Source organism: Magnolia sinica, chromosome 1 (assembly GCF_029962835.1).
Source record: "Magnolia sinica isolate HGM2019 chromosome 1, MsV1, whole genome shotgun sequence".
Taxonomy (NCBI): domain Eukaryota; kingdom Viridiplantae; phylum Streptophyta; class Magnoliopsida; order Magnoliales; family Magnoliaceae; genus Magnolia; species Magnolia sinica.
In genome coordinates, this window is record NC_080573.1 from 27,742,266 (window position 1) to 27,804,489 (window position 62,224).

Genomic DNA, 62,224 nt, shown 5'->3' on the forward strand with positions numbered 1-62,224 from the left:
CTTGGATTAGACTCTCTGCATAATATCAATCTCCTCCCTATGAGTTTGTGTGGAATTTCCACAAATAGTTGGAAAGCGGTCCTGCCGACTATCTTCCTTTGGCCTAAAGTGTCGTTTGACCCACACCCTGGTGCTCTCTAGGATTGTTGTAGGTGGAAGATGGGCCTGAACCCCCTAATTGATTTTTTATTTGACTTGCTGTCTTCTATTTCAGCTACCACCCAATATGTTTTCTCGGCCACTACTAGTTGTTGCGTTCTTCTGACATCTGCCCTACTGTGAGACTAGACCCGAGTTCACATGTGTGCTTGTGTGTGTGTGAGTATGCATTTTATTTATTTTGGTCTCGCGATCTTATCGGTCAAATTTCAGCGACCCGCGACCCTCGGATAGTGTTTACAGTTATCCTTTAGTTCGGTCACGTAGACCCGACTCAGATTGACCTAAGACCTATGCCATTGCGACCGCATCATCGCCATGGTTCCAACGCCCCATCTCGTGTGTAAATCCGACGTGTCCATCAAAAGTTGTAGGCCGTACATTATTTGGGCCGTTGATTGCATTTTGGTGGGACCCACCTAAATTACATGTTTCTCCATGTGCACGTTTGCCAATGGTGATGACATCACCATTTCCATGATGACATATGGCCTAACCTAAGGACTCATAGCCACCAAGTAAGCATGAGATTTCTTTCTCCAAAAAAAATAATCATGAGTGATGCTTTTTTTTTCAAGGCAATTATGACTCACCTTACCCCATGAGTAATGAGTATTTTGCTCTTCTCAAAAGTCATCATTTTTTTTAAACAATCATTTCCTCCCATGGCTACAAGTCTCCCATCTCTCTCCCTCTTTCTTCATTTCTCTCTTCTTCTCCTTGCTAAGCTTTGGATGTCCACCATTACTGAAATTTCCACCCTCTTTCCTCTCTCTTCCCCCTTAATCCAACCCTCTAAATCACATCATCACCATAGAATCATCTTCCTTAAAGCTTGATGAGTATGGTGGTTGAAGAATCTTGAAGATCCATCATGTGGGTGAGCATGTAGAATAGATTACATTGTTTTTCTTTATAGATCTTTTATTGTTTCATATGGAGAGTGTAGGACTCACCACATCAATGGTGGAGGTCCTACACCACTCCTTGGATGTGGTCTCTAGCCACCACTTGCATGCGTGTGATCTTGATGGGGCCATTCTCCATGGACCCCATCTTGATGAGATTTTCCTCTTCATCTATGCATCATGGGTCATTTAGACCTTAGATTCCTAGTTAGGGCCCATGCATGTATGGGACCCTTTTTGATCTTGCATGTACATGTTGATTTCTTCATTGCGGAGGGTTCGTAGTAGCGGAGCCCTCCTTATGGCCGGCATGTTTCCTTTCTTCTTCTCTTCTTCACCCTTTAGTGGTTTGTATGTGATGATTGTGTGGCCCACCTGATGTGCCATGCAACCAGGATTTTTAGATTTTTGGGACTTCTAGGCCCAAGTTGCTGGACGCCCAGGCCCAACTGTGCTGCCTAGTTTTGTTGCTGGATATTGGAAGGCCTTTAGGCCTGATTTTAAGGATTATTTTGGAAGGGATCTGGGCCTGAGGATTGTGTGACACATCAGGGTAGACCCCACCTTGTGGAATCTTTGATTTATTTCCCATTTATTAATTTTTTGGGTTGATCTAGACAACAACATGTTGCTATCCCAATTGCTGGAATTTTTTTTTATGCTGTAATGTATGGGTTGTAGGCCTTATTTGTGGCTTCTTTTTCCCTAATTTTCTAAAATTTTCTTTGAGGTGTGGACCCCACTTGAAAGTATGTTAAATGTCACCTTCAAATGTCCCTGTTTGATCACCCAAAAGGGTGGGCCAAGGAGGGTGGACGGTCCAGATTTTTCTGGACTGTCCAGCCACACTGTTTGCTAGAAAAACATAAATATTAGCCTGATCTTGAAATGGTGAGCCACCTTTGGGGACCTCACCTTGCTATATACTTGTATAAGAAGGTTGGCCTTGTATTTTTCTAAATTTACACAGACTTGGGCCCACTCAAATGGGGTGCAAAAGTCAGGAGCAGCAGCATGTTTCAGTAGGAATTATTTCTAGACCTTGCTGTCCATATTTTATATGAATTAAATAAAATACTTATACTACCTCAAAAATTTTAAAATTTTTTATAGAGGTGACCCACCCATGTTAGGACCCACCTACAAAATTTTAGGGCCAATGGACACTTGTACACACCATGGTGGTGGCTGGACTGGCCCACTATAATGTGGTGTCCAGATCAGAAAAAATTTCAGGATAGATTAATTTCTTTAAATGAATTAAAATATTTCTAGATATTCAAAAATCATAAAAAATTTTAAAGATCTGTTTCACCCATTGTGGGACCCACGTACAAATTTTTGGGGCCAATGGACCCCTGTGGAAATTTTGGTAAGGGCTAGATTGGCCCACCACGTTCGGACGTCTAGGTCAGTCCAATTTTCTGGACAGATAGATTTCTATAAATTAATTAAAATATTTTTAGCTATTTAAAAATCGTAAAAATTTTTAGAGGTATGTTCCACCCATGGAAGGACCGCCCTACAAATTTTTAGGGCCATCGGGCCCCTGTACCGACCGTGGTGTGGCCTGCAATTGGGATCAGTTTTGGGTCAAATACCTAGGCCCATAGGACTAACCATTATGGGATGCCCCAACCTTGGGTTGTTGGGCCTGCATTCCAATGGCATGGCCCACTTGAAGTAAGTGTTGTATATCCCCCATTTTATCTGGTGGGGCCTGCTGTGATATGTGTGGGTCATCATGGGTTAGTAACCCATCTAGATTAAATAAATTTCTGAACTCTAGTAGGCTCAGGAATGGGTAGGCTGGAATTCCAGCAAGGGGCCCAAATTTGCTGCATGGTTGATTATTTTGGAGCTGTTGTGGCCTACCAAATTTAAGGGAGTGCTACACACACTCTTTGCCTTCTTTCCTTAGACATTTTTAAGCTTAATTAGTGCCTCTTAAGGCCCACTTTTGTGGTGATATTATAGGCTAACCTTAACCAGATTTTTAAGTAGTTTTATAGGCCCAATGGATTGTAAACCTCTTCCATGAGAGCCCAACATTGTGCAAGAGCTGACCTTATTAAATTGTGAGCTCAATGGGTTGTCTATAAGCTGATCATATATTATGCGCCTTGATGCCCTCATGAAGTACTTAATTATGGGCTGACTTGCAAGGCCCACATTGATGCATATTATGGAGGGTCTTACTCAGTCTTTGGGCTGATATGGCAAGGCCCACACTGTCGATTTAGACCCTACCCACATGTATTTTTTTGGGTTTATGAGCTACCTTCTAAGTCTACCACAAAGCATGAATTGAATGGCTTTTATTTTTGGGTTATTTCCTCAAGGCCCATTATGTGACATTATATATATGCATGGCCGCCCTTTTGTGTTGGTAATTAGGCCTTGTGGACTAAGTCCATTTGGATAGGCCCATTGATCTTGGGCTTATACTCTCCCATCTATTGTAATGGGCTTAGGGGTAACAATATGCAAGAAGTTCGGCCCTTGGCTGCCTATTAAAATTGACCCTATACTTGGGCTAAAAAGTGAGGCCCAACTCACTTGTGTTAAATGTGAGAATTGCCCATGTAAATGAACTACCGGGCTGCTCATGAAGCCCACCGCAACATATGGGTCTATAACCCTTATGGTTGGGCCTAAACCTCACTTGAGGGACCACTATATGTTTTATGAGATTGAGCTTGGAGTATGGCCCATTAAACCATACATTACTAAGGCCTTAGACCTTACATTATATGCATAGCGAGTTACCTTTTGGGATCGAGTTGAGGTTAGATGTCCTCCTTGGTGGCCCTAAAGTAGGCTCATAAAGACCCTTATAGGTGGTTGAAGGCCCACCTTAGGTCTGATTAGGACCGTTCCTTCTTAGGGTTATGACTCTTTTAGCTTATGGGCCGTTCCAAAGGACTGGGCCCCCACTAGAGGACTTCTCTTCTTCTTAGATCACCTATCTATGTGCTTAGACCTCGACCCTCCTTAGGACGGAGGATTCTATATTCCATAGGTAGCACATTGACATTCTTGTGACCCATATGCATCATCTGTATGAATTAATTGCATTGTGTGGTGGTCATTGAGGGATGAAATTTCTCTCTTTGTGCACATTGAGTGCCTGAAGCTAGTACTTGATCTATATGTGTGTGACTCATGCATTGACATCATATTTCATGATGATACTGCCCTTGTTCATCAGGGCCTTGCCTCCATAGGGACATTCATGGATGGCCATATGTATGGACATCGAAAGTATTACATGAGCATACCAGGTGCATAGGATGCCCATGGGTGAAATTTTTAAAACTTCCATGGTACCAAGGATCTACTCCAACACTGTGACCGAGTGGAAACTATGAGCGCACAAGGGCCTTATATCGTTAGGCCACACTCACACTGTCGTGTAGTCGGTTGGATAGGGGTGCGGCCTTACCTGCCTAGTGTGAGCAGGCATTGCTAGGCTGAGTCTAACCAGCTCGTAAATGGGTCCGCTACTGTCAGGCCTCGTTGGTGATTGACTATCCATGGGCGAGTAGTGAGGTCTCTTACGCTCATTTGACTATAGAGCAACAGTCATTCATCAGTGTAATGAACCCCAGTGATTTTCTTATGATTGGTAATGTACTTGACATGTGGTTTGGATATGAGCACTGGCATTACTTGCATCACATTAGCATTGGCTGCATAAGCCCCTTCATTCATTGCCTTAGTATGGCGCCTAGTACACATTGCATCGTATTCATGATAAGCCCTGGTAAGGCTAGTGATATTCTCATTGAGCATATTTCTCTTCTTGTACCTTCTGCTATTCTTCTGTGCACCATAATCACACACTTTCACCACCCTCTAAGCTTCTATAAGCTTATGCACGATTGATGCGTGCAGAAGACTCTAGGCTGGCGTCATAGCAGTAGAGCATGGAGTAGAGTTGAGTTGAGGACTCCAGTATTGCTGACCTTTCTCTCTTTTCCCATTATCTTATGTATGTCCTTTCGGACCTGATGTAAGCTTGTAAAAGTTTAAATTCTTAGTGAATTTTGTGATGTGTGCCCCTTGTTAATCTCAGATGTACTTGCTGTAATCTTACGTATGCTCATGTTAGAATGATTATACTACTATGGAAAATCCTCCTTGTAGGATCCCAGGATCGGAACCTGTCTCAGGAGCTGAGAATAAGGTATTGCGGAGGCTATTGCGGCTAGAACCGGCCACGGGTTCCTCGTGAATCTGATTACCGAGTCTGGGGCATGCAAGAGTTGGTATCAGAGCCTAGCAAATAATTCTGAAATAACTTGAGATAACATCGCATGTCGGCTCAGAGCATAGGATAAGTAGTGTCCTGAGACCTCTCCTTTCACTCCGTATTGAACCTGAAATTGTCCTAATTCTTCGCATCATTGTTGTTTTGTAGATGATGCCGCCTAGACGTGGCACCAGTGGTCACGGCACCCATGTTCGTGGTGCGCATGGAAGAGGCGCCCGAGATACCCGTCCTACTCGAGCACATCCTACTCATGTTGTTGAGGATCCAATTCTAGAGGTCCCGATCTAGCCTGTTCCTCCAGTTGAGCTTGAAGTGCCCGCCCCTTCAGTATCTCCAGTTCCCCCGCCAGTTCCCTCTCCTCAGCCTACTATTCTAATTACCGAGGCTCCTACCCCGATGGCCGCACCCATGCCTCCGCATGAGGTGAGTGCCGCCCCTCCCGTTCCGACAATACCTATAGGAGCTAAGCATTTCCAATAGCTGATGCAGCTTATTGCCACAGCATTGTAGACCCGTCAGCCTGCTATCGCCGAGGTTTCTGGGCAATTTGATTTACGTTGTGCTAGTGTGATAGCTCGAGAGCTCTGGCAGCATGATCCCCTGAGGTTTAACGGTGATCCTGACCCTTCTGCCACTGAGGCTTAGCGCACTAAGGTTATAAGGATTTTTAACACTATTCAGTGTCCAGTGGATCAGAGAATATCCCTTGTGACCTATCTTCTTCAAGGTGAGGCCTGTCACTGGTGGTCATCTGTATCCAGGATGGCCGGGCCTCAGTTCGTTTGGACACGGGAGGAGTTCGTAATCCGTTTCGACCAGAAGTTCTTCCCTAAGCACGTTCAGATCCAGCAGGTGATTGAGTTTGAGACCCTAGTGCAGGGTGATTTGTCTGTATCTTAGTATGAGGCCCGTTTCTTGGCCTTGTCTAGATTTTCTCCTCATCTCACCAGTGATGAGAAGATGAGGGCCTGTCGTTTTGTAACTAGTTTGTGTCCTGCCCTTCGCAGCCATGTAGTAGGGCATTGCTTGGAGACGTTCGACCAAGTCGTACATTGGGCACCAGTTTATGAGGATGACTGGGCTATGACCTAGAGGTCGAGAGAGAAGAGTTCCGGTGGAGACCGAAAGAGAAGAGCACCAACCGGCAGTTCTAGGTATCACCGTTAGCAGAGACGGAGGGGCAGATCAAGGTTTCAACAGCCTGTGGTTCAGACAGTAGCTTCATCATCATCGTCAGCACCACCAGTCGTGTCATCTTTCGACCCCTTTTTCAGTGTTTGCTTTGGTTGTGGGTAGGTCGGGCATTAGAGGCATGAGGACTCTCTCCCCATTCAGTAGCAGCGGCCACAGCAGTTGTCCCCTCATCATCCTCCTCAGCAACAGCAGCAAAGAGCATAGATTCCACCCGCCACTCTTAGGGCTCCTCCTCAGCAGCAGAGGCAACTAGGTAGACCTCCTCAGCAGAGACAGTAGCAGTCGCAACACTAGTAAATGGGATCTCCGTATGTCCGGTCCCTGGGTCCAGTCTGTATAGCAGCCCAGCAGGCTCAAACTCAGGACCCTCAATCTTCTGGGTTGCTTCCCCTACCAGCTCAGGGCTACTTTTATTCTGCACAGCAGGCGCCAGGCCAGGACCCGTAGTCATCTACCAGTAGAGTTGTTAAGTGTATTCTTCTTGTTTCTGCTTATGTTCCTCATGTTCTGTTTGATTCTGGTGCTTCCTATTCTTTTGTGGCCAAACAGTTTTACCGATCGATCGGTATTCCGTAGGAGTCCGTGTTTGAGGCCTTGGCCGTTTCGAATCCTATGGAGAAGTCTATTATGCTGACCCATCGCTGTCCTTCTAGCTTGGTGTTAGTGGGCGAGATGTTCCTTCCGTCGATCTGTTCGTGATGCCGATGATAGGATTTGATGTTATTTTGGGTATGGACTGGCTTGTAGAGTATGGTGCTGTCTTGGACTGTGCCGCGAGGACAGTCACATTTCATATTCCAGGCTTGTTAGTATTCAGTTTATCACCAAGCCCAGGGGAGAACCGTTATCCAGTTTCTTGACTTTAGTCGTTAAGGATTCTGTGGCAGAGAGTATTGGGCAACTGCTAGTTGTTTACGAGTACCCGGATGTGTTTCAAGAGATACCGGGTTTGTCGCCACATCGGCAGGTAGAGTTTCAGATTCTCTGGTGCCCAGTACCGTGCCTATCTTAAAGGCCCCCTACCAGATGGCACCGTTGGAGTTGAGGGAACTGCAGGAGTAGTTGGATGAGCTCAGGGAGTTAAGTTTCATTCATCTCAGTAGTTTGCCTTGGGGAGCCCCAGTATTGTTTGTGAAGAAGAAGGATGGTTTGTTGCGGCTCTGTGTGGACTATCGTGAGCTCAACAGAGTCACCATCAAGAACCGATACCTGCTTCCCCATATTGATGATCTGTTCGATTAGTTGCAGGGTGCATTGTATTTTTTCAAGATAGGCTTGCGCTCCGATTACCATCAGATTCGGATCCGAGAGGAGGACATTCCAAAAATGACTTTCTGGACACACTATGGTCACTTTGAGTTCCTAGTCATGTCGTTCGGGCTAACCAATGCGCCCGCCGTATTCATGCAGTTGATGAACGAGGTCTTCCGGCCGTTCCTCGATCAGTTCGTGATGGTATTCATTGATGATATTTTGTATATTCGAGGACCTGAGAGGACCATGTTGAGCACCTGTAAATTGTGCTTGAGACCCTTCGAGCCCACTTGTATGTGAATCTGGAGAAGTGCGAGTTTTGGCAGGAGAAAATGAAGTTCCTCGGTCACATGGTGACGAGGGAGGGCGTCGCTGTGGACCCCTCGAAGGTTGATGTAGTGTGTCAGTGGGGCCAACCCACGAACGCGTCTGAGATCCATAGCTTCCTTGGTCTAGGGGGTTATTACTAATGGTTTATCGAGGGTTTCTCCCGTATTGCTGCACTGCTAACCCGGTTGACGCGGAAGGGCATCGAGTTCGTCTGGAGCGACGCCTGCGAGGAGGCATTCACGGAGTTGAAGGACCACCTCACGTTTGCTCCTATTTTCACTCTTCCTGATGGGAGTGAGGGTTTTATTGTTTTCACCGATGCCTCCATAGTTAGCTTGGGTGCTGTACTAATGCAGCATGAGAAGTCAGTGGTGTATGCCTCGCACCACCTCAAGGTCCATGAGCTAAACTACCCCACTTATGATTTAGAGCTTACAACAGTTGTTTTCGCACTGAAGGTGTGGAAGCATTATTTATATGGGGTCAGATTCGAGCTCTTCTCGGTTCATAAGAGCTTAAAGTACCTATTTTTGCAGTCCAAGTTGAACCTGCGTCAGAGGTGATAGATGAGTTGTTGAAGGACTACGATTTTGATATTTAGTACCACCCGGGTAAGGCGAACGTGGTGGTAGACGCACTTAGCCGTCAGCAACGAGGCCTGATGGCTCAGATGATGGTGCGAGAGTGGAAGATGCTCAAGGATGTTTCAGAGTATGACTTTGAGTTTGGTCTGCAGTCTTCCATTGTTCAGCTTTCGAGCTTGTCGATTCAACCCTCTTTGGTGGCTAGGGTGATTGAGGCTCAGCAGACGGACGCGTCACTTCAGGAGTACCGAGCAGAGGTCGCATCCATGGAGCAATTAGACTGGCAGATTGGTTCCGATGGTGGATTACGCTTCAGAAACCGATTGTGTGTCCCAGACGTGCCAGAGTTCCGCTGTGATATGATGACCGAGGCACACTGATCGAGACTTACTATTCACCTGGGCTCCACGAAGATGTATCGAGATATAAGGAGGCAGTACTTCTGGTAAGGGATGAAACGCCAGATTACTAGTTTTGTGGCGAGTGTGACACATGCCAGCGTGTTAAGGCCGATCATCAAAGACCACTGGTCCCTTGCAGCCGTTGAGAGTTCCAGAGTGGAAGTGGGAACACGTATCAATGGACTTCATCGCAGGTTTGTCAAGGACTCAGCATGGTCACGATACCATCTGGGTTATCGTCGATCGTCTGACGAAGTCGACTCATTTCATTCTAGTGCGTGCTTCCTGGTCCATGGACCGGCTTGCAAAGGTATTCATCAAGGAGATAGTGAGACTGCACGACATCCCAATTTCGATCGTTTCACACCGAGACTCCAGATTTATATCTCATTTTTGGAGGAGTTTTCAGCAGGCGTTAGGGGTCACTTTGCATCTCAGCACAGCTTATCATCCGCAGATGGATGGGCAGACCAAAAGGGTCAACCAGATCCTTGAGGATATGCTCAGGGCTTATGTGATCGACTTTACAGGAGTTGGGATGAGCATATGCGCCTTGCCGAGTTCGCGTACAACAATAGTTATCAAGCGACTATCGGCATGACTCCTTTTGAGGCACTTTAGGGCAGATCGTGTAGATCTCCTAGTTTAGGTTATAGGTTATATGTTAAGGTTTAGGTTATAGGTTTTGGTTTAGGTTAAGGTTATAGGTTTAGGTTTAGGTCTAGGTTATAGGTTTAGGTTATAGGTTATAGCTTTAGGGAATTGAGAATAGGTTAAGGTTTAAGTTTGGGTTTTCAAGTTTAGGTTTGGGAGTTGAGATTAGGATTAGGTGTAGGTTTAGGTTTAGGGATTTCAAAATACATTTAGGTTTTAGGTTTAGGTTATAGGTTTAGGTTTAGGTTAATGTTAGGTTATAGGTTATAAGTTTAAGTTATAGGTTAGGTTAAGGTTATAGGTTTAGGTTTAGGTTTAGGTTATAGGTTATAGGTTATATGTTATAGGTTATAGCTTTTGGGAATTAAGAATAGGTTATGGTTTAGGTTTAGGAAATCGGGTTCGGGTTCGGAATTGGGTTTAAGTTTGAGTTTTCAAGTTTAGGTTTAGGTTTAGGTTAGGGAGTTGAGATTAGGATTAGGTGTAGGTTTAGGTCTAAGGATTTGAGCATACATTTAGGTTTTAGGTTTAGGTTATAGGTTTAGGTTTAGGTTAAGGTTTGGTTAAAGGTTATAAGTTTAGGTTATAGGTTATATGTTAAGGTTTAGGTTATAAGTTTTCGTTTAGGTTAAGGTTATAGGTTTAAGTTTAGGTTTAGGTTAGGTTTAGGTTTAGGTTATAGGTTTAGGTTATAGGTTATAACTTTAGGGAATTGAGAATAGGTTAAGGTTTAAGTTTAGGAAATCCGGTTCAGGTTCGGGATCGGGTTTAGGTTTTACTTTTCAAGTTTAGGTTTAGGTTTAGGTTAGGGAGTTGAGATTAGGATTAGGTGTAGGTTTAGGTTTAGGGATTTGAGAATACATTTAGGTTTTAGGTTTAGGTTATAGGTTTAGGTTTAGGTTTAGGTTTAGGTTAATGTTAGGTTATAGGTTATAAGTTTAAGTTATAGGTTATAGGTTATAAGTTAAGGTTTAGGTTATAGGTTTTGGTTTAGGTTAAGGTTATAGGTTTAGGTTTAGGTTTAGGTTATAGGTTATAGGTTATATGTTATAGGTTTTAGCTTTATGGAATTGAGAATAGGTTAAGGTTTAGGTTTAGGAAATCGGGTTCGGGATTGGGTTTAAGTTTGGGTTTTCAAGTTTAGGTTTAGGTTTAGGTTAGGGAGTTAAGATTAGGATTATGTGTAGGTTTAGGTTTAGGGATTTGAGAATACATTTTGATTTAGGTTTTAGGTTTAGGTTAAGGTTTGGTTATAGGTTATAAGTTTAGGTTATAGGTTATAGGTTATAGGTTAAGGTTTAAGTTATAGGTTTTGGTTTTGGTTTTGGTTTAGGTTATAGGTTTAGGTTTAGGTTATAGGTTATTGCTTTAGGGAATTGAGAATAGGTTAAGGTTTAGGTTTAGGAAATCGGGTTCGGGTTCGGGATCGGGTTTAGGTTTGGGTTTTCAAGTTTAGGTTTAGGTTTAGGTTAGGGAGTTGAGATTAGGATTAGGTTTAGGTTTAGGGATTTGAGAATACATTTAGGTTTTAGGTTTAGGTTTATGTTTTAGACTTAGGTTATAGGTTTAGGTTTAGGTTTAGGTTAATGTTAGGTTATAGGTTATAAGTTTAAGTTATATGTTATATGTTATAGGTTAAGGTTAAGGTTTAAGTTATAGGTTTTGGTTTAGCTTAAGGTTATAGGTTTAGGTTTAGGTTATAGGTTATATGTTATAAGTTATAGCTTTAGGAAATTGAGAATAGGTTAAGGCTTAGGTTTAGGAAATCAGGTTTGGGTTCGGGATTGGGTTTAAGTTTGGGTTTTCAAGTTTAGGTTTAGTTTAGGTTATGGAGCTGAGATTAGGATTAGGTGCAGGTTTAGGTTTAGGGATTTGAGAATACATTTAGGTTTTAGGTTTAGGTTTAGAATTTAGGTTTAGGTTGTAGGTTTAGGTTTAGGTTTAGATTAATGTTAGCTTATAGGTTATAGGTTATAGGTTAAGTTTTAGGTTATAGGTTTTGATTTAGGTTAAGGTTATAGGTTTAGGTTTAGGTTTAGGTTTACGTTATAGCTTTTGGGAATTGAGAATATATTAAGGTTTAGGTTTAGGAAATCGGGTTTGGGTTCAGGATTGGGTTTAAGTTTGGGTTTTCAAGTTTAGGTTTAGGTTTAGGTTAGGGAGTTGGGATTAGGATTAGGTGTAGGTTTAGGTTTAGGGATTGGAAAATACATTTAGGTTTTAGGTTTAGGTTTAGGTTAAGGTTTGGTTATAGGTTATAAGTTTAGGTTATAAGTTATAGGTTATATGTTAAGGTTTAAGTTATAGGTTTTGGTTTTGGTTAAGGTTATAGGTTTAGGTTTAGCTTTATGTTATAGGTTATAGTTTTGGGGAATTGAGAATTGGTTAAGGTTTAGGTTTAGGAAATCGGGTTCGGGTTCGGGATTGGGTTTAGGTTTGGGTTTTCAAGTTTAGGTTTAGGTTTAGGTTTAGGTTAGGGAGTTGAGATTATGATTAGGTGTAGGTTTAGGTTTATGGATTTGAGAATACATTTAGATTTAGGTTTTAGGTTTAGGTTAAGGTTATAGGTTTAGGTTATCGCTTTAGGGAATTGAGAATAGGTTAAGGTTTAGGTTTAGGAAATTGCGTTCGGGTTCGGGATCGGGTTTAGGTTTAGGTTTTCAAGTTTAGGTTTAGGTTTAGGTTAAGGAGTTGAGATTAGGATTAGGTGAAGGTTTATGTTTAAGGATTTGAGAATACATTTAGGTTTTAGGTTTAGGTTCAGGTTTTAGGTTAAGGTTATAGGTTTAGGTTAGGTTTAGGGTGTGGTTTAAGTTAAGGTTATAGGTTTAGGTTTGGTTTAGGTTTAGGTTCAGGTTAAGGTTATAGGTTTAGGTTAAGTTTAGGTTTAGGTTATAGGTTATAGGTTATAGGTTATAACTTTAGGGAATTGAGAATAGGTTTAGGTTATAAGTTTAGGGTGTGGTTTAGGTTAAGGGTGTGGTCCCTGCGAATACAGATATAAACATGGCCTGCTCCAATTGGGCAGGCCCCTCCAATACTATCTATAGGAAATGGACAGCTTCATCATGGTCATAACAGCGGTTCCCACCTTCTAGGGAGCCCCGCTCATCCGGATAGCTCTGACGCACATCCGGGTCTGCTCCATTAATTTCGAGCAAATACAGATATAAACACGGCCTGTCTAAATGGCTAGGCCACTCCAATGCTATCCATAGGAAATGGACAGCTTCATCATGGTTATAACAGCGGTTCCCACCTTCTAGAGACCCCCGCTCAACATCCGGATAGCTCCGACGCACATCCGGGTATGCTCCATCAATTTTTATGGAATTATGCATGTCCTGCTCATGAGCATGTCTAATATTGTCAATGCATGGGATTCAACACAAATACCTTTTCATGATTCAAAGAATGGAACTCGAGGGTTTTCTTTACCTTCCATTGTATACTTCCAAGATGCAGATGGCCCCTAAAACACACATACATCCTAAGAATCGCTTCTCAAAACCACAGACTGTTTTGTTTTGAAACTTGTTCTTCTCACCTAAAAACCTGTCACATAATGAATAACTGTAACCACAATGATAACTATTGTGAATGCACTATAATGGAAAAAATTATTATTATTATAGATAACTGCAATTACAACATAGATATCATGCACATGATATCATAGAATTATAGCTGCGTGGATGAAGAGCAGATGTGCCTTTGGAGTTATATGCAACCGCCGCATACCAATCAAACAAAAGGGGAGAACTTATAGGATATCTATAAGACCAACCATACTTAATTGAATACTTTCTTGGACACATAAGGTACCTTTTGGATGTTAATCACCATTGTCTTATGTCTGTTGTGATTGAAGTAAAAGCTATTTAAGGCAGTTAAGCAAAAGTTATGCACCAAGCCATCTATTGTTCAAACTACCAATCAAAGCATCCATCAAACCGTTCTATATAATAACTATACAATACTAATAGAAGAAAGAAATTAAAGGCTAGTTTGGGATCTTGGAAAATAAAGGAGAGAGTGACATTTTCTATTTTCCAATAAAGTATTTAGAGAGGAAAAAAAAAAAGACAAGGGGAGGTTTGGGAAATTTTTATGACTTTTTTATATGAAAAGACTTCCTTGAAAAATGTTTCTCTACAAACGGTTCTCTTTCAGACAAACTCACCTCAATGTCTTTCATCTTTACAAGCTCAATGTGGCCATTTCAATGGACGAACTTGTATTAGAATTAGCCTGATTCAGTGGCTCTTTGACATAATTGAGCTTCACTAAGAGTTCCTTGACATCCATGGTTATGGAGCATAATTTTCTAACTAGTAATGCACTACTCCCCTCTAAACTAAATCAAACCAAACATCCAAAACAAACACCCAATTTCCAACATCATTCTCATTACGGGGTACATTCAAACAGGCCTCAAACAAGAGAATATAATTGCAGTTGATTACTATAAAGCCTTGAAATTTCATTCAAATAAATCAAATGAAAAACAGAATTCAAAAATAAAAACACTAGCATTTCTAATAATTTTCTTTTGCAATCCAAAGAAAACATGAAGGGATAGTGGAGAACTTATTAAATTGAATTGCAAAGATGTGAAGGTATGTAGGAAACTTTAAGAGTACATTTGGAGCTCTAGTGAAAACATTATTCTAAGTTTCATGATTCTAGGTATGAAAATCAAATTTCCATCAACAAATACCACTTAGTTCTATAGTAGAAGTTAGGGTGGGGGAAGACGTAAAAAGATGATAGTTCATATTTTACACTATGTTTGGAGGAAAAATTTCTCCTACAAACCAGTTTTCATGAGAACATGTGAGAACCCTTCAAGAACTAATCCCATGTGTACCTTTAACTGGCTTGGATGAAGGGTCATGTGAAAAATCAGGCTGTTTTGCAACTTATTTGTGCCCTAGTGAAAATCAAGGGCAGGGTGCCCTCTCGCTTTGGTTCCCTTTGCTCTCTTCCACAGTCATCTATTCCACAACAAAGCAAACAAACAATAAAAATGTATCCTCAACACATCTTTTTTTTTAACACACGCACACACCCCCACACACTCACGCTAGTGGAATTTCACCACCTATGGGTACTCGAACCCTTGACCCGGTGTTGAAACTCCTTAGAGTCTACCACCGGAGCAAGAGCAAGGACCCAATCCTCAACACATCTTTAATAAATCAAAATCGGTTGTAATTTGTTTCATGTTGGAGGATAACCTTCTCGCTTTGTCAGCAGGCTGATCCTCTTTTTTAAACAAATCATCATTACCTCTAAAAAAAAAACATTTAGCATGCTTCTGGAAATAAACCAAAACTTGATGTGCAATTGAGCATGTTTCTAGACTTCTTCTGCAGTACCTTTGTCCTTTTTCCCCATCTTCTGAACAAATGATTGAGACATGGAACAAAACCCGTGAGGTAGGCCTGCTTTCAACAGCAACTAGTTGTCAAACTTTTGCCAAGCAATAAAGAGAAGGTCAGGAATGGTAAAGCCAACCCCAAATAGCTAGGATAAGGCTATGATGACAATGACAATGATGACAAAGCATTTTCCATCACACACTAAGAAATGGCTGTTCCATTACTTCTAGGTGGGGTAGGATACCAAGATGACAGAGCTAAAGAAAAAATAATAAAAAGAGAAAAACACATTGAACCTTATTTCCTTTGTGCACAACCATCAAAGCAACCTCTGGTTATCAGTATCAGCTACGTGTAAGAAGCTAGAAAAACACACGCAGAAGAAATTAGTGTGCAAAACAAACATTGAGAAACATGAAATGCTAAGAAAATGGAAAACTTACTCATTAAACTTAGTAAGATTTAGAAGACCATCTCCATCCACATCCAAAGCCTTAAAGTGATCCTCTTTCCACTAACCAATATCGTAAGTGTTATTGTGTGCCATAAAAAGTACAAACTACAATCAAATCTTCTAGAACTCAGGTCAGTTGAGCAATTTAGAGGGCATTGCTTTATGCAAACATCAAGGTCACTAACATTTTGGTTCCTAGAATAATTGGATGCACCATTTTTAGTTCATAATTTCATAATGACAGCTAGCTATGAGTCCATCCATTTGAAGCTGAACAGGAAACTATTATAATCTCAATTTGGGCCCAGACAAAGATTGATAATGGAATGGGACTAACCCCACTTTGGTCCAAATCCACAAAGTGGACCAACTTTGGGAGTTCTAAAAAGCAGCTGGGCAGAACTAGTTGCTGCAAAAAGACCACATAAAATTGAATGGTAGTGTTTTCTCTTGGGCGCGAGGAGATAGACTTCCTTCCCCTCCTATTGTTAATCAGGAAGAGCTTGGCTGGTTAGCAGTGAGGCTGTAGGGTTGCTACTATCTATTCTCTATTCTCCAAAAAAAAAGGCCTATGCAACCAAAGTTCAACTTCTTTAATTGAGATTGAATGGCCATTGCATTCCAAAATCACAAAACAGAAAAATTGGATGCATTAAAACATTTTAAAAAACAGAAAAAAGAGGTAACAATACAAGATTAACAAAATCCTACCAGTGAAACTAGATGGTAGAGATGCCAAATCACATGAAAACTGCAATAAGCAAAAACTAATCGCTTGACTGCTACAACAGAGATAACTACCCTAAAAAGCAGATAATCCAACAAGTGAAAAAGATATACACCCTTAATCTGCTCTAAGTGAACTACTAAAAAAGGGCCAATGACAAGGAAATGATAAAAACCATTTGCCAATTCATAACAATAATATCCCAACACTTCATCCAATGTAACTTGATTATCGTCATATACGAGCGCCTTTGGAATCCTTTAATGTCTGCTCATAAGCTCGATTTCTGTTGATCTAACCCTTCTCGTATTGGAATTTGAAAAAGAATGTTTTTGCAGCCTACATTTTAAATTTTGAAGCCAAAGGAGTTGCATTTCTGCCCAAATCATTGTGATTTTGGCATAGAGCATCAAATCCATTTTTTCTAAGACCATCCAAATGCAACCCAAATCAATCAATGCAATAAAAATCCCAATTACGATGATTCCAAAAAGACAATGACTCTGACAAAAATGAAACATACTCTTAAATCACAAAACAGAAAATGAGAAAAGTCAAACTTTCAAGTTTCAACTTCTTTAATTGAGATTGAATGACCATTGCATTCCAAAATCACAAAACAGAAAAACCGGATGCATTAAAACATTTTAAAAAATTGAAAAAAGAGGTAACAATACAAGATTAACAAAATCCTACCAATGAAACTAGATGGTAGAGATACCAAATCACATGAAAACTGCAATAAGCAAAAACTAATCGCTCGACTGCTTCAATAGAGATAACAAGTTTCAACTTTCAAGTCATACATGCATTTGTAGAGGTAATTAAGTCTAGAGGCATATGCAACCAGCTAGGTCATACATGCATTTGTAGAGGTAATATGCAACCAGTTGGGTCATACATGCATTTGTAGAGGTAATCAAGTCCTAAACATACTCTTAAATCAGGTATTAGATCAATCATTTCCGGTGTGATATCTTTGCGGCACTTACTTCCACCAGACGTAGAAGGCTGTAAGTATCCGAGATTAGCAACTAGTCAAGTAACTAGTCAAGAGATTGTAGCAAGGATGAAGAATGGTACAGACCACATTATGGACCACCATGAAAAACACAATTCTAGCCAATGCATATGGCTAGAATATTGCAGTATTAATCCTTTTTTTTTCTTTTTTCTTTTTTTCCGCAGTTTTTCTTTATTTCTTTTCTTTTCTTTCTTTCTTTCTTTCTTTCTTTTTTTTTTTTTTTAAAAAAAGAAAGGGGACTGATTATATAAAGTAGAAAATAGGAACAAAAAGTAGCAACCATGATTATTCGTTGCATGTTCGATGTTTCAGTTCAAAATTTGCATTTTAATTTTTACAGCATTGAGAGAAGTGTTCAGGGCCAAACTAGGAAACTGCCCATGCTCCGATTTCTTACCCAGCAGATCATTCCTAATAGGCAAATGATCCTTAAATAAAAACTGATAGAAACCATTAGGTATAGAAGTAATTCCTAATAGGCAAATGATCCTTGGAGCCTATGGAGATTTATGTAACTTAGAATGTTAAATATAAATCCCAAATAATGCCCAAACAAAGGTTTGACTCAATATTTATGGGAGTTTTATGCCAATTTAAACATAAGGCACAATACCAAATTAAAGAATAAATCAAGTATTGTACTGCTAAACAGATCAATACATTTTATTTTTAAAGAACTATCAATGCAAGAAATCTCTACTTGAACACAATGCCCAAACCTTTCAAAGTCTTATGCAACTTTCATCATTTTATTAAATCAAAGTCAAAGAAATAAACTACATCATGTTCAATTTGAAGAAGATGATCCACTCTTGCATGACATCCACTCTGAGCAGTTGCTCCAGCTAATGTTGTGAAATGGGTCGAAAAAATTAAGATTTTCAGTGACCACATCCAAAAAAAAAAAAAAAAAAACAATCGACATACCCCAAAATCACGCCTGAGTAATTCCATGTCCTTCTTGCACCAAAGCAATTAGCTAATTATTCCAAAGGAGTTACGAGAGATTTAGAAGGACCATGAATCAATTTTTCATGAACAGTGACACATAATGCAAAGGAGTTTTGAGGCAATACCTGTATTGTAATAATGAACTCTGAAACCAAGAAAATCTTCAAATTCACAATAGCCCACACCTTTTCCAGCAAATTGCTCAATTAATAAGACAATACAAGTAAAACTTAAGTAATAAGAATGGATGAAAAACAACGTAAATTATCATTTCATTCCATCTGTAACTGAAATTTCGCATGACAGAAGGAAGAAACCATACATATAGTTTTTACAAACTTAGCTTAGAAACAAGGGAGAATATGTTAACTAGTCATGGAGGAAAAAGCCTTTTCCATTTATCATCCATTCATGAGAATGGCAAAGTAAAAGAAAGTAGATGATGGCTTAATAACAACACCATGCTAGCTCTCTGTAAGGCATATGCAAGTATGCCTCAAGATAGAACATTTGTAGCTTCAAAGCTGCCAATGGAAGTACACTTGACTACTGTGGCTACAAATGAGTGTACCACATTTACCAACTCAAGATCACATCTAGACATAAGATACTACAATCCACACAAAACATTTCTTGTTAAGCCATTTTATCAAATAGTTAGCATGCACAAAACACAGGAGGAATTACATAATGGCTCTCTGAAATCCAACTATTAGGATCTAAAATCATGTTCAGTTGACATTGCAAGTAACAAAAGGCAAAACAAAAACCACCTAAAAATCTTAGTAGTCTTCACAACACAAACTCCCAAAACTTCCAGCAATGTTAGGCTGCTAGATAGAATAATCCAAATTGATAGGATTTTAAACCCATTACTGATAGTAACTAGAATACATGTCCGATAAACTCCATCATCATCTGCTTGACGGACAACAGATTGAAGGCCCACCAAATACAGCAGCCAATAGTGTCAATTGCCACTGTCATCGCCGCTAAGTTTGCGGCAGCCATTAATGGCAGTAACAAGCTCTTAGAACTCCCAGCCATTAAAAAAAAAAGAAATAAAGAGGGGTTTTCAAATCATAGATGGGAGGAAGAATAAGGTTTAACAGATGAGTGGTGGCTACCATTAGAGGTGTGCGGCCGCTAAATCCTGCTTTTGATTTGAGTCAGCTGTGATGAATCAAACTCCGGTGGCTGGGATTTTGAAATCAGATGCTGGCATATCCAACTCTCTCCCTTCTTTGGATCTAACATACACACACAGAGAGAGAGAGAGAGAGTGGGAATGAGGGGGTAGGGTTGAGAGAGAGGGCACGAGAGGGGTAGGGTTGAGAGAGAGAGCGGGAATGAGAGCACTAGGGCGGCGACTTTTCTTTTGGGTAAAATACCGTGCCAAGATTCCGCGTTCGCACAAGTGTTCTAATGGATGGTCCGATAAAGGGCTTTGTGGGGTTCACGGTGATGCATTTGATATATCCACTCCATTCATTAATTTTGTAATTTTTTTACAGGGAATGACCCCAACATCTAGGAAAATCGAAGCTCTAATTGAACCACACCATCGATTAATGGTAGGTATTAATCTCCACTGTTTCCTACTGTATGGTCCACTCAAGCGTTCGATCTACTTCCTTTTTTGGGCTCTTGCCCTAACATGCTCTTTCAAAATGGATAGATGTATTAGATGGGGCACACATATTTTATTGGGCCTCATAGAGTCCCTTATAGGGCTGTCCCAGGGTGTAAGAATGGGTGGAGGTGTAAGCTTTTGGCTACGATTTGATCAACTTTTAGCTATGATTTTAAGTCGTAGCAATATAGCTACGGTCTATATCCATAGCTAAAAGCTAGCATAGTTCGTAGCCTTTGATCATTTTTTTTGGTAGTGGGAATCTGCTCTCTGATCGTCGGTTTGAATGTTGACTTTTGCTCGAGTCATCGTCCCTTCTCTTTTTATTGTCGATGGTGGGTGGCTACTCCTGCGCTTCATGTCCTTAGCCGAGCTCCCGACACTCCATGTAGCTTTTCACTAGCTGAAGAGTTCCTCACCATTGGAGTACTTAATGCTCAGTTAAGGAGATCAGCCAATGTGGTCGGAGAGTTCTTACCGATTGAGAAGAGGAATCTCCCTTCCCAAAGACTGGATATCATGACGATTAAGGCTATCTGGTTTGAATATCCCTCTACTTGCACTACCTCCTCATTGAAATGAATGATATAATCTTTTAGTAGCTCATCCTCTCTCTAGGTAACAGTGAGGAGGTGGGTAATCGGCTTCCTTCTATCCTCTCCTCTGATGAACCAAGTGATTAAGGCCCTGTTGAGTTGCGCGGAGAAGCTAATCGACCTTAGCTTCAGCTGCCTGTACCACTTTTTTGTCGCCCCTGATAAGGTCTAGAAAAATGCTCTACACATCATCGAATTGGTCACACCATGCAATTCCATCCATGCCCTGAAGGACTCTAGATGCTCGGTTGGATCTCTGTTCATAGAGTAGGTAGTAATCTATGACATTCAAAATCTCGATGAAAGTGGAGATCCTATAATGTCGTCAGTAAACGGTGGCTCTGTTTCCTCCAACATATCCTCAACTGAGGTCGGGACCCAAGCTCGGTATGCTTGTCGGATATCACTGATATGTCCTCGTATCTCCCTGAGTTTGACCTCCCAAGGGACCTCGTTCTTTGCCATCACCTCGGGAGCTTTTTTGCACCTTCTTTTCTATAGCATGTAGCATAAATCAGAGTCGGCGAGCGCGGTAGTTCCTACAGTGTGGGCGGGCACATGGCTATACTTCCCAGGCTATTTCTTGGCTTTGTATGAGCCGACAGGTGTTTGAGGAGGTCTGAAGAGCTCAGTTTCTACCGGTGCTTCCCCTTCATGATCAGGAAGTCGATTTTGCCTGTCCAATATCTGCATTATATGGTTTATGTTGTTAGTTAAGGCCTCGAACTAGTTTTCCAACTAAACAAGCCGGCCTCCATGATTGTGGGACCTCTGCACGGGCACTGCATGAGCAGAATCATGTTGGTGTTGTGATGGTGGATCTTGAAGGTCTGTAGACTGCTCGGCGGGTGTTGTAGCAATTACAATGATAGTTGCCAAAGCCCTCTTTCTTCCTTTCACCATTGTAGAGTAACTTAGAGATGATAAGTGAGTTGGGAATGGCTTTACCGTCGCTTCCAACAGACGCCACTAAACTGTTGATGTGGAAATTTGGTCATCCCCTCTAGACAGTTGCATGCTTGTAAAACCAAACCACAATGGGGACCCTAGATGTAACACCTCGAACTTTTCAATATGCGAGTATTGAAAGTTCTCGAGGGTTACCATGAAATTTAACTTAGTATGTACATGTGTACGATACCAATCTAGCTATCCTTACCTTAAATCCATTCTCCAACATGAATCTGACCATTGGGAATAATTTTCATCCATAGATCAAGCCACCCGACCGTCGATTATGGGACAAGACCATCCATCATGTGGTTTGATCTATGTACATTCCCATAATTAATTTAGTGAATAACTTTTTATTCATAATGATTTAGATGTAAGCTCGTTTATAAGAATTGTTTAGAAAGGTTCATATAACCATGTAGAACCATTAGATTGCACAAAACTCTTAGATTAGCAATAATCATGAAAATGCCATTAACCTAGATCTTGAATTCTAGATCTCAAGGTTCTCATGATCTGTTCGATGAGAAACCTTATACCATGCTTATATGTCATGAATTAACCATACATGTCAAATTTTAACCCTTAGATCAGCAAGATCCATAGTTAAAATAAACATTCACTTGACATGGACCACCTAAGGATCGTGATCACTTGATACTTTAAGATAGGCCGTACCTAGAACTGACAAAACGAATGGACGAAGTAGATTTCTCAAAAACAACACTGTGGGCCCCATAATTAATCCTGAGTGTGCATGGTAAATGTGCACCAGCGGTGCACTAAACTGGAAATTAGGTCAAACCTAGTTTGACCTGATAAATTTTTTAAAAAAAAGAGTTTTCTCCCTGTTCGCAAATAGAACGGACATCGTCCACTAGGACATGTTGTGGCCCACAATGATCATCCCATCTGGATGATTTGAACCGTCCATCGTGTTTATGGGACGATTTTGACCAAACCCTAGCTCTCTTCACCCTAAACCCAACCAAGAAACTAAAGTCGAACCCTCCCGCAGCAGCTGCAGCTAGTGAGGAATCCGGACGCACCCCAACCTTTCTGTTACATAGGACGGCTAGAACTTGGGAAAGACACACAATCCAAACTAGCCATCTTGAAGCTAGATCAAATCCGAGCAAACCCTAGTCTGCTTTGCATAGAGACAAGCTCACACGAGGGCACAAGTCTTGTCACAACTGGACTATGCAATTCAAGAATAAAATGGAAACTGTTTAGTTTGCTTTGTGCTTTTGTAGCATCGACTGTTAGAGGAAATTTATCTCAACCATCCAACCTATGCAAGGAGTTCCAACCCTAGCCAAGAACGCCGAAGGAATCGGAATGTCCTCCACATTCCGGAAGCTGGCAGTTCCAAATGGTGTAAACTTGCGCCATTAAGAGATCTAAGTCATCCAGATGGTGGCCCAACCATGCACGATCCGACCTCCAGAGAAAAAAAAAGAGAGAGAAAAGAAAAACATAAAAAGAAGAAAGGGAAATCGAGAGAAATCAAAAAGTAGAGGAAATGTAGATTTCACTCCAGCGCTACATCCTCACTCGTATAAGCTGCGTAAAGACTATGCACAAGAAAATCGGATCGCCTAGCCATGTATAAATCTACTCACACACATGTTGGAGAATCTACACAGCCAAAGAAATAGAGAGAGAGGAACAAGAAAGAGAAGAAGACGATGAGAAGGACAGACGCTGAAAAATTGCTGAAATTCACTGGATCACTAAAGCAATTCAGTGCAAGTCCAACCAATCTCCAAGCAGCAAAAGGAAGGTGAAATTAGAGGGTAATGACCCACCAAGTTGCTACTTGAGTTGGGTATGGTTCAAATCTAACCTTCTCCTAATTCTCTACCTTTTCCTTCCTTTTCTTTCAAATCCAATACACCAAACCGAGTCGACTCGTTGGTAGGATGGATCTGGATATGGTAAGTTAAAACTCATCAATGCACAACTTGTCTAGAGTATGACCTAAATCCATCTTCCTAAGACTTACTAAACCTAATTAAAAACTAACTTAAACAATCCAAACCAGGTGATTAGAGTAGGATTTAGCCCTAAAGTACGCCTCTGAGCAATTAACTTAGTAGAAGATGATCCAACGGCCTAAGGTGAGGCATTCCTTTAAGCTTGTATTAATTTAAATTGATATAAATTATCTTACCTTTTACATGCTTTCATGATATTATGATTCTCTCCCTACAATAGTTAATTTACTACCAACAATTATTTATCCTTGGAATTTATGGTATGATTTCATTATGGGGCGATGGATTCAAGCCTTGCCCTTGCCTTCATTAATTTTACTGAGTTAGTCCTTGCTGCTCTTCTCTTTGTTGAGTTAGCCATTATCAGTCTCCTCTTTATTAAGTTGGCCATTGCCACTCTCCTCTTTATTGAGTTAGTCATTACTACTTTCCTCCTTATTTTATTAGTCGTGTGTTATTTAACTTTATAGCTTGGGTCTGTGCCTTGAAATTTCAAAACTCCCATAATTTGAATTATCTCTCTATCAATGCAAGTGTTGTGCTAGAGGTATCACAATTAATGATTCAAATATTAATCGTGGACATAACGCGTTATGGGTAGTGGCCCTCTTGGTTGGTATGTAATTTCGTGGGTTGGTTGGCGTGGTGTACAATCGATGTCAGTAAATCACCCTGCGTGTTACATCACTTTTTGGGATTAAATGTCACAAATAGTACTCTATGAATACATCGTGTTACATAAATCCCCCAATCGCATTGTTGTGCTGCCTTAAGATATTTTCATAAATCCACATTAATGTTGGACACGCCAACGAATCTCCGTAGTCTGAGAATGTGAGGCGAGTCGAATATTATGATCTATTTTCCACATTGTGATAATGATCACTACATATGATGAGCTGCATACACTTTGCTAGGCATACATTCGTATAAATTGTTTGCGCATATTAGTACCCCTCGTAGTGGTGGAGTACGTGACGTATCAGAACCCTTATGTTACTTTTATGAATCTCTTGAATTATTGTTAATCTTAAAAGATAACCATGATTATGAGTAGGCTGTTAACCCTCTCCAACTGTACAGATGATGCGGGTGATGTATAAATTGAAGACTTAGAAGACCATCTCCTTATGGAAGATTATATTGAAAGAATAAGAAGATAGTTTTATACTTCCGCTGCAAACTCGATAATGTAATAAGCTCCCATTAAGAGGACATTTGATTATTTACTGAATTCTTTTACTCTGATGAAATAATCAATACAATCAATTTTATTCTCGTGAATGTTACCTTCATGAATGTATTTGGATGTAATCTAAATGAAAAAAATCATAAGGTGTGATTTTTAAAGCATCCAATTTATACATTATTTACACTCGGAATTCTCATGCACAAGTATGTACTCGGGCCATGAAAATTTCGGGGTGTTACATTAGATGTTATAGGGGACCCTCCGATGCTAAAGTTAGAATAGACGCTCTGAGTTTAGTAGAAATAAAGTTGTTGTGCATACCTTCTACCATGGGTGGGTCTCTTATTTATAGCTATGTGCTACTATTTACATATATGGCAATGAATCTACCATATAGTCGTGCATCATGCACGGAACTGTCCTCGGGATCCAAGGCATTATTGTCAGCATGATTCTCAGTGAAGATCTTGAGGAATTAATCTTCCTCGTGTATAAAGTAGAACTCCTGGTGGTCAGGTCTCGAGGAGACCATGGTAGACTGTCGATGTCATCCTCTAAGTTGGGGTGGTTAGCTTCCGAGAGCATCGTGGTCGGCTGTCGATGCCAATCTCTAAGTTGGTTTAACCGAGGTCTTACAGACCTAGCTAAACTGTTAATTATGGTTAGGGCCCATCTTTTAGGCCGGGTCGGTACTTAGAGTTGTTCATTGATTATGATACTGAGATATCATCCAGAACCGAGGTCACTGCTTGTAGATGGTGCTCAGGCTAGTCATGGAGGTCATGCTTAGTAGACCACGTCGAGCTTCTTATTTGATCTTCTTTCCTGAGCTATTGGACTTGCGTTGCTTCTATACAATTCCAGATGTTCGGTCAGTCCATTTTTACCCATAACATTGATCATACAAACAAGCCAATCATTGATAATATGGAAATTCGTTATTCATCTCAAAGAGAGATGTATCATGATGATGCATAGATATTAAGTAGGCATTACATGCATCCAATGTGATTACATGCATAACTTGTGCTTGGATTCCTAGGGGATCTCCCTTATGGTTACGCCTAGCAGATTCATTGCCAGATGCCCGCGATAGTGTAAGCCTATTCACATAGTAGATATATGATTACCCATGGCTACCTAGATTGGTGTCTGTCGGGTACAAGTTACTCACTCATACTTATGGTGGATGTCTAGAGGGTGCAATTTCAAGTTGACGGATATCCAACTTAAACAAGTGGACGATCATCCCACTTGACATGCATATCATGACATCTGCATCTATGCTCTTATTGCATGCACATTGTTTTAGTTTGATTGTGCTATCTTATATTGTGTTACATATGAACCGTGTTGTGTTTACTCACTAGCCTGGCTAGCTAACATTGTGGATTAATAACCATACAGAGACGGACGATGAAGGATGATCTAGTTAGGTGCCGAACAATGAGGCTAAGTTAGTGGATGAAACTCAAGATTAATTGTCATATTTCACGGAAGACAAATTCACTGCACTAGACAGCTGAATTTACTATACAATTCATTCTAGGAGTTTTAGTTTTCATTCATTAAATACAATGTTATATGGATTCAATCAAGAATTTCTCATAGTACGATATGGTTGATTTATGATTAATTTTATATTTTAGTCAAATAAAGTCCCAAATGGGTGGACTTAGACTGACTTTGATAGTTTATTTTATAAACGTGATTGATATTGATGAAATTACTAATTGGTGAAGTGGAAATAGTTGTGTGCATGAATGTTGATGTGATGATCATCTAAAATACATTTAATTATGCCTCTTAATAACTACATGATGGGTTTCTTTATGTACACGCAGTGTATGATGAAATTGCGGTAAAGACCACTTTAGTTGAAGTAGGAATATGCCAATAAGTCCTAGAGGGGGATGAATAGGACTTTTAATAATTTTATAACAATTTTAAAATTCTATCACTCTAATCCTTATAACAAGCATATATTAGGATTACTCAAGAGTAACTTTACTGGCTTCCAACCCCAGTAGAGGATCCAATCACAAACTATTTGAGAAATGTACAATATGCAAACTAGTGTGTGATGGATATGACTGTGTGTGTGTGAGGTGTGATCTCGGATAATCAGATATGAAAGTATTTAAGGAAATCACATAAACAAATGAAGGACAATAACAATCTCAAACACAGTTATTTTTATAGTGGTTCGACTACTTGTCTACTCCACTCCCGGTAACCGCACTCAACCCTTGAGTGTACCGGATTTCACTAAGGAGGTTTCACACGGTTCACCCCAAACCCAAGGTTTTAAATCAGGTTCACCTTTAACCTTTACAACCTACACCTAGGCTAACTGTTCATGCTCTCACGAGTAAGGGTCAACACAACGCACCCACTTTTAGGCACACTGGCCAAGGATCTTCTGTAAGACCCTAACTGTTTATGCTCTCATGAGTAAGGGTCAACACAACGCACCTACTTTTAGGCAGACTAGCCAAGGATCTTCCATAAGACCCTGACTGTTTATGCTCTCCACAGAGCAAGGGTCAACACAACACACCGACCACGTACACTCTCACCAGAGGCCTCCTAGAGGACTTGCAACGGGTGAGAAACACCTCAGACCTAATCCTATAAAGGAATGATCACAAGGGTCCTCTGGACTCTGATAACTTACAGATAAGCAGATGAGTCCATTTTAGCTCGTTGATGAATATCTCCTCCTTTGTCTTTTGCTTCCTTAAACCGCAACTCAGAAGATATACCAATGCATGGCGACGGGTTGGGTCAAGGTTATGATGAAATCCAACCCTTAAATATTTTCCTATAAAGAAGATAGAGTGATTCCAATCATCTATGCATTCAAGGCATCCCAGCTTAATGATTTGCCATTAAGGTGGTAGTTGGAGGATCCTTGAATGCAGAAGTTCATTCCCCAATCCACTCTATTGAATATCAATGATGAGGGTGGATTGGAGGATGAACTCCCTTGAGAGAAAGGGCTTTGAGTAAATGATATAAGGTATAACACTCAAAAGCACTCTCTTCTTTCTCTACCAACAACTAAAGACAAGCTCTCTATATATAGGAAAAAAGTTCCAATGGATATAAAACGGTCACATTTATGACAGAGTTCGATATCATCAAGAAGGGTCGATATCATCGAGCGTATACTCTTGATTGCATCGACTGGCCGCTCGATGACACGAACTCAATGTCATACGCTTTTGAAACATTTTGCCAGTTGGTTAAGGAAATCGAGAAAGGTATCGATATCATCAAATTTCAAACTCCGATAGTATCGATAAGAGGTTCGATTCCTCGACATTTGAAAATGAGAGAGACTTGTTTTGAAATATTTCAGGTCAATAGATATGATCGAGGTACACTTGATATCATCTAAATTTGAATGTCGATGATATCGGTAGTCGGGTTGATGCATCGATAAATTCAAAGCATTTTTCAGTCAAGCTTGCTGGACAGTTTATGTCTATTCTCGATGCAATCGACTCAGCCTCGATATCATCGATATTTGAATATCGATTCTATCAAGTGACCCTCGATCAAAGATAAATTATCCTGAAATATTTGCTGGATATCTGTGAGTCTAAGACCGATATCATCGAAGGCCTTCCGATATCATCGAGATTTGAATTCCGATGATATCGAGGAGTACTTCGATATATCGATGATCTTATGATTTTTCTTAGAAAAAATAGGGACTCATTTGCTCTGCTGTCGATTTTATCGAGTCAACTTCAATAGACTCTGGATTCGAATATCGATGATATCCATAGATATATCGATACATCGATAATTCCATCCAGATGAGTATATGGTTGCTGGACATATTTTATCCTCATTTCGATGATATCGTTTAGTCATCAAGGACATCGACAGTGCATGTCGATAATATCGATCAGTATATCGATAAAATTGATAGAGCTATAAAACTTGGAGATTTTTTAAATTTTAAAAAAGTTTTCTAACTCAAAACCCTATGATGTTCTAATTTGTTTTAAGGGTTTTAATTACCTAGTGTTTTGAGACATGAGATGTGAGGCTTAGATTTACCTGTGGTGAGTTTGTGCACACATCTGGTTGAGGTAGACGCTTTGATCGATCTTCCTATGGGGCTTTATAGTCTAACTGACTCAACACTCACGCTAATTGAAAAACTAGGGCACTTTCAATCTCCCCCTTTGTCAATTATATGACAAAATACCAAAACACCCTAGAACAGCTTCTATATTGACATCCTAAATTGTGTGTACATATACTTTACACAATTTTACAATTTAATCTAGTGGGCACACACATAATCATTCAGAAGGATTCTGAAGCTGCTCCCCCTATCTTGATGCAGCTACTCCCCCTAACACCTGTACACAATATTTAAGCCAAGTCACATTTTCTGTTGGGGTGGTTGAATCGTTCTCCCCCTTTTTGTCACTCATTGACAAAGGATAGCATAATAGTAGATATTGACTGAAGTTTGAAGCTTTAGGGAGAACCAAAATTCAAAGAGCATACATATATAAAAGATAGATGCATAATAATGAAACTAGTGAATTAGACATCTCGCGTTTGGATCCTATGTATGCAAAGCAGACCAAGTAAGGTAGTGAGATAGGTAAGCTAGATAAACACAACATTAAATACATCACATACTATCTGCAATATACGCACAAACCTTATATACTTAGAGAAAACAGGTGATCACAAATAGAAATATGGCAGTAAATAACTGTGATTAAGACTCAGCCATATCCAAAATAACAAACCGTATACTGCCCCATCTTGGAAGTAGAAACAGTTATCGAAAAAAAAAGGCCCATTCATGGGCACCTAGAAGTAACCATCAGTAGCAAACCCACACAGGTGAATGTGATAGCGTTCAGAGTCTCATACTACGGCGGAGGAGCAGAGGTAGATGGTGTCGTGTCGTCTTGACGGCAAGTCATCAGATCAACCAATCATTGTACAGTCTGCTGCACTACATGGACCAGCCGTTCCAAGATGGTAAGCCGCTCGTTCATTGATTCCCTGAACTGGGAGACATTCCGCTAAATCTCTCCAATCTGATCCTGATGGAGCTTAAATCATTTAGCATGCCCAGGAGTTGATGTCGACGGTGCTTGATGGGGTCCAGGAGCTTCATCTCCAGCCATCTCAGTCCCTTCAGTGGGAGTGTCACCTGCACCTCCTTCTCCTTCTACTTGAATGCCTTCCTCTGGAGGATCCTCGGGATACTTATGGAACTTCAAGTCCATCCTTCTAATGTTACTTTTGTTGAAGACTTGTAGTGGAAGTTCTGGATCACTTATAGTTGGAAAACCGATGGTGTCATATACTGTGTGTATGATCCAAGGGTAGGGCAAGTGGACATCCCTAGCTATATGAAAGGCATAGACTAACTAGTGCACGATAAGAGTAGGCAAACAGACCTTGACTCCAGAGGCTACTGAATGAATTATCATAGTCATGAATCCCGTAAGATCGGCCCTGTTGGAACCTCTAGAATAGATGTTCGAAGCAAAGATACCATGCAGAATCTGGAATCGAGGTTCCATGAATTTGGCTTTTAGAGCATTGCCTTGGTGCCACTGGACGTCACGACCATGACAGAGGAACTTTGTGACCATGGACCGAATCTTAATATTTTCCATATCCGAATCCGGGAGTCCGACGGATGATAGGGTAAGACCTAAAATACCTACAATTGACTCAGGGGTGATCACCACATCGTCACCCTCAACGGACACAGTGATGGATGGTGGGTCAGATACTAGAGAATGACAGGCGGCGAAGAAATTATATGTTCTTTCAAGATGATAAGGCCCGCCAAAATCAAGAACGGGCAACCAATCTATGGCAGCAAGCAAGGTTCCAGGTTATATGGAATTAGACAACTCCTATCGACTTTTCTCTCATGAATAACTTTTCTCGAGTGAACTTTGCCAAGACCAGATTTACTTTAACCAGTGGAGGTGCCGGTGCCTCGGACTGGGAGCCTCTATGCGATCCCTGTCTAGTGCGTTGCCTTGTAGGGGTCCCACGTTCCGGAACCCTTGCTCTTTCTTTTGGAGCAAGCACTTTTTGTCGAGAGGATCTTGACGACTCACCCGATCTGGATACTTTTCCTTTGTCTTCTCCCATTTGGACAAAAAAACGGATTTGAAAGTTTTGGGAAAGACGGACAAAACCCAACTGAAAAGGAGATACCCAAAAAAATAAAATCTTGATGTATAGAAGGGTATTACCAGATTTGTGGAACATTTGGGGCAGTCCGACGAGGCTCCGAGCTGTCCGGTTGAGAAGAGCGAGCAGGGAAGAAGAAAAAAAATTGTGAAAAATTGCCCTTTTTCGCGCTCCACCGTCTTATATCAGGCGGCAACTTTCGATATTATTGACTAGTGTTTCGATGATATCGATGATCCTCATTCGATGTTATCAGTAATGGCTTCGATGACAGTTTTAATCATGTGACTTTTCAAATTCTGAAGAGATGTCGATGATATCGACTATTGATCGATTTGATCAACGATGCTCATGACTTATCGATAAACATATCAAAGATGAGTATTTTCAATCCTTAGCATCCAGTTAACCTCTCATGTATTCTATTAGTATATCTATGAATCAACAGTATAATAGCAAATTTTTTTATAAGCATTGTACAACTCAAAATTATAAACATTAAGATATTTATATACAAAAATTTGAAGAGAGGAACCTCAGATATATCATTAAGAGCTTAGTAAAATTGCATCATTTCAGTGAATATCCTGATCTTGATGCATGATCTGGACTAGTTCTTCCCTTTTACTACCCATTTCATGGCAGAGCTTTTAAGTGTGATGGATTTGTTTTCCTTATTTAATTTTTCCATTTGATTAAATAACTCCTTCATTCTATTAGCCATTTTGGGTGGTGATGAATGTGCATTACAGCTATCCATAATCCTAGGTGGACTCCTGACATTCTATATTTCTCTGTTGGTTTGAAATTACTAATATGATTCTGACCAGAGATATGTTGAGTCCTCCTAGGTGTCATGCATTTGAACTAGTAATGACCAGAATCACCACACAAATGACACACTGGAGTAGTTCTTGTGTTACTTCTCGAAGTAGCAGATTTTTCAATTATTGGTGCTGCATTTCCAGATTTTGATTTAAATTTATCATATCCTAAGCTGCTCTTGTCTAGGTCTTCCCATACCTAAAAGTTTTGCTATCTTTTCACCACTTTGGGAAAACTTATAGTTTAACTTAGCAATTTTTCTGGATTCCTCTAAATCAAACAGGAGTGTATGATTTTCATTTTAAAGGAGCATATTCTTGTCTTTTAATAGTTCAACCCGTTTGTTTAATTTTACAGATTCAGTCTTAAGGAAGGTATTAATTCCTTCTAATCTATCATTATCTGAATGATATTGTTGCAGATCATTTACTAATTGTGAGTTGATTTCTAATGTTTTATCTAAATCTTTCTGCAGCAACTTACTTTTGTTCTCCGTTACTCCGAGTCTTTTAAGGATATTTATCCTATGTATGTAGAGTTGATTATGGGCATCTTGTGGTTTATTCTTTTCTTCCTCTTCTTCTTCTCCAGTTTCCTCATTATCAGACAGAAATGATTCAGTGGCTTGCGGTTCTGGCTCGTTCTCAGTTTCGATGGGAATGATTGAGGTAGTGGAGACCATAAGGATTTTTAAAGATTTCTGGTCTCCATCACTCTCTGAGTTGATAGATTCTGAGTTTGATTCCTCTGTATCATCTCACGTGGTAGCCATTGCTTTACCCTTTGTCTTTCTGTTTAGGCATTCAGTAGATAGGTGTCCGTACTTTTGATAGGCATAACATTGTGGTTCTTTAGCCTTTTTACCAAATTTACCTGCAAAAGGTTTGTTGTCCACCTTTTTTCCTATGGAAGGACGACCACGGTTTCTCTGGAAGAATTTTCTGAACCGTTGAGCCAACAAAGCCACTTCCTCATCTTCATCTTCTCTTTCACTTCCACTATCCTCATTTGTTGTTTTCTTTGAAGTTTTTAGGACAGTTGTTTTAGATTTAGGGGTTTGTTTGAAGTGTAGTTCAAAAGTTTGTAGGGACCCTACCAGTTCTTCTACTTTCATTTCATCAATATTCCTACACTCTTCAATAGTTGTTACTTTAGGGTTGAACTGTTCTAGCAGTGATCTTAGTATTTTTCTACAAATTTTCGGGACCGGAACTTTGTCACGCCCCAAACTCGGAAACCGGGCTCATAAAATTCCTGATCGCCGAATCCAGCGCCGACAGCCTCCATAGAACCCCATTCTCGGCTCCCAGTGCCCATTCACCAGGTTCCGATCCTAGGATGCTACGAAGAGGATTTTCAACACCAGTTTGATTCATAATAAGTATAACCAAAGGCATAACCCACAAACAACAACCAAAAACTCCATCACATTTCCACTATGATCAAAAAATTTACAAGTATAATGAGCATAAAGGGAAATACAATGATAACAAACAAAAAGCTCCAAGATGATCTGTAAAGCGCTCCTGTCTCAGTGCTGCTGTGCTCCAACGTCACCTGCACGTAACGGTCATACATAAGCTTATAGAAAGCTCAGAGGGTAGTGAAAGTGTGTGTGAAAGGTAGTAATATAATTATATAGTATCAAAGTAATGCGGGATATGCTGATGAATCTATGAATACCATTAGCCATACCAAGGCTATGCAATGCAAGACATGAATGATGTCGGCCATACCAAGGTTATGCAATGCGAGATGCAACTCAAGCATACAAATCCTCATCTAAGTCCACATATCAATATAGCTCAACTCTGGAATATCACAGGGATCTAGTACACTCCAAGCCAGAGTGCTGCCCCATCGCGCGTAATAAGGTGAGTGAAAATGACCTCACTATCCACCTGCCAATATCGGGCTCGGCTCGTCGATAGCAGACCCATTCCCTGAGCTAGTCAAACTCAGCCTAGCTTTGTCCCCTCCTCTCAGGCGATAAGGCCGCACCCCCTTCCAACCAACCACGATACAGTGGAAAGCACAACCTTTTAGTAATCGACACTCGGTGCTCATGTACCTACTCGGTCTAGACGTTGGAGCAACCTCCTGGTACCATAAGGGTTTAGGGACTTTCACCCAGGGATATCTATAGCACCCCATCTAGAATAAGATTTTCGGTATCCAATCCTGCCAACCACGATATGCCTGTAGAGGCTACGACCCTGATGTCGCTAGGGTGTACAGTAACCATATTACCTAATGCGAAATGCATGAATCATACTATCCAATCATGCGACAATCCTACACGTATCATGTGCTCATGTAGGGTAGTACCGCCTATCCGGAAGCCCATAAACAATCTGCCCGAAGGCATATGCTATGATCAATCACTCATCATATCAAGCATACATATGATGCGTATGAGCATAAATCATGGGACTATACTAAGCATGCAATATGGCGATGAATCCTGTTCGCAACGAAGATGGGCCTAGACGACCTACACATTACATGTACAGGCCTATCAATGGGCCCTAAGGAGAGTCATAATGTGGACATTTAACCAACACTATACTTGCAATGTGGACATCAAACCAACATTGCTCCCAAGGCATGGCCCGCCATAAACATCATTACCTGCATGATAGTGAAATCGCACATTACATCGGGTGCACCTTCCTCGCATTGAGCCTTATGTACATCACATTGGGCCTCGACCCATGGGTCTCCAATACATCAAACGGGCCTCATAATGTGGGCCTTATATATATCAAGGTGGCCCTCAACGGATGGGCCATAACTATATCAAGATGGGCCTCCTCAAATGGGCCTTATAAATATCAAGGTGGGCCTCAACAACGGGCCACCAATACATCAAGGTAGGCCTCCTCCAATGGGCCTTATATACATTACAGTAGGCCCTCATATGGCAAGTGGGCCACATCACATGGGCTATATGTACATCAAGTGGGCCACACCAATAGGCCTCATGCATATCAAGTGGGCCACACCGAACTATAAGTGGAGACAATGATTTCCACCATTTTAAAAAATTTCCCTAGGCCCACCATAACATTCATTTCTCATCTAATCTGATCATAAGGTCACATGGACCCGAATTAAGAGGGAAAACAAATTTCATGTTGATCCAGAATTCCTATGATACCAAGGGATTTCAATGATAGGCATTCAATGCTCACGGTGTCATGTGGTCCACTTGATAAATAGATCTACCTAATTTGTAGTCTTAAGCCTTAAAATGGGCTTTTAAAAGGGATGGACGGCTTGGGATGCAACACATGCATCATGGATACATACATCACGCTGCACCCCATGCTACCCCCATGCTGCACGGACGCAGCTGTGTACAGGGGCAGGCGCGAGTAGATAAAACACTTACTTCATGGTGGGGTCCACACGTGTGGCCCACCATAATGGGTACCTACCATCCAAGCCGTTGATGGGTCCCACAGACCTAGCTGAATAGGAAAAATAAATTTCATATTGATTTAAAACTTCTATGGACCCAAAAATGAGTTTCAATGGCAGCCACTCAATCCCATTATTTCCTATGGTGTGGGCCACCTGAGCTCTAGATCAGGCTGATTTTTGGAGTGGGTCCACTTCAGGGAGTGGCCCACCTAATGAACGGTGTGGATATCTAATACACATCATGGTGGGGCCCATAGCTGGGCCCGTGGGCCGCTGCCAGTCCGCCCATCTGCCAGTGCGCAGGCAGCGCTTGCTGCCTTATGACAGCAGCAGCACCTGCTGCTGCATCTTGTATTTTTTTATTTTTCGCAATATTTCACATGTGGGGCCCACGTTAGGTGAATCCACCCCGTCCAATGGCCCCCCATGGCTCAAAATAAGTAAAACAAGCCCAATATTGAGCATATTTTGGTGTATAGAAACATTGGAGGGTATTTCAACAATAAATATGTTGTTTGCTATGCTATGGCCCACCTGAAAGTCAGATCGGCCCTATTTTTCGGCTCAACGCCTAAAATAATCTTGAGAATGGAATGGACGGCTTGGATTAGAACTATACATCAAGGTGGGGCCTATATGAGTGAGCCACCCCATAAGCTTGGAAACAGGCTAATATTTGTGTTTTCCCTTTTTGTCTAGCGCCCTGGACGCTGGATGGTTTGGCGTGCACATGCATTGAGGTGGGCCCTGCGTAGGTGGGCCACTAAATGATGGATGGTGTGGCTACAACACATTTAAAGTGGGCCCTACTTATAAACGGCTTGGATAAAATACCTGCCTCATGGTGGGGTCCATCTTGATGGGCCACATGACCATATTAACACAAGAAAAGAAAAATGAAAAAGAGAGGGACAGAGAGAGAAAGAGAGTGGGACACGCGTGTGATGGAGGGACCCCGACACTATGGGCCCTCCGTTGCAATCAATCATATATCAAGTGGGTCCCATAACACGTGGGCCCAACAAATCAAAGATCAACGGTGGAGATCCCTTCTTGTATCACCCCGTACTTTCAATACTTGGGTGTTACCTTTTGAATCCACACTAAACTAAAAATTATTTAGGTTAACCAAAACGTGGACTCGACATACGCAGGATGGGGATTCACGTCGACATTAAAGCCATCCATCAGGGTCTCCAGGAACCAGAATACTCCCTATGACAATCGGGAAGGTGAGACCACTCGAACACTCAAAGATTGAAGCCATTATGCTAGTTAATTCTTGTGCAACACACTTGTCACCAACACTTTAGAATTTGTTAGCGACAAATGAACCTTCATCATAATTAATACCTTATATTAATCGTTGAAAAAGTCTATCAGGCCCACCTGATCATCAGATCATGACCTATGGGCCAATGATGGCCCAAGGATGTATGTATCGGGCCACCCAGGACTCACTATCAACCCAAAGTGAAGCAGGATCCCTGGGTAATGTCCCCTAATACAAATGAACAGAGTAGATCATGGCAAACACATTTCAGTGGGCCCCTACACAATGCATGTACACAAAGAGTGCTTAGGCACGAGGTGTACTAAACCCAATGGCTCGGCCAAACTAGCTCTGACCGAGCATTTCTCAAATATCTTCCCGCCCTTTCTCTCTCTGTTTCAAACCGACTCGCTTCAAACCTATGAGTGGGCCACCACGATCACTTTCCGAGCATTCTAAACCGTTCAAATCCTTCATGGGACCCACACCATCAAAACAGTATAGCCGTTTGATTACTTGTAAACGGATGAAGGAGATTGAATGCCACCGTCCAATCCGTGCCAAAAACCACCCGACCCGAGCCTGTGGTAGAAGGGAGAAAGAGAACCGCCCTTCCTCTTTGGGAAGACGAATCTTAGCCATCCATTGGGGAAACGATCCCAATCATTCCCTCTCTCTCACTCCCTCTATAAGATGGGTCATGTAGCCCTAGGAAATTCGCATCAAGAAGGAAGAGAGTGTAAAAGAGAGAAACAAGGTGACTAGTCGTAGCTTGAGTGTGGAGGAACTGATATCCACCCATCCAAGGTAACCATTCTCCTTCCCTCTCCCTTGAGTTCTAGCTAGGCTAGGAAAAACACCATCTGGGCCAAAGCCATGCCAAGTGATGGCTAGAAAATGCCCAGTAATGGAGATGTTGGGGGGCTATAGTCAAGACTAGGTAATGGCCATTTGAGACCACGCTTCAGGCCTCATGACAAGCCTGTTTTAAGCTCTCTATAGAGCTTTAAAACTAGCTCAGAGGACAAGCCAATCAATGGCAATAGAACGGACTGTTGAGTCTGTCGTTGGGTCCCTATTTCGAACCGGAACTGAGCTAATCCATGACCCTGTTCCGGGCTGAAACCAACCCAACTAAAGCACAGTGTTGAGAAGGAGGCGTGCCTTAAAACAAGCCATTAATGGAGCTAGGAATAGCTCTCGAGCGGGGTCCACATATGAGGTGGAGTGAAGCCAATCAATGGCTGAGAGTTAGTCTGAGGAAACCGAAAGTTTGGTCCCTGTTTTGGGACGAACCGGGCCATGCATTAGGACCCTGTTTTAAGCAAGATATAGGCCAACCGATGGCCTTGAATCTAAGCTTAAAACCTAGGCCAAAAAGGCCGATACAGTGACGCTCTGAGCTGAGTATTTCAACCCTGTTTCAGTCCGAGTCCAAGCTAGACAATGGCTGTGATATGGATCGAGATATCAGCTGATAAGGGACTCTGTTTGGGGCCAAAGCTGAGCCAATCTCTGCCTCCATTTAAGTTGGAAATCAGACCTAAGACGTGGCTGAGAAGCAACCTATTTGGAGCTCTGTTTAGAGCTGAAACCGGACAAACAAATGGCCCTATTTTCAGGCTGATGCCAGACCAACGACAGAGGTAAGGTGGAGTTAAAACCGAGCCAGTCTATGGCCTGGGTTTGGTGAAAAATCGATGGCTGAGATAGGAGCCAGATTTGACCAACGTTGGGCCTAGACATGGTGGTTGGGATCAGTCCAAACTAGACCATAGATGCCCCGGAACCAGGCTGCAAACAGGCTTGATGCAACTGGGAACGTGTGTCGGTGGCCTTGCTGGAGACGCTGCATGGTGCTCCACGTAGGCCCCACTCTCTATAACTGCATGCTGCTGATGGACCTCACCAAGCTACGGGTCCCACCTGGGATACAGATCTCGGTGGACTACATCACATACATCAGTAGGGCCCAACTGTCATGCAGTTTTCTGAATACAGCTTCCACGGCATGCAGGAGAAGACTCTGTTTCTCGTGGAGCGCTGATGGGCTGTCTGCTGACCTGGGCCCTGCGAAAATTGCAGGTGGGCCTCACCCAACGTTAACGGGCTGCACCTTGCATTCCGGCCAGGTGTTGCTCATTGATCTGGTCTTCCTTCAGACCAGGTGGACCACACCATATAAAGATTATGGGTCGCATCAAGCCACCACGGTCCAACATCCTTGCTGGTGGGCGGCATCAAGCTCCAGGTGGGCCATACGTTTGGGCCGTCCCAAATTAACAGTAGAGTCCCTGGACTCGGCGTGTAATGGTTACTTTAATAGATGCATGTATGTGTTGGGCCCCATGTAGGACCAACATTGATACGCACGTGTATCATGTATCACGTGATGGCCCTACGTGGGACCCCGTGTGGCTGAAAATCCACCCTATACGAGTATTGAACAGGGGCCGTCCAAAGTTAGGACGTGGTCCACTTTGATGCGTATCCACACCGTCCACCTGTGTGGCCAGCTGGGTGAGACCCACCCTGCACCTGGTACACTATGGGACAAGTATTGTCGGGCCAGCACCCCTCTCAAATGAGCGCTAAACCATCATGATTTGGGCCATTCGACCAACCATGCCGTCCTAGAACCTTAGGACTTATCAGCTAATGCAAGGGATTTCTCTAGGAATCTGTTCAAGTGACGCAGAGACGCTAGCTTCTCGAGAGGGCTCACACCAAAGGACACCCTACAACATATCTGGTGATGATTCTTCCCCTTGAGCTTTCCATCTTCTCATTAGCTTAAGTTATAGTTTTTATTTAAATTCATAATTGATCTCCCTTTATAATCACATGTGTTAGCTGGTGGAAATTGAATTGATGTATTACATGCTTTATGATTATCCTGTATAATTGTTCATGCTTGTGGATTTCTTTTTGTGGATTGCTTATGGAACTTAAACTGGTACATGAGTGGGAAATTCTCACATTTGAATGTACACCGATACTTGGGATGTAACTTGACTAGTTGTGATCGTAATGGACCTTCGACTTGGTGGTTATTGAGTGATGGTCTAGATGGATCATTATGTGGGCCTACCATCCAGGGTTATTGTATCCAATGGCTTTCAAGGATGGTCTTTTATCGCACGGTTCTGATACTCGCCCTATGTGACCTACTTTGATGTCGCCCTTTGTGGCTTTGTTCTAATATTTTCCCTATAGGGGTCTGATGTTTTACACTGTGTAACCATGTGATGGTAAGCCCCATATATTGTAATATGATTGGCCACTAGTCAATGGGGTTCCATTAAATATCCTAAGGTGGTAGCCTCATGGGCCGGGGATGGTAGTCATGGGATACTATGCCCAAGCCGTCAGCCTACGCTGGGTCATGTGCTCCCCATAGTGACCGTGAGCTTACTTAAATTGGCTGGTTGCAAATGGACTAATAATGGGCTGACAAGTCATACATACATAGCATATTTCGATGACTTGGATCACTCTGCCCTGCGATTACGCTGAATGTTGCGCTTATGACTAGTCATTCGATGATGATATTGACTCGGATTATCATGCCCTGCGATTACGCTGAATGTTGTGCTGATGACCTGTCTTATCCCTGGGTGACGACCCCGATATCCGTCCGGATGGTTTTCCCGGGACATTGCCCGTCTGGATGTTTTACTCAGGGCACAGACCGTCTGGATGTTTTACCCGAGTCGATCATTACATTCATGCATTCATGCATCTAACAAGACTGCATTAACTCTGTTTTGGTTGTCTGTATGTTTTATACTATTTCTTACCTAATGCGGCAGTGTGTAATCTTGAGGGGAATTCACACTGAGTTAGCCACTCATCCATCAAATATAAAACCGTACAAGTAGTACAGGTGGCTTAAGTGATATGCATGTTCAGACTTGATAAGGAGCAGGGTACGATCACCAGGAATGCACGACTGTATGCTTGGAGGAGCTGTGTGATCTTGCGGCTTATATTTATATGCTTTCTATTATTTCTCATGTATTAGATCATGTAATTCTTGTATTTGTTAATTTTGGAGACATTGGTTTATATAAGTCACTATGGTCAGCAGTTGTATATTCTAAATGAAATTTAAAATTTCCCTTTATGCTACTTGTCCACTCTACACTCATCTACTTACTCTGATAAAAGAAAAATATTATACCTGACCATCCTCTAAGGTTAACACTCGGGTTTTCGGGACATTGGTCATGTACTCGGGTCTTGAAAAGTCGGGGCGTTACACTTCTCCACCAAAATGGAAGGTCTAGATAACCTCTAGCCATGCAAAGAAAATAAACATCATGATGGGGTCCATGGAGAATGGCCCCATCATGGAATGATCATGTGGATCAAGGTGGGCCATCGGCTACACCTAGGGTCCAAAGTAAGATACATACCATCAATCGGTAGGTCTCACTTGGCCCTTCATCAAAAAAAGAAATCTATGCCTAATAGAAGCACCCACCGTTCGATCTTCTTACTCCCTTGACTTCCTTTGCTCCTTAGCTTCGATCTTAACAAAGGAGATGAGGTTTGAATGGTTGAGATGGGGGATGAAAGGGTAGGAAAGGTGGGCCACACTTGTAGCTTGGAAGAGATGGGGGAGGCTTGGATGTGTGAATTTTCTTGCTTGCTTGGGAAGCGAGTTGAGAAAAGAGAGAGAGAGAGAGAGAGAGAGAGAGAGAGAGAGAGAGAGTTGTAAAGAGAGAGAGTGAAAGATGGGTGATGGATGATGGATGTGGTGGGTGATGTGTGTAAGAGCTTTTCAACTTTTGTGGTTGCTTGGTGTAAGAAAGGCATGGGTGTGTAAGAGACTTTTTGACTTTAGGGGGTTGCTTAGGAATGAGTGAAAGGTGATGTGTACTTGACATGTACTTGACATGATGGGATTGATTGATATGACAAGTCGTAAAAATTCTCTTGAAATTCGCACGCGCGACGTTTTCCAGCAACCGAACGCTGGCCCACATCTCCTGGCCAGAGTATCGAATCAGCGCGCGAGACGCAGTATCGGAACCGTGGCGACAACGCGGTCGCTAGGGTACAAGTCTCGATTTGAGTTGACTCGGGTTGACGGCCTGTGAATCAGGGTCACGCGCAAATGCCGGTTAAGGATCGAAGGTTGCCGGAATTCGACCGGGCAGACCTCGGAAGTCTACGGAATGGTACGGTCTTGGATACGGAGCTTACAAACTTTCTCACCTAATCCATCCATGGAGTTGCAAATGATATTCAATTTTGTGAAGAACTCCATGAAGGTCTCATGCTCTTCCATTCTAAGACTTTCGAACTATGATGTCAGAAGTTGTAGTTTGGATCTATTCGCAGTGCCTGTTTCTTCATGGGTTGTTTTCAACAAATCTCACGCTTCTTTAGATGTCCCACACATTCTGATTTGATTGAAAATATCTTAGGACACAACACAGTAGATAACATTCATAGCTTTAGCCTTAGCAATTTGATTTTCTTTGTCGAATGCTGCCCACTTCTCTTTAGATTTCAGTTTGGTGATAGTTGTGTCGTTTTTAAGTACTGTTTGTTCAGATGGTGGCACATATCCTCTTTCAACTATATCCCAAACATTATGATTCAATGATCTCAAAAAGTAGTACATTCTAGCCTTCTAGTATGCGTAATTTGAGCCATCAAATACTGGAGGCCTAGTGACTGATGAGCCCCCTCCTTTGGCCGGATTAGTCAACGAACGGTTAACATACTCCTCTTTGATTATCGCTATAAATGAAATTGCGGTAAAGACCGCTTTAGTTGAAGTAGGAATATGCCAATATGTCCTAGAGGGGGGTGAATAGGACTTTTTAATAATTTTATAACAATTTTAAAATCATATCACTCTAATCCTTATAACAAGCATATATTAAGTTTACTCAAGAGTAACTCTACTGGCTTCCAAGCTCGGTAGAGGATCCAATCACAAACTATTTGAGAAATGTACAATATGCAAACTAGTGTGTGATGAATATGACTGTGTGTGTGTGTGTGAGGTGTGATCTCAGATAATCAGATATGAAAGTATTTAAGGAAATCACATAAACAAATGAAAGACAATAACAATTTTAAACAGTCATTTTTATAGTGGTTTGACTACTTGTCTACTCCACCCCCGGTAACCGCACTCAACCCTTGAGTGTACCGAATTTCACTAAGGAGGTTTCATACGGTTCACCCCAAACCCAAGGTTTTAAATCAGGTTCACCTTTAACCTTTACAACTTACACCTAGGCTGACTGTTTATGCTCTCATGAGCAAGGGTCAACACAACGCACACACTTTTAGGCACACTGGCCAAGGATCTTTCATAAGATCCTAACTATTTATGCTCTCACGAGCAAGGGTCAACACAACGCACCCACTTTTAGGCAGACTGGCCAAGGATCTTCCATTCAACCCTAACTATTTATGCTCTCTATAAAGCAAGGGTCAACATAACGCACCTACCACGTACACTCCTGCCGGAGGCCTCCTAGAGGACTTGCAAGGGGTGAGAAACACCTTAGACCCAACCCTACAAAGGAATGATCACAAGGGTCCTCTGGACTCTGATAACTTACAGATAAGCAGATGAGTCCCTTTTAGCTCGTTGACAAAGATCTCCTCCTTTGTCTTCTGCTTCGTCTTCTGCTTCCTTAAACCGCAACTCAGAAGATATACCAATGCATGGTGATGGGTTGGGTCAAGGTTATGATGGAATCCTATTCTCAAATATTTTCCTATAAAGGAGATAGAGTGATTCCAATCATCTATGCATTCAAGGCATCCCAGCTTAATGATTTGCCATTAAGGTGGTAGTTGGAGGATCCTTGAATGTGGAAGTTCATTTCCCAATCCACTCTATTGAATATCAATGATGAGGGTGGATTGGAGGATGAACTCCCTTGAGAGAAAAGGCTTTGGGTAAATGATTTAAGGTAAAATACTTAAAAGCACTCTCTTCTTTCTCTACCAGCAACTAAAGACAAGCTCTCTATATATAGGCAAAAAGTTCCAACAGATATAAAACGGTCACATTTATGACAGAGTTCAATATCATCAAGAAGGGTCGATATCATCGAGCATATACTCTCGATTGCATCGACTGGCCGCTTGATGACACAAACTCAATGTCATACACTTTTGAAAGCTTTTGCCAGCTGGTCGAGGAAATCGAGACAGGTGTTGATATCATCAAATTTCGAACTCTGATAGTATCAATAGGAGGTTCGATTCCTCGACATTTGAAAATGAGAGAGACTTGTTTTAAAATATTTCAGGTTAATAGATATGATCGAGGTACACTCGAAATCATCGAAATTTGAATGTCGATGATATCGGTAGTCTGGTCGATGCATCGATAAATCCAAAGGATTTTCCAGTCAAGCTTGCTGGACAGTTTATGTCCATTCTCGATGCAATCGACTCGGCCTCGATATCATCGATATTTGAATATCGATTCTATCGAGTGACCCTCGATCAAAGATAAATTATCCTGAAATATTTGCTAGATATCTGTGAGTCCAAGACCGATATCATTGAAGGCCTTCCGATATCATCGAGATTTGAATTCCGATGATATCAAGGAGTACTTCGATATATCGATGATCTTATGATTTTTCTTAGAAAAAATAGGGACTCATTTGCTCTGCTGTCGATTTTATCGAGTCAACTTCGATAGACTTGAGATTCGAATATGGATGATATCGATAGGTATATCGATACATAGATAATTCCATCCAGATGAGTATGTTGTTGCTGGACATATTTTGTCCTCATTTCGATGATATTATTTAGTCATCGAGGACATCGACAGCGCATGTCGATAATATCGATCAGTATATCGATAAAATCGACAGATCTAGAAAACTTGGAGATTTTCTGAATTTTAAAAAAGTTTTCTAACTCAAAACCCTATGATGTTCTAATTTGTTTTAAGGGTTTTAATTACCTGGTGTTTTGGGATATGGGATGTGAGGCTTAGTTTTACCTGTAGCGAGTTTGTGCACGCATCCCGTTGAGGTAGACGCTTTGATCGATCTTCCTATGAGGCTCTGTAGTCTAACTGACTCAACACTCACGCTAATTGACAAACCAGGGCACTTTCATATGAGTCATGGACCATAACTCGAGTTTGAGGGTGGACACTTTATATCTGAAGTGCGGGGTGTGACAGAATAGTATTAGAGAGAGGCTCTCTATAAACTTAGAATGACCTATAGGTTATACTCCATGCACACTTCAATAAATGGCAGATCACTGAAATTAGAATATTTAAATCTAATATTTTCCTTGTTTGTGATAATTGACAAATAACTTAGAGATAAATTAGGTGCTACCATGTGAGATCCTGGTCCATTGTAACACCGCTCATGTGCACACATGTCCCAACCTGCACCATTGACAAACCATACATTACACCCTAGTGCACCCAACAACCCCACTCGAGTGATCTATATTGAATGACCTTGAAACCTCTGTCATGTAGACCGTGTCATTGTTGTGGTCGCAAAGGTGAAAATTGTGCGTCAATCCGATCCTCCGTTAGTGAGATACGACCCATTGAATCAACGTCCCAAATTACGTATCTTGTAATATAAGCCACCTTTATTGTGCTAAGCCCATTGGACTTGGGATCATGCTAGCCTAAAGACCACTTTCTATAATATAGAAATTGTCATAAGATAGGACAATCACTACATGACAAATGAAGAGCAAAAATATATAAAATAATGCACTATAAGACATAAATGAGTTCTACCCCACAATCCATCATTAGCCATCTCCCTATACCTTAGAAACTAATCATGGCTCATGTCTACCTTATCTTATACATGCATCAAATGCATGTCTTTTTTGGTGTCACATCACTTCAAACAACTAATCGAAACACTCCACTTCATCATCCACCATGCATCATGTACAACCCACAATCATTATTCATCCACTAGCTAATGTATGCCTAGATTTCTTCCACCTTAGCCAATACATGCTTAGCACCATCTACCTTATCCATACACTACCCATACCATACACCACCTTCCACCTCACTTTTAGCACCAATAAGTCCTAATAAATTTGTCACATCATCTTGCCACCTTAACCCTTCATTCTCTATAAAAGAGAAAGGGATCTCTTGCTCTCATACTTTTCTCACACTTAGAAATTTATGAAATTTTAAGAGAGTGTATGAGAGAGAGTGGGGCTAAGGTGTGGTCCACCATCAAACCTAGAGGGCATGGACAACTCATAGTTATCCAACTATCCATCTATTTGAGGTGAGTCTACGCTCTATCATTCCCTCATTCTCTTCCTCTTCTTTCTTTCTTCCTTTCGTATTTTTGTGATGTGTGTGGGGCCCACTGTTGTGGGGCCCCTGTGTACATGTATGACTGGTCATGGTGGTAACAAGGTGGCCCTTGTCAGTGTGGCCCACCATGATGAACATTACATCCACACCTTTCACATGTAATCTCATTTTCCTATCTAAATAGTAACTTATAAAAATTGTATAAAATCAACCATATTAATATCTAAACTGAAACTTGGTGGTAATACGTATCTCATTATAAAGTAACTCTGGACCAAATCGTGTTGCTATCGACAGTCCAATCTCCCCTAGTATCAATCTTACATGGATGTTGTCCAGCAGCACACAGATGGTATGAATTTACTAAAAATGGACCCGTTTTTTGTCCCTTTAATGAACCCATTAGAAATATATATTCTATTGGATTTGTAGTAAATCGAAGCAACTTTCTAACTATGTATAATATGTCTTGATCGAAGCTCGAATGACTAAGTTCTTGGCTTTATACGAAAATATATCTAGGGCTTATTGTGGCTACATATTGTGTGGTTCATATCAATGATTCCAACAGTCATATATAATTTATATGTTTCCTTAGCTTACTTGAGTTAGTAATAATCATATATATGGTCCTTGTTGTCAGATTCATTATTGGTATAATTTAGAAAATTCTGCACTGACAGATGCTTCTATAAGGGTAAATCTTGAATTATTGTGTGTGGTCTAAATGGATCCAAGACTCTGTATGGTTGGAAACTTATATATAGCCTAAATGATGTATTCCCAAACCATCTATTGGCTCAGATTTTACAACAAAGAATATGATCATAGATATTTGATCAACATATTTCATTTGCTACTTCTATATTGTATGTATGTTATCCACAACATTCATTCTCTTATTATGAACCCACTTGGTAGTGGGATTACTTGTGATATGTGTTCTATTAATTCATCCAATATGTACAAAACATGTGCACTGATGTGTGTGTCTCATCTATACCTTTCCAGCGTATGGGTCCCTCTTGTTATTGGATATATTTCCTTTGCAGTTTTTCTGTTTGCTGAAAATTTTCTAATTGTGTTGCATGTAGGACTCTTTGACACCTTGTGGTGGGCCTCACGTTTTGTAATTAAGGGTCTTACCATGGGGGATGTTTAATCCACATATTATTGGGCTGGGTTGTCCCACCTTTTTATCAAGAATGATCCCAAGTGTTTGGAGAGTGGGCCCAAAGTTGTGATAGACCCCATTGCTGAGAATTATCTGATTATTTTGTGTTTTGTACCAACTTTGGGCATTTGTAGTGGATCCCATGCACAAGAAATGAGTGGGCCACCACTTGTAACTTTTAACTTATACCAATGAATAGAGAAATAATATTTTAGTTAGGCCAAATCAGGCCCCACATGATCGGGGAGTGGGTCCCAAAATGAGGCCATGCATGGTTGCGTAGAAATTTAAAATACCTATATTTGGCCCTACACCAAATATTATGTGTGCATAACCAGTTGGTCCCATCTTATATTTTTTTTAAGTCCATATATAGGACTACCAAGGGCACCTAACGGCATGGTGAAAGGTTGTCCCTTGTGATCATGGGACGTACTCAAAATTGGGCCAAAACTAATTTTGCACTATGTTTCCATCTCCAAGTACCCACGTTTGGGCCATCACCGTAAATTGTACACACTCAATAAATGAGGTCAGCCTTATACCTTTTAAAGTCCATACATAGAGCTACCAGATGGATCCTTTCCTTCACCAGATGTGCGCCCCACATGATCATAAATCTAAATCAAAATGGCCAAAAACCAACCTTACACCAAAAGTTTGTTTGACACAATTCATGTGAGGACACGTCAGTGGGGTTCACCACCTTCCCAAGCCATTTAATGCAGCATCTAAACCATGAAAAAGAATGCCCAAGTGCTGGTGGGCCCAAAAACCCTAAGTGGGCCATTTAGTGTGGGTTGTCTTGTATGGGCCTCAGCATTGCCTAGTGAGGCCCACCTTTCACATTATGTAAACCTATCATTTTCTGATGGTGTGGGACATGTGATAGACAACCTTGTTGTCCATTTGTTTCTTCTAGGTTATATCGGCCTTAGGGCCATCCAAAAGAAGCAAAATTAAGGCCCAGTTAGGCCCAATACCAAGTGAAATACTTGGGAGTAAGAATCCCATTATGGTAACCCTTCTTAAGCCTGTTAGGCAAGTCAATTGCCTAGTGGGCGGCATGCCTTGCACACTACAACTAATCAGTTGAGCCACACTTAATGGGGCCCATTTGGATTATATAAGTTGTAATAGATGAGCTTTCTTATCTTTCTTGTCCATGAGGTTTGTGGGCCCAACAAGATGTAGAATATGTACAATGTATGTACAATGTTGTCATGTGGGTCTCATGTTTGGGATGGTAATTTTATCTCCTAGTTGATGTTGGAGTTGTTGGGCCTAGTTGTTTTATGGGATCTACCTTAGAGGTATGTATCCATGTATGATTTCCTTGGTGTGGGACCGTTATCCACTACCAAACCAAACCTAAACCTAAATGTAAGTGGTCCGTACCAAAAGAATGCTAAATCAATGAAAAGCCCATTAGCCATACTTGTTGAAAATTGTGGGGCACAATCATGTGTTGAACATGCACCTTTAGCTTGTGGGGCCCACTTAGTTGTGGAATTGGATCCATGTCATTGAAAAGTCCGTTGGTTGGACGTTTATCCTACATAGAATTTGCTTAGTGGTCCACCACGTGGGACTTACACTTGACCTATAGGACGCATACCTTGCGCATAGTCTAAGGTCAATATGAAAGTCACACTAGGTGTGACACACCTATTAATGGTTGAGATGATGATACGTATGTGGTAACATGATGATGATGGGTATTGTAAGACCTTTCACCCTGTGAGACCAACCGTACGCTTTGTTTTCAGTACCGGCACTCATCTTGCACATATGTTTGTCAATCACGTGACTAGTTGTGTCAAGTAGTCGGATGAGTTCTTCGTAAAAGAAGACCGACAATACAACTGGAGTAGAAGCCTGAGCTACAAAGTCAGAATTTAAAGAGGCTTCTATTATCAGGATCTTACCTATAGATGACTTAAACCTAAATAGGAAAACCCACTTAGGTCATCTATTCAAAGTCATCTCCAAGTTCATTCTTTCTATCCTATTAGTCCTGGCTTTAGTAAGTTTCAAGTTGATGAATGATTAAATAGACAAGGGATTAAAACAGGAAAATATATCCACATTCGATAGGACAAAGGTGCCACCAAATAGCACCTTTGGTATCACCAAAGATACATTCGGTGTTACTGAAAGTGCTCAAAATAGTCCAACAACATTTCAAAAGTAATTCGGTACCACCGACTGGACATTTCGGTAACACTGACTGCCACCGCCAAACAAATTTTGCTGTCACCAAAAGGGATCTTTTTCATTCAGTAACTTAAGGATTTAATTCAGTACTACCGATTGATAATTCGGTACCACCAAAGCAAGTTTGGTGATACTAAAGTTAGCTTCGGTAGCACCATAAACTAGTCATTTTTTATTCGTTGGAACTATTTCTCTATAAAAGCGGCTTATAGAAACTTGCAAAAAGTATAGATTTAGCCATTTTAGAGTCCCTAGGTTGTCCCAAGCTCTAATCTCTCATCCTAGACTCTATCTACATAAGATTCATGTTCTTTTCATTGTGATTCATCACTCATGAGCATTCAGAGCTCTTATTTGTGAAGAACATGATCTCAAGCCTTCACTAGAGTATTAAAGCCAAACTTATAGGTATATCCTTAGTCTCAACCATACTCTAGTGTATCCATCGGTTGAATCCCTTGAGAAATCCACTCATTATCTTATATAGGAGATTCAACCAAACTCTCATTACCTTAGTCACCTTTATAAGTATATCTTATGTAAGGTTCTTAATCATGAAGCTGAGCTAACAGGAAAATTCAAGCTACGCGAACAGGGGAGAAGAGAAGACTTATTCCAATAAGTGTCATTATTAAGAGTCCAAAAGTTTAGTCTCTATCCTCGTATAAGACTGAGGCTAAGAGTTTGTTATCAACAAACTTGTGTAGGTACTTTGTATGGGACCTTGGCCGGTAGGCCTAAGCATAGGTGCCTAGTATGGGACCTTGGCCGGTGAGCTTAAATGTAGGTGCCTAGTGTAGGACCTTAGCCATGTGGCCTAAACTGTCAGGTTTGGGATTAGGACCTTGGCCTGTATGGCCTAAATTGTTGGGTTCTAGAGTAGGACCCTTGCTCTTGTGTAGAGCATAAATCTCAAGTTCGGGATTAGAACCTTCTCCTATGTGGCCTAAATTATTGGGTTCAGGAGTAGGACCCTTTCTCTGTGTAGAGGATAAATCTCTGGTTTGGGATTAGGACCTTTGCCTGTGTGGCTTAAACTGTCAGGTTTGGGATTAGGACCTTGGCCTGTGTGACCTAAACTATAAGATTTGGGATTAGGACTTTCGCTCTTGTGTAGGGCATAAATTGTAAAGTCCTTGTGTAAAGCTGTAAAGGTTTGAGGTGAACCTTATTTAAAACTTTCGATAGTGAAATCTGGTACACTCATGGGTTAAGTGCATCTGTCGGTAGTGGAGTAGGCACGTAGCCAAACCACTATATATGATCATGTTTGGGATTGCTATTTGTGCTTTTATTCAATTATACTTATGTGTCTTGAATGTATAAATATGTTGCATGATTAGATGAATGTTTAGGATTGACATGAATCACATCTCACACACTCATATACACTATCCTATATAGGCTAGTTGCTTAACTTGCATATCTAGTGTAGCCTATGTGATTGGACCCTCTATTGGCTTGGAAGACTTTAGAGTTAAAATTTCCTAGCTTAGTTTAATTGTAAATTAGTTTAAGTTAGGCAATTAGTGTAAGACCCGTATCCTAGCCCGTACTGTTCCGTAGGCTTTCGCGATCCTCCCATTCGAGTTCTGGTGACCCGCGACGTGTAGAGTGCATTTAGGCGCAACCCTAAATCATGTCCCATATTTAAAGTCGGCTCGACCCGAGACTTGTACCATTGCGACCGCACTATCGCCGCAATTCCGACGGCGCATATTACACGCCGAGGTGATACCTAGGCCAGGAAATGTGGGCCCGCATTCAATTCGAGGAAAACACTGCGCGTTTGCAATCCCAAGAGAATCTCTACTCATGTCCCATCAATCAATCAATCAATCAATCACCTCATGTCAAGTACAAGAGAAACCCCAAAGTTAACTCTCTCTCACCCTCTCTCTTACACACCCATATATGTCAAGTACACCTATCACCTCACATCCATCAGTCACATTCATCACCGCTCTTACAACCACCCCATCTCTCTCTTTTTCTCAACACAAATTTCAAGTAAATGAGAGGTGCACGTCCAAGCTCTTCCAAGGTGAGAAACGAGTGAGTTGTGTGGCCCACTTCCCATCTTAAGATCCACCATCCTAGCCCTTCATTTCTCATCATCTTCCATCAAAGAGGGACACAAGGAGATCGGCGTTCCATCAGACTAAGAAGATCGAACGGTGGGTGCCTCTATAGGCTTAGATTTCATTCTTTTGATGATGGGCCAAGTGGGGCCTACAGATTGTTGGTATAGATCTCACTTTAGACCTTAGATGTGGCCGATGACCCACTATGATTCACATGATCATTCCATGATGGGGCCATTCTCCATGGACCCCATCATGATGTTTACTTTCTAGTTTGATAAGGGTCATCTACACCTTTCATTTTGGTGGAGAAGTAATCTCCTCCATTGATTTTTGATTTGGTGGGCCCACATGTATTGGGACCCACTTAATGTACGATTGAATGCATGGAAGGGTGGGCCTACAGTGTCGGGGTCCCTCCATCGCACGTCTCTCTCTCTCTCTCTCTCTCTCTCTCTCTCTCTCTCTCTCTCCCTCTCTTTTTAATTTTTTCATGTGATGATGTGGTTGTGTGGCCTACTCGGATGGACCCCACCTTGGTGTATGTTTTATCGACACCATCCATGCATATGGTGGCCCACCTGGACAGCACATCTGAAGGAGGGGCCCACCTTAATATGTGTTGTATCCAAAACCGTCCAGCGTCCCTGGATGTTAGACGTCAGTGAAGTGTGAACTGACAGTGTGGTGTACCGTCCAGTGAAACAAAAATTCCAGTTTGATTCCAAGACTTGGGTGGGCCACTCATGTAGACCCCACCTTAATGTATGAATTAAATCCATGTCGTCCATCCTATTTCCCAAGTCATTTTAGGCGTTGAGCTAAAAAATGAAGCCAATCCGATAATCACGCGAGCCATACCATAGAAAACTGTGATTTCTACCGTTCAAATCAGTTAGGACCCGCCTTGATTTTTCTATTTGCCAAAACACATCGAATATTGGGCTCAAATCCAACGGCTGGATCGGATTCCCTGGATGCGTGCCCCACCTGTGACAAACCGCAAGAAAACTATTTTCAAAAAATATATATATACAGCAACTGACGTTGGTGTTGCTGCACGTCTAGAGGACGGCGCAGCAGCGTCCTCTGCGCTGTGGACAGGCAGGGGCGCAGGTCCCATACGTGGGCCCCATCATGATGTGTGTCATACATCAACACTGTGCATTTGGTAGGCCCCTTTAAGACAGTGGGCCACCCCAATAATCAGCCGTATGTGGGACTCAGGTGGCCCACGTCACAGGGAAATAGTGGAGGATTGAACGTCTGCCATCGAAACCCTTTCGGTTTCACAGAAGTTTTAAATTGATATGAAATTTGTTTTTCCTCTGCATCCGGGTCCATGTGACCTTATTAACATATTGGATGGCAAACAAACGTTATGGTGGGCCCCACGTAGGACCCACTATGGTGTATGTGTTTTACCCACATCGTCCACACCATTGGACGGTGGGACCCACTATGACGTATGTGTTTTCTATATGTCGTCCAGCCATTTTGGCTGGGCTGCTGGATGGCAGGGGACCCCACCATGAGGTATATGCTTTATCCATCCTGTCTATCCCTATGGGACCTACCATGATGTATGGGTTACATCCAAACCATCCATCCAGTGGCGAGCTAGCCTTAAGGCTTGAGGTAAATGAGGCAGATCTACCTATCAAGTGGACCACATAGTAAAAAGCAGTGGGGATTGAGTGTCTACCATTGAAACCTTTTATTGTCACAGAAGTTTTGGATCATTAGGAAATTTATTTTTCCTCTTAATTCAGGTCTGTGTGACCTTATGATCAGATTGGATAGAAAATAAATGTTATGGTGGGCCTTGAGAATTTAATGGTGGAAATCATTATCACCACTGTTATTTAGAGTGCGGTCTAGTTGATCTTTTGATATGATATATATATATATATATATATATATATATATATATATATATATATATATATATATATATATATTGAATTCTAAAAATAGATTAGATGAGTTGGGTTTGGCCCATTGCTTCGGCTCATTTGATTAGGCCTAATGTGATGTATGAGGCCCGTTGTTGAGACCCACCTTGAAATATATGAGACCCACGTGATGCGACTCATTTGATGTGTTTGAGGCCCATGGGTCGAGGCCCAATGGGATGTATATAAGGTCCATTGCGATGTGTAATTCCACCATAGTTTATGTAATGATGTTTATGGCAGGCCATGCCTTGGGAGTAATGATGGTTTGACGTCCACATTGTAAGAATAATGTTGGTTAAATGTCTGCATTATAACTCTCCCTAGAGCCCATTGATAGGCTCATACTTGTTATGTGTAGGCCATCTAGGCCCATCTTCGTTGTGAGGATAGTTCATCACCTTATAACATGTTTAGTGTAACTCCATGATTCATGCCCATACACATCATATGTATCCTTGATATGAGTGACTGATCATAGCATATGCCATTAGGCAGACTATTCATGGGACTCACTGATAGGAGTTACCCACATGAGCGCGCGATACACGCAGGATTACAACATGACCGGACGGTGTGACTCATGCATCTCGCATATGTGTGACATGATCATTGTACGCCCTAGCGACATCAGGGCCATGGCCTCCACAGGCATATCGTAGATGGCTAGATGGGACACTGAAAATACTTAGTTCTAGCACTATGGGCACTTAGGATGTCCTTGGGTGAAAGTCCCAGAACCTCTAAGGCTAGGAGACGCCCCAACGTCTAGACCGAGTGGAACATGAGCGCCCGAGTACCGAATAACAGTAAGTCGCGTCTCTCACTGTGTCGTGGTCAGTTAGGAGGAGGTGTGGCCTTATCCGCCCGAGTGAGGAGGCTATAAGCTAGGTTGAGTTTGACCATCTTGCAAATGGGTCCGCTATCGATGAGTCGGGTAGGTATTGGCAGATTACTGGTTAGGCGGATAGTGTGGTCTTTTCCACTCGTTGGGCTTGCGGTTAGGGAGGCGGCAATCAGTATGGAGTATAATAGACCACTTTGATTCCCCAGAGAAGAACAGTACTGATATGTGGACTTGATATGAGGACTAACATGATATTATGACACCCCGTCACTATTGCACATGTGGGCAGGCGCACGTGGGCAGACATTGACGTGGGCATGTGTGATGTGGGTGGGGTTGAGGCCTGGGTGAGCTACCAGTGGTTGGTAGCCTACTGTGCTGGCAAGTTACTGAGCAGGAGTTGCATACTCATCCATTCATCCATTCACTATCCACTCGAGCTGGTGGTGCGTAACTATTTGTTATGTGTACCTTCGCAATGTCTAGGATTTCGGTTGGGGCATGCCACTAACCTGAGATCAGGAGTTTACGACATTATGTTTGACTATCCAAATTTAGGTATGGGACTAGTTTGGATAGAATTCCCTTGTAATGGACTCCATAGCCTGCGATACTACGTACTATCATCCCGACTTCAATCCATCTTGGTCATTTCATTTGCATCGTATATTGCATGTCATCCACGGCGTATGGCATTTTGGATCGCTACGTTTCTACACTTATATGGCTTAGACAGACTTATCAGGATTTGCATATGACATTGCATCCGTAGTGTATGATATTTGGCTCATTATGATCTGCATTGCATACCTTGATATTATATGACTCATGGACTTACCAGTATATTTTCGCTTACCTTTATATTGTATGATTCATGATCTTGTCAGTATTTTCGCTTATTCCGATGATGTATAATTTATGGGCTTTATTGTATACTTGGCACTTACCTTGTGCACACACTTTCACCACCCACTAAGCTTTCTATAAGCTTATGCACGATAGATGCGTGCAGGTGGCATTATGTTGTAATAGCGTTGAGCTTGGAGCATGTAGCTGACTTCTGGAGCTTTGATTTCGATATATGTATTTTCCTTCTAGCACTGTACTCAAATGATTATATTAGTGGATATGTGATGATGATGTTACCTTTGTGATTTGGGTAAACTTGTGGTTATGCTTATTACGAGACAAATGTACATTGGAAAATCCTCCTTGTAGGATCCCAGGATCGAAATCTAGTGTATGCGTGCTGGGAGCCGAGAATAGGGTACTACGAAGGTCATCGACACTGGATTCGATGATCGAGAATTTTATGAGCCCGATTTCTAGGTTTAGGGCGTGATAGAAGATGGTATCAGAGCATAACTTGGGAATACCTAAAGATAATATCATATATCTACCTTACACTCTATGATTGTTGAGAACTTAGAATGGTTAGATCCCCGAGTTCGAATAACTTATAAATTTTTTTTATATAGCTCCCTACCGTTGAGATTGTGAGGTTGCATGATATTCCATTTTCGATCATTTTCGATCCAGGATCTGAGATTCAGTGGGATTATCATAGCACTGATAAGGTGTTTTGGGAGCAAGAGGCTAAGGTTCGTGGGTGTTGTCCACATCTCTTAGGTGTTTGATGATTATATCTATAGCAATAGGATATCCCTCCCTTAGTGAGCTCTATATTGGTTGCGTTGTGATTTAAATTTCGAGGACAAAATTTTTATTAGGAGGGGAGAGTTGTAAGAATCGTATCCGAGCCCGTATTGCTCCATAGGATTCCACGATCCTCTCAGTTGAGTTCCGATGACCCGCGACGCGTAAACTACATTTACACGCAACCCTGAGTCGTGTCCTGTATTCTAGAGTTGGCTTGACCCGACACTTGTACCATTGTGACCGCACCATCACCGTGGTTCTGACGCCGTGTATTATGCGCCGAGGTGATACCCAGGCCAGGAGATGTGGGCTCGCATTCAGTTCGAGGAAAACATCACGCGTTTGCAATCCCAAGAGAATTTCTACATCATGTCCCATCAATTAATCAATCAATCAATCACCTCATGTCAAGTACAAGAGCAACCCCAAAGTCAACTCTCTCTCACCCTCTCTCTTACACACCCATACATGTCAAGTACACCTATCACCTCACATCCATCACCTCTCTTACAACCACCCCTTCTCTCTCTCTTTCTCAACACAAATTCCCAGCAAAAGAGAGGTGCACATCTAAGCTCTTCCAAAGTGAGAAAAGAGTGAGTTGTGTGGCCCACTTTCCATCTTAAGATCCACCATCCTAGCCCTCTATTTCCCATCATCTTCCATCAAAGAGGGACACAATGAGATCGGTGTTCCATTGGACCAAGAAGATCGAACGGTGGGTGCCTCTATAGGCTTAAATTTCATTCTTTTGATGATGGGTCAAATAGGGCCTACCAATTGATGGTATGGATCTCACTTTGGACCCTAGATGTGGCCGATGGCCCACTATGATTCACATGATCATTCCATGATGGGGCCATTCTCCATGGACCCCATCATGATGTTTACTTTCAAGTTTGATAAGAGTCATCTAGACCTTCCATTTTAGTGGAGAAGTAATCTCCACCGCTAATTTTTTATTTGGTGGGCCCACATGTATTGGGACCCACTTGATGTACGATTGAATGCATGGAAGGGAGGGCCCATAGTGTCGGGGTCCCTCCATCACACGTCTCTCTCTCTCTCTCTCTCTCTCTCTCTCTCTCTTTCTCTCCCTCTCTCCCTTTTTTTAATTTTTTTTCATGTGATGATGTGGTTGTGTGGCCCACTCGGATAAACCCCACCTTGGTGTATGTATTATCCACACCATCTATGCATATGGTGGCCCACCTGGACAGCACATCTTAAGGTGGGGCCCACCTTAATATGTGTTGTATCCAAGGACGCTGGACATCAATGAGTGTGAACGGACGGTGTGGTGTACCATCTAGTAAAACAAAAATACCAGTTTGATTCCAAGACTTAAGTGGGCCGCTCATGCAGGCCCCACCTTGATGTATGAATTAAATCCACACTGTCCATCCTATTTCCCAAGTCATTTTATGCGTTGAGTGGAAAAATGAAGCAAATCCGATAATCAAACGGGCCATACCATAGAAAACTGTGATTTCTACCATTCAAATCAGTTAGGACCCACCTTGATTTTTTATTGGCCAAAACACATGGAATATTGGGCTCATTCAGGATGTCTTGAGCCATATAATCCAACGGCTGGGTCGGATTCTCTGGATGCAGGCCCCACTTGCGAAAAACCACGAGAAAACTGTTTTAAAAAAATATATACAGCAGCTGATGTTGTTGCTACTGCATGTTCAGAGGACGGCACAGCAGCGTCCTCTATGCTGTGGATGGGCAGGGACGTGAGTCCCATACGTGGGCCCCACCATGATGTCTATCATACATCAACACCGTGCATTTGGTGGGCCCCTTTAAGACGGTGGGCCACCCCAATAATCAGCCGTATGTGGACTCAGGTGGCCCACGTCACAAGGAAACAGTGGAGGATCGAACGTCTATCATCGAAACCCTTTGGGTTTCACAGAAGTTTTAAATCGATATGAAATTTATTTTTCCTTTGCATCCGAGTCCGTGTGAACTTATTAACATATTGGATGGCAGATAAATGTTATGGTGGGCCCCATGTGGGACCCACTATGGTGTATGTGTTTTACCATCATTGTCCACACCATTGGACGGTGGGACCCGCTATGACGTATGTGTTTTATCTATGTCGTCCAGCCATTTTGGCTGGGCTGCTAGATGGTAGGGGACCCCACCATGAGGTATATGCTTTATCCATGCTGTCTATCCCTATGGGACCTACCATGATGTATGGGTTACATCCAAACCGTCCATCCAGTGGCGAGCTAGCCTTAAGGCCTGAGGCAAATGAGGTTGATCTACCTATCAAGTGGACCACAGTAAAAAGCAATGGGGATTGAGTGTCTGTCATTGAAACCTTTTGTTGTCACAGAAGTTTTGGATCATTAGGAAATTTATTTTTCCTCTTAATTCAGGTCTGTGTGACCTTATGATCAGATTGGATAGAAAATAAATGTTATGGTGGGCCTTGAGAATTTAATGGTGGAAATCATTATCACCACTGTTATTTAGAGTGCAGTCCGGTTGATCTTTTGATATGATATATATATATATATATATATATATATATATTTACATTATTGATTTCTAAAAATAGATTAGATGAGTTGGGTTTGGCCCATTTGATTCGGCCCATTGCTTCAGCCCATTTGATTAGGCCCAATGTGATGTATGAGGCCCATTGTTGAGACCCACCTTGATATATATGAGGCCCACGTGATATGGCTCATTTGATGTATTTGAGGCCCATGGGTCGAGACCCAATGGGATGTATATAAGGTCCATTGCGATGTGTAATTCCACCATAGTTTATGTAATGATGTTTATGGCAGGCCGTGCCTTGGGAGAAATGATGGTTTGACGTCCACATTATAAGAATAATGTTGGTTAAATGTGCGCATTATAACTCTCCCTAGGGCCCATTGATAGGCCCATACTTATTGTGTGTAGGCCATCTAGGCCCATCTTCATTGTGAGGATAGTTCATCACCTTATAACATGTTTAGTGTAACTCCATGATTCATGCCCATACGCGTCATATGTATGCTTGATATGAGTAGTGACTGATCATAGAATATGCCATTAGGCAGACTATTCATGGGACTCACTGATAGAAGTTACTCACATGAGCGTGCGATATGTACAGGATTGCTGCATGACTGGACGGTGTGACTCATACATCTCGCATATGTGTGACATGATCATTGTATGCCCTAGTGACATCAGGGTCGTGGCCTCCACAGGCACATCATGGATGGCTAGATGGGACACCGAAAATACTTAGTTTTAGCCATGTGAGCACTTAAGATATCCTTCGGTGAAAGTCCCAGAACCTCCAAGGCCAGGAAATGCCCCAACGTCTAGACCGAGTGGAACATGAGCGCCCGAGTGCCGAATAGCAGTAGGCCGCGTCTCCCACTATGTCGTGGTCTGTTGGGAGGGGTTGTGGCTTTATCCGGCCGAATGAGGGGGCTGTAAGCTTTGCTGAGTTTGACCAGCTCACAAATGTGTCTGCTACCGACGAGCCGGGTAGGTATTGGCAGACTACTTGTTAGGAAAATAGTGTGGTCTCTTCCACTCGCTGGGCTGTGCGGCTAGGGAGGCGGCAGTCAGCGTGGAGTATAATAAACCCCGGTGATTCCCTAGAGAGGAACAGTACTGATATGTGGACTTGATATGAGGACTGTCATGATATTATGACACCCCGTCACTTTGCACATGTGGGCGGGCGCACATGGAAGGATGCTGATGTGGGCGAGTGTGTTGTGGGCGGGGCTGAGGCCTGGGCGAGCTACCAGTGGTTGGTAGGCTATTATGCTGGTAGGTTACTGAGCAGGAGTTGCATACTCATTCATTCATCCATTCACTATCCACTTGGGTTAGTGGTGCGCAACTATTTGTTACATATACCTTCGCAATGGCCAGGATTTCGGTTGGGGCACGCGACTAACCTGAGACTAGGAGTTTACCACATTGTGTTTGACTATCTAAATTTAGGTATGGGACTGGTTTGGATAGAATTCCCTTGTAATGGACCCCATAGCCTGTGATACTATGCACTATCATCCTGACTTCACTCCAGCTTTGTCATTTCATTCGCATCGCATATTGCATGTCATCCACGGCATATGGCATTTTGGATCACTACGTTTCTTCACTTATATGGCTTAGACGAACTTATCAAGATTTGCATATGGCATTGTGTCCACAGTATATGATATTTAGCTCATTATGATCTGTATTGCATACCTTGATATTATATGACTCATGGACTTACCAGTATATTTCCGCTTACCTTGATATTGTATGATTCATGATCTTGTGAGTATTTCCTCTTATTCCAATGATTTATGATTTATGGGCTTTATTGTATACTTGGCACTTACCTTGTGCACACACTTTCACCACCCACTAAGCTTTCTATAAGCTTATGCATGATAGATGCATGTAGGTGGCGTTAGGTTGTAGCAGCGTGGAGCTTGGAGCATGTAGCTGACTTCTGGAGCTTTGATTTCGATATATGTATTTCCCTTCCAGTACTGTACTCAAATGATTATATTAGTAGATATGTGATGATGATGTTGCCTTTGTGGTTTAGTTAAACTTGTTGTTATGCTTATTACGAGACAAATGTACATTAGAAAATTCTCCTTGTAGGATCCTAGGATCGAAATCTGGCATATGCGCGCTGGGAGCTGAGAATGGGGTACTACGGAGGCTGTCGGTACCGGATTCGGTGATCAGGAATTTTGTGAGCCCGATTTTCAGGTTTAGGGTGTGACAATTAGGACTTTTTTTTGTCCCCCCCCCCCTTTAGGACTTTTTTTGTGGAGAAAGGTGGACAATTGATCCACCACAATTCATTCAATAACCATGATACACAACATTTCCGGCGGGTCAGACAAAAAGATATTGACCTCACCTATCGTATAGTAACAAGGAAACCAAAAGCATAAGACTGCACAGGGATCCACAACAAAATATACAAAATGCCCCAAGAAAATGAAAAAAAAAAACTGCAAGACATCACACTGTGCTCTGGACCTCCTTACTGGCAACCTCTCTCAGAGCACCCAAGCTAACCTTATCCAGAAAAATGCTACCTCTAACTTTCAGCGGGAGATCATGGATGGAAGAAAAGGAAATGGATGAATTCTGGGCACTACCCAGCCGCGCCAATCCGTCAGCAACATCATTCCCTTCCTTGTAAATGTGATAGAATTGGAATTGCCATCTCCTTGAACCGAGCAATCCTAGCCAGCCAGTAATTCCACTTCCAGCTGGGAACGACAGACCCCGTCAGAATCTTCACTGCCAGTAGGGAATCGGACTCCACCATCACAAAACCCCTCCTTAGGACTTAGTTTACATTCTATAGCTCTGTCATATTCCGCACCTAGACACATTACGACACATTAACCGCAATTTCCCCAGCACATTCTGGGCAGACCAGATCAGAGATCTTCGATCATAAATCTATTTCAGTACCGTAATGATCCCAGACTTATACATTGGCGACCACACAGGCGTTGTGATTCCAACGTCGCATGGTACGTTCCATTTCGACACTTAGAATAGAAGTTGTAATCCGAGGTGGGTCGTGCAATGCGGGCATGGTGTGAGCCGCACTTGCACAAATCTCTATGTAGTCCAATCAGATCCCATCAATCCATCACCACCTACTCCCATTACCCTTTTTCCATTCCCCATGTAAGAGAAGCCCCGAAAGTTAATACTCATCATTCCTCTTAATTTTCTCTCCTTTCTACCCTCCCTTTCTAAAATTCCCTTCATGTCCCAAATTCTCTACCACAAAAGCCTTCCTATGTATGAACTTTCATTCCCATTTTATTGCTAAAATTTGGGGGGAGAGAGAGAGAGAGAGAGAGATCGAGAGACATTAGAGAGAAAAGAGAGCTTGAGACACTGCTAAAATCGCTAATTTACGACAGACCAAATCCATCGTAAAACCAAATAAACGATGGATTTTGTCCGTCGCTGTTTACTAGGTCATTTTTTTCCCGATGGATAAAAACCATCGCATAGTAACGACGAATAAGATCCGTCGTAAAAAAAATAAAAAAAATCAGTCGCTAAAATTCGAAAAAAAAAAGTCATCATTAAAAATATTAGCAACAGATAAGGTCCATGGCTAATATGAGTAGAGCGATGGACCTCAAATCCATCGTTGATTTTCCTTGTTCAGAAATTAGCGACGGATTTAGTCCGTCGTTAAAATATTTGTGAATAAAAGAAATATCGCCAAATTTTTATTTTTTTATTTTTTTTATTTTGAATCTTACACTTGATGGTAATTCAAAAAATAATTCACACGATTGTTTAATAAGAATCCTATTCAAAAAATTGAGATGAATCTTGTTCCGCCATCCACTATAACAAGGAAAATGATAATTACAAACACAATATGCTATAGAATGTCTAAAGCAAGAGAAAATGCCTATTGGATGAAAAAAATAATTAGGATAAGTCCCATGATTTCAGTCGAGTCACTTTGTTGAGTTTATGGCCTTATTTTGGGTAAACTCGACGAGTTATAGAACTATGGCTGACGATCTGCCAATTAG

At 41.6% G+C, this 62,224-nt stretch overlaps 1 long non-coding RNA gene across 1 annotated transcript; it reads right to left on the minus strand.

Annotated features, from left to right (window-relative positions):
• Window positions 1–17,941: 17,941 nt before the first annotated feature.
• Window positions 17,942–19,575, minus strand: LOC131238818 (uncharacterized). The gene is made up of 2 exons (XR_009168050.1): window positions 19,428–19,575; window positions 17,942–18,485 (listed from the first exon to the last, which is right to left on the minus strand). It is a non-coding gene; the product is annotated as an uncharacterized LOC131238818 (long non-coding RNA).
• Between the last annotated feature and the right edge of the window lie 42,649 nt (window positions 19,576–62,224).